Genomic DNA, 72,089 nt, shown 5'->3' with positions numbered 1-72,089 from the left:
ACCCGATTTTAGTAGAAGTTCCTTCTCCACTTCGGGTACGAGGGTTGGCATAAAATCAGCCACAAAGTCAGCTAAGGTTTGAGACTTGATGAACGTTCGGGGTTGATATTCGATATCGTACCCGCCAAGTTCGACGACCCATTTGGCCAATCGGCCCGATAACTCGGGCTTGTGCAAAACATTTCAGAGAGTACAAGTGGTTAACACACATATGGGGTGACACTGGAAATATGGCTTTAATTTTCTAGATGCGCTTATTAATGCAAGTGCCAACTTCTCTAAGTGTGGATACCTAGTTTCAGTATCTCCTAAGGTTCGACTTACATAATAAACAAGAAACTGCGTACCTTGCTCTTCTCGAACTAGTACACCACTTACTGCTATTTCGGACACAACCAAGTATAAGTATAGCTTCTCATCTGCCTTCGGAATGTGGAGCAGAGGTGGGCTCGATAAGTACTGCTTCAATTCCTCCAATACTTGTTGACATTCCGGGGTCCATGCGAAATTATTGTTCTTTTTAGTAAGGCAAAGAACCGGTGGCTTCGATCTGATGACCTCGAAATGAATCGGCCCAAGGCAGCTATCCGTACGATTAGCCTTTGTACAACTTTCCCACTATCTACGATGGTGATATCCTCGATGGCCTTAATCTTATCGGGGTTGATTTCAATTCCCTGATTTGATACCATGAAGCTGAGGAATTTTTCTGAGCCAACCCCGAAGGCACATTTTTCAGAGTTATGTTTCATGTTGTACTTACTCAAGACTTCGAATGTTTCTTGCAAATGAGTCAAATGGTCCTCTGCATGCAGGGACTTAACTAGTATATCGTGAATGTAAACTTCCATTGATCCTAGTATATTGTTCCCTTTTTTAGTGACTACAACTACATTGGCTAACCATTTGGGGTATTTTACCTCCCGAATGGACCCTATTTTAAGAAGTTTAGTTACCTCATCCTTTATGAATGCATGCTTCACCTCTGACCGGGGACTTCTCTTTTGCTTCATTGATTTGAATCTGGGGTCGAGGCTCAGCCGGTGTGTTGTTATTTCCGATAGGATCCCTGTCATATCTAAATGGGACCAAGCAAAACAATTCATGTTATCGATAAGAAATTAAATGAGTTTTTTCCTGAGTTCGGGGGTTAACCCCGTTCCCAGGTATACCTTTCATTCGGGTAGATACTCGATTAGTATCACCTGTTCCAGCTCCTCGACCATTAACTCGGCTGCATCTGATTCTTCAGGAACAACAAAAGTTCGAGGAGTATTAAAATACTCTTCTTTTTCTTCTATTACTTGTTTCTCCGATTCGATTAAGGCTGGGGACGATGATTGCTATTTGGCCACCTTCTTATCTTTGATGTTCTATTTTTTAAGGTTGAAAGTGTTGATATCGGTGTCACCTCATCGACTACAAACATTTCTTTTGTTGTATGTTGTTCCCCGTAAACTGTTTTCACACCATCCATTGTCGGGAATTTCATCATTTGATGAAGGGTCAATGATACTGCCCTCATGTTGTGGATCTATGGCCTTCCGAGCAGTGCCTTATATCTTATGTCGCCTTTAATGACATGGAATTTTGTATCTTGGATGGTCCCGACCATGTTTACTAGTAGGATTATCTCCCCTTTCGTTGTTTCGCTTGCCATGTTGAAGTCGTTTAGGACCCGAGATGCATGCACAATTTGGTCCTGCAGGCCGAGCTGCTCCACGACCTTCGATCTGATTATGTTTGCTGAGCTACCTGGATCCACTAGAACATGTTTAACTTGAATTTTATTTCACAAAATAGAAATTACCAGGGCATCGTTGTGCGGCATAGAAATGCCCTCTGTTCTTCATCATCGAATGATAGGATGCCTTCAGGCACATAACTCCGAGTTCGCTTTTCTCTGGTGATCGACACCTTGGTACGTTTGAGTATAGGCCCTTGTAGAACATCAACCACGCTAATAATCATATGAATTACATGTTGCGGTTCTTCCTACTCATTCTTTCTGTTGGTGTCTCTTTCTCTAAAATGAATCTTAGCTCGATCACTAAGGTGGCCCTCGTTGAACAATCGAGCTACCTCCTCTCTCAGATGTCTGCAATCTTCGGTCCTATAGCAATGTTTACCATGATATTCACACATCAAGTTTGGGTTTCTCTAAGAACCTGGTGTCTTTGATCCTCTCGATAGCCGATACAATCCCTGATACATCGACACTAAAATTATGCTTCGATAATTTAGGCGCTTCTGTGGGATCGATATGTTTATAAAACCATTCTTACTCATAAGTCCCCGATAATTTTTCCCTTGATCATTTCTTCGATCATTCCGAGGAGGATTGCGCCCGAACCATTATATCTTCGATTTGTGACATATGGATGATACCGTTCTCTATTCAACCTCGGTTCTCTATCGGTATCCCTCGGGGCTTTAACTTCCAATTTGTTTGGATGAAATAAACCAGAAGGGGCTCCCAGCTGGTCGTCCTTGACCTTGATCTTTGATTGATAATGATTATGCGCATCTGCCCAAGTTACAGCTGGATACTCAATCAGATTTTGCTTCAATTGTCGTGACGCTATCGAACATCGCTTGTTCAACCCCTATGTGAAAGCATGAATGGCCCAATCATCCGTAACTGGTGGTAACTCTATTCTATCTATTTGAAATCGGGACACGAACTCCATCAGCATTTCGTTATCCCTTTGTCTTATCTTGAAAACGTCCGATTTTCTCTTTGCAACTTTTATGGACCCAGGTGCGCCTTCACAAAAGAATCAACTAACATGGAAAATGAATCGATAGAGTTAGGTGGCAAGTTGTGATTGCAAATAATTGCTCCCTTTGATAGAGTTTCCCCAAACTTTTTCGACAAAACGGACCTGATCTCATTACCTTCTAAGTCATTACCATTTATCCTGCACGTGTATGTAGTGATATGCTCATTAGGATCAATGGTCCCATTGTATTTGAGTATATATGGCATACGGAACTTCTTTGGAATAGGCTTTGGGGCCGCACTCTGAGGAAACGCTTCTACACAAACTTTTTGGAATCCAAGCCCTTTAAGATCAGGGGTTCTCCTGGTATCTAATCAACACAGGAGTTGTACATTTCCACCTTTTTTGTAATTATCTTCGATATTCTTTTCTCCCAACTCTATTTTTTTAGTGAGCTCTTTGAGCATTTTCATAATTGTAGGATCAGTCCCTGATCCGTTACCACTCGTCCTTTTCAACATTGGCTTGGTATGGCGAGTGATTTTTGCCTCGACCACACTCGGAGTTCTATGCTGACTCTGAAGATGAGCAATAGCGGCCGTTGAGCCTGTAACATCTTGAATATTACTCGGAGGCTAACTCCCCTGTCTCATACACCCTATGTTCCTTGGCCATCAGATCGTCCTTCCCTGTGTACACTTCCTCCGGCATCTTCGCCTAAATCCTTGTTCAAAGCAATGCATGAACTAACATCGACTAGATAGACAATCGACACTTCCCTAGGGTTAATCGGTGGCACACCGGCTCCTAGAGAAACTACATTATCGTTTTCCTCGTGAAATCCAAGACCATTATCACCATGTACGCATGTGTTTTGTGAGTTTGACATGTTTTAACCTGAGAAAAAAATTCTTGAAAAGAAAAAGTGTGAAAATAACGCGTGTTATTAGAATCAGTACTAAAAAATCACTATTATCCTTAGCTCCAGTGGGCGACAAACTGTTTACCCTAAAATCCGAGTAACAATCAAAATTTATGTTGAGGTCTTAAAGATATGTGATTTAGTCCAATACCAACTGATAATCAAAGAATCAAATGTATAAATTAAAGAAATAAGTTGAATCAAACAAGTGAAGAAGCCAGTCTCGACCTCAAGCTAAGATGGCCTCGAGGTAGGACAGTAAGAACAACAAAGCTAAAAGACAATTCTGATGAGCAATAAGCAAGAAAGTAAAGAATGTATATTCTTTTGTCAATGATTGATGTGATACAAATGATTGGGGTCCCCTTTATATAGTAGGGGAATCCTAAATAAGGTACAATTCTAATTGTAGTAGGGAATCTTATTATATAGTTGTCTAACTGCCTAATACAAATCCGTTCCTGAATTTACGCCGTGATCTTTGGTCCACTATGGGAATCTCACTCTTTCTTTTGTGAAACCATAACGGTATTATCTTGAGGTTGGTCATACTTGGCCTAGGTGTTCATCGAGCACTTCAATCTTCGAGTCTTGTACTCCGCCCTCGAGCTCGAGCCGGACCATTTCGAACTTGTTCTTGAAGTAACCTTCGAACCCACGGAATCGATCATACCTGATTTTGATCTTATATAGGTACCTAGTTATACCTCATTGGTGTACAAGTTCCTAATTAGTATGAGTGTATTTTCTTTCCTTTTTGTTGGTTCTATTATTCGGATGAGGCATGTGGCGCTACCGTAGTTTCATGGTGGATTTTGGAGATGAATTGAATGTGAATTTATTTGTTGCTTGGGGTTATGATGGTAGGCTAGAATCACGTGTTTTAGCCGCAGTTTGCACTCCAATTACTGCATCTTATTTGTGTTTGAGCATAAATGTTAGTGTGTTGCACTTATTTTGCGTGTTATGCCCTGCAGGAAGTGATTTGAGTAAAAAAGATAATTTTGAACTAATTCGAACAATATAGAGCTTTGAAGTCTAAGTAAAAGCACAAGAAATTAAATCGGGATCACATTCAGGGTCGATGACCAAGTCTGGATGTCAAAAAGTGAGAAAACAAAATTACTCTGAGAAATTTGTACTACCGCCCCACGCCATGTGTAGCGGAGCGGGGGGCGCTAGTGCAAATTTCATGCAGAGTTAAAAAAAAATATGTCTTTGAATTTCTCCACTAATGCCCTGCATGGGGCGGGGCATGGCGCGACACGCCTATGTGATTTTCTGAGAGTACTTGTCCGGTTTCAGCTTGGAAAGGGTAGATTCGTCTAGGCCTATTCCTACATGGTATAAATACACCAAAAAGACATTTTTGAAGGGCTTTTGACCTTGGAAGATTTTGGAGAACATTGGAGGCTACAAGACTCAGGATTCATCATCCTTCCATCAATTCAATACGGGAGTTTGGATTGTAACTTTAGATTGATGTTTTCTTATTCTTTAATTATATTTGTGATAACTTCCTCCATGATTATGGAATAGTTTACCTTAGGGTTTGACGAATATGGTGTTGTGATAAATATTTGTGGGTTTTAACTCTAGTTCATGCTTTAATTCATTTATGGATTTTTGAATGTTGAAACGTTACTCACCGATTTATTTAATCGAAAGATGAATATTTTGGTGATTATCCTTGCATTGTTTTATTTGGTTTATTTCAGTGATTCTCTTAAGTAATCAAAAGATCTTGTTGAATTGTTGATTAAATCAAGTTAGGAGAATATTCCAGAGACGTTTTCCTAAAGACTAATCCAGTAATGCATGCTTGCATACTTTCACAGTCCTTATATTAGTTCACCTCTTAGAGTTAAGATTTAATCGAGAGAGGAGTCTTGACTACACGTTTGAACTAATCATCGAGTGAATTCGTGAGAATCATTAGAGTGAAATAAACTGGATTTAAATCCTAATAGATATCTTGCACCTATCCTGTTACGACCCTTATTCCTCACATTGATAAGAAACCAACTTTGCGAATCTCTATTTCCTTGTCGTCAATTGTCAATTGCTTTACTTTAGTAGTTAACGTAGTTCATAATTATTTAAGTCAAGTGTTGATGCTCTTGAATAGCAATTAAACCAAAAATTACTCGAATATTATTTAAATTCAATCGCTATGGAGATGATATTTTACTGCATTATCTTTGATCAGCGAGCATCAATTTTGTGTTGTATTTTACACTCGTCAAATTTTGGCGTCGTTGTTGGAGATTGGCAATCAATAGTCTTCAAAATAGTTTTTGGTGCAAATTCAAGAATTTATTTTTATTTTGTTCTTCACGGGTTTCTCTTCCATATGCAGGTAACAGGTTAAGTTCGTGGTGTATGACCAGATCTTCTTCAAAAGAAGTAATACCTTACAAACAGGAGTTGGAAAAACACATGCGATAACTAAGGAAAAGAAAGAGTTCACCGGAAAGTTCTTGGGGCAACCTTCAACACAAGAACACATGATAGATAACGATGACGACGAGGTAAGTTTAGCTACAAGAGAGGTAGCACAGTATAGAGAAGAAGCTGCAAGGATAGTAGCTGAGGTAACCCGTAGAGCTATTGAGGAGACCATAGAAAATGATAGGTGTCGAAGATTCAATCAAAATCGACCCTTTATTGAAGACCAGTTTGAGAATGCGGTACCCATGCCTCGTAGAGCATTGGGTGATTATACCAGACCAATCTAGACCTCCACCAGTAGCAATGAATAATTTCGAGTTGAATCAAGGCTTGATTCAAGCTATCCAGAATGATTGTGTTTTCAGAGGAAGGTGAATGAAGATCTTAACACTCACTTGATGGATTTTGAGGAAATCATGAACACCTTCCAGTATAATGGCGTGTCGAAAGATGCAGTCTACTTAAGGGCATTCCCTTTTCACTGAAGGATAACGCGAAGCACTAGCTTCGTAGCTTACCAACATGGTCGATCAAGATATGGGAAGACATGACTAAAAGGTTTCTTGACAAATACTTCTCAGCTGCAAAAATAGTGAAATTCATAGGGGAAATTCACAACTTCTTCCAATCGGACATTGAAATAGTTTTCGTGGCTTGGTAAATATTCAAGGAGATAGTAGGAAGTGTCAGCATAATGGGATTGACTTATGGATGCAACTCTAGGACTTTTCGGATGGACTGACACCTCTCTCACGACGAACTCTAAATACTACAAAATGAAGGGCCTTTAATGAAGAAGACTCCTGAGGAGATTGTGACAATTCTTGATGAGCTCGATGAAGATGCTAACCAGTGGCCTGCTAAGAGTAATGATAGAAGAAAATCAGTTGGGGTTCATCAAGTATATTCTAACATAGTAGTGCAAGCCCAACAAGAGCCATGACCAAGGAGATAAGAAAGTTGACCTTATCCAAGGTCCAGATCCAACCATCACTAGTTTGTGATTTCTGTGGAATGGCTCATCCAATGCATGAGTGTCAGGCCTTAGCTGCAGATGAAGTAGTAAATGTTGTGGGAAGCTTTGACAGAGGCAACTACCAGAGTGGTCAAAATTTTAATTATATGGGACAGAGGCACCAAGGGTTTTCTTGGAACTCGCCAAGTGGTAACCTGAACTCATGGCAGCAAAATAACTCTAGACCTCAAGGATAAGGAGCTCTAGGTTTTCAAAGTTAGCAGAGGCAGCAATATCATCCTCCACGGTCTAATCAATCTGGCATGGAAGATCTAATGAAGACTTTCATTATCAAGACAAATGAGAGGCTTGAAACTCATGGCTCAGCTATACGAGAATATGGTGCATCTATCAAAGAACTGGCACGACTTTTCGAGACCTACACAGGTTGGGAAACTAGCTACTCTATTGTTTGAGAGGATTTCAGGATCTCTCCCCGCTATCCTGAAAGAAATCTAAAAGAGACAATAAATGCAGTGTCTTTGAAGAGTGGCACCTATTGAGGATTCCAGGGCAAATCAAAGGATAAGTCGATTGAAAGGTAGGTGGAGAATGTGGAAGAGCAGAAAAATAACTCAAAAAGTTATAGGGATGGTAGATGATGGCTTGAAGAAGAAGGTGAAGATTAGATCTCAGAAGAAGAAGAAGAAGAAGAAGAGAGATTATAATGTAACAAATAATGAGACTGAAGAGAGCAAATACATGTTTTCTCTACCTTTCCCCTAGAAACAAAGAAGAGAGAAGTTAGGAAAACAATTCTAGCATTTTCTAGAAGTGTTCAAGCATGCGCATGTGAATATACCCTTCACATAGGTTCTTTCACAGATACCAGCTTATGCTAAATTCATGAGAGAGATATTGTCCAAGAAGCGAAAAATGGAAGAGACATCGGTTGTCAAGCTGACAGAGCATTGTGATGCCATCTTGCAAAATAAGCTCCCTAAAAAATGTGGAGATCCAGGGAGTTTTATTATACCTTGCTCTTTAGGAAGGACTAAATTTTATAAATCTTTGTGTGATTTAGGTGCTTCCATTAATCTTATGCCTTTGTCTATTTTCAGGAAATTGAATGGAGAGATTGGAGAAATTTGGTCGATACATATGTCCTTGCAGCTGGTGGATCAGACCACAATTATACCTGAAGGAATAATAGAAGATGTGCTAGTTCGGGTGGATAAATTTGTGTTCCCTCTGGACTTCATTATGGTTAACATGGAGGAGAACAGAGAGGTCCTGGTGATTTTAGGAAGACCCTTCTTGGCTACGGGCAAAGTAATTCTGGATATTCAAGAAAGGTAGCTCATGCTCAGAGTGGGAGATGAAAGGCTGATCTTCAAGATGGAGGGAGAAAAGGGGGCCTTGAAAGAGCAAATCGGAAAGAGTGAAACTGATAAGTATGGGGTGCACCCAAAGAGGGCAGAAAAGAAGCTCTCGGCATGGATGTATTCATTGGGTCAGGTGTACAAAGGAGATCCCGACTTCGACTCGGACACCGACTTGATGAATCAGGAAAGTTTCCTTTACCTCTTACTTTTTATTTGCGTGTCATGGGGACATGCCACAATTTAAAGTGTGGGGTGTGGTATGTTAATATATATGTGTATTTGTGTATTTGTATTTGTTTCTTCTGATTAAAAATATAATTGACTTTTCTCGACGATGTATTTCCTCAACTGGCTTTTTGAGAGATCAAACTCGAAGAAAAAAATATTTCATTTTCCCATGATAGTGTAATAATTCCCCATTGTTTTTTCTTTGTATCACAGTTCTTTTTCAAGGGTTTTTGTTGAACTCGGTGTGGTTAGTTTTTCTTTTAGTAGGAGTAGTGAAGTCTTGTGCTATGATATTAAATGGAGATGACTTTTTGTGACTTTGTTGTGCTTTGAGAGCAGTAGTGCCTTATTTGTGATGCCTAGGCTCAATTCTTGACTCTTAGATTAGTGTCTTAAATTGGTTGATTGTACTTTGCTTAACTACTCTGACTAGAGAGTTGGGAAAGATCCGATCCTAAGGGAGTTATGTGCCAATGTGTGAGTGAAGTTTTTATTGATATTTTGTGCATGTCGGTGATGTCTAGAACTTGCCCGTGTGTTTGCAAAGTAAAATAACAGTCTTGTTCAGTCTAGGAAGTGATATAAATATTTCTTTGTTGAGCCACATATATGCTTTTACCTACCTAATGAATGTGTATCTTAGTTAACCCCGTTGAGCCTGTATTCATATTTCTTTGGCAACCACATTGCAAGCCTGATTCACTTTGTTTGAATTGACTATTTGTTTGAACCATTTACCTCTCTTGAGCACTTGAAATTATTATGAGCCTGTGAAAGCTAAAGTTGAGGTATGATTGGGGTTTTTGAGTGAAATTATTGAAAAAGGATAAAGGTGCATTATTTGAAAAAATTGTGAGAGCCACTTGTAGGGAATTGAAAGGAAAAAAAGAGTGAGTGTGCTTGAAAAGAAAAAAGATCAGAACTTAGAAAAAAATAAATTCCATGCTAGTGGTAGTTCTCATCTTATTTGTGCTTACAGATATTTGGAGCGTGATTCTATTATGTATGAAGTTTGGGGTTTGTTTCAACATTAGTGTTACATCCCATATTTTCGTACGATAAAGTTTTGTCGTAAGTTAATCGACGTAAGTTCGGGAATGAGATTACTGTAATATTATTATTATATCTTCTGTTCATGGGTCTCAGAATAATACACAGTTGATAAAGTTTATCCGAAAAGAATATTGAGATTATTAATATATTTTCATGTATTTCATGCATTTATACATATACATTGACCCATGACCAGATAGCATTATATACGTATATATTTTTGTGTGTATATATATATATATATATATGTATATGGGATATGGAAAAAGGTTACGGTGTTATATACGCACCACCACTTGATCAGCTGGTATATAATGATGATGTTGCCCACAGTGGCTGAGATGATATGATGGGATGCCCTCAGAGGCTTGATAATGTTATGAACACATGTACCTATGCACGACATGACATTCATACGCATATGCATGACACTATAAGTATTTCATAATTTACAGAGTTATCCATGCTTATAGGTTGAGTCATTTACTCTATATTTCTTCCATGTCTTTTATGTACTTATTTATATGCCTTACATACTCGGTACATTAGTCGTACTGACGTCCCTTTTTTCTGGGGACGCTACGTTTCATGCCTGCAGGTCCCGATAGACAGGTCGAGATTCCTCCAAGTAGGCTATCAGTTTAGCGGAAGATGTTGGTGCGCTCCATTTGCTCCGGAGTTGCTTGTTTGGTCAGTATAATTTAGACGCATATTGTTTGGTATGACGGGGCCCTATCCCGACCTTTATGTTAAGTGTGTACTCTTAGAATCTTGTAGACAGATGTCATGTATACGAATGCTTGTATGGCCTTGCCGGCCTATGTTTTGAGTTTACAAATGATCATGTTGGCCTTATAGGCCCGTATATCACATGTATAAGTTTTATACCAGGTTAGGTCGTCCTGTATTGAGTATTCCCCTATGTTTATTCTGGTTAGCCCATGACGGCCCGTTTGGCCCATTTGCCAATGAAAGTACAATAAGAAAGATATGTTATATTGGTACTCGATTAAGTAAGGTACCGGGTGCCCGTCGCGGACCATAAGTGGGTCATGACAAAAGTGGTATCAGAGCAGTTCTGTCCTAGGAAGTCTACAAGCCGTGTCTAGTAGAGTCTTGTTTATGGGCATGTCGTGCACCACAATTATAAGCAGGAGGCTACAGGACATTTAGGACTGTCACTCTTTCTTCTTACTCTAGATTGTGTGGTAGAGCTTAGTTGTAAGAACTTAATTTTCTAAACTCTATCTTATTCGTAATACAACGATGCATTCATTCAGAAAAATGGTCGGTAAGAGATATAGTTGTGGAAGTGTTGAGTTAGAGGAACTCGATTTTGCATCTTTCTTATGATGAGTAAATGTGAGGTCTTCAGCAGATCATGTGTGTACTAAAAGGTGTAAGGTTCTTGATAAAGAACTTTAAGTCAATAATACTTATCCATTCTTACGGTAAAAAGGAATAACAGAATCGGAAGTTAGACACAATTTTCAGCAAGTAAAAGAAGCAAGGTGAAGAAAGGTATAAGGTACCCAATTAATAAAGATTATCATTATTTTTCATTCAGGAAGAGAGATATAAGCATTTTGAGTTACCTTCAACAATAACAGAGGAATGTACAATTGGCTATACCATCTTATTTATGCCATATGGGGGCTAACAAAAATAATATAAGAGAAGGAAGGATATCAAGATCCGATTAGGGTTAGAGTGACCCAAAAAGGGTAGATGGAATGTTTGCGTTAGTTGACATTTCCGAAGGATATTGCAAATGTGGTAATAGATCTCCTTGTGAGACTCCCAAATGGTGCATTCTGAAATAGTACATCTAGATATGAGTACTACAAAGATAGGCACTGGAAGAGATAAATATTACATTAGTGGGGCTCACGTCCTTAGTAGAGGGAGAATGTTAGGCAACCCGAAGAGTGAGTGGATGGGGCAAGGGGAGCTAAATGCAAGAGAATGTCATGTTGAAGTTTTTAGAATAAAGTGATAGGTGGAAGGTTATTAGGGAAATAAGAAGAGAGTTAATAAAACATTATGAGTAAGATGTGATACATGGATGACAACGGTAGATCAAAAAGATGATAGTATTACAGAGTCTATAGTCAAGTGAAGGAAAATACGAGAGGTAACAGGCCTTGTGACCACAAAAGAGTATAGGCCATACAATTATATCCTCATTTCGAGAAATAAGTTCGTGACACCAACACGACTACCAAAAAGGAGAGTTAAACCCTAGAGTAATAGAAATCAGTATGGGCTGGTGAACAAGATAAACAAACATGAATTAGGGGCTAAGTGATTTGATAATAGTCAGCATTATGAGAATTTCAGATTGCGTTCCGGCAATAATAGAATTGACAACAAAAGAAGATTCATGAGGAATTCAGAGAATGGTTGTTCAGGAAGACGTTTCCCTAAAGCAAGCAATGTGAGCAAAGTTAAGCTTAAGGGACTGTAGGTGCTAGTTACATTAGGTGTCTCCCTCGTGAGTAAGGAAATTTGTTATCCTTGGTACAGAATGATTACTGCAAGGCGAGTGAGGTCATTGATGATGTGAAAAGATGCCAAAGATGAAGAGGTATAACATTTATACGTAGATCATCGTAGCACTAAATGTTAGTACTCCCCAAAAGGGGGGAATATGGAGTGATGTGGTATAAGGTCAGAATTAAGGGGTTCTAGAAATTATGGAATGGCAAAGGAAGAATGCGATAAAAAAATGAAAAGGAGACAAGATTGCACTTATTCAAAGCCTACAGATATGCTACGATTCCAGAATATTATGCAAACATGATGTCAAGGAAAGGAAGTAAGGGTCCCTTCCCAAAATTATATTGATAGATAAGGAGTCAGTGCGAGATGTAAGTTAAGACAAAGGAAATAACCCAAGAAAGATTACGCAGAATATTGATATGAGAATGGGCCAACGAGTAGTCAGTCATTGATTCAGGAAGAGCCTAATTATGGTTAAACAGGAGGTTCCAAAAGAGTTAGCAGATCGTGCAAGATAAGCATAGTAAAACCCAATATGGTGAATTCAGTCTCGTAGATATGACATCGTGATCCTTGAGAAATATTCAGATAGTTGGGGTAGTTAAAGGTACCATATGAGTGTTACTAAAATAAAAGAGAAAGACACTGGGAAGATAGTCAAAATATTAAGTTCAGAAGCAACCCTACAAGCATACGAGCGTAAACTATGGATAATTATATGCGAGAAAGGACATCAAATTTTTTTTTTGTCAATTATTCGGTGTAATTAGCTCGCAGCTTTACAAGAGTCGGAGAATCCTCCCTAAATACTACAATGAAAGACAAGCTGAGAAAGTAAGGAAGAAAGCTTTAACCTAAGCTCAGTGACCTAAGGAGGAAATGGTCTTATAACAATAGTCTCACAACAACAATGTATGTACTCCATAAGAAAATGGCACCTATTGTGGCCAATGAACGGGAAGTAAAATCAGAAGTGATATTCAAGATCATATGAGTTGTATGGAATTCCAATATGTGTGGGCACTAAGGTAAGCTAAGTATGCACGCAACAAGGGGCAGGAAGACCAGGAAAAGTAATTGCTTACATTTAAAGAAAGCTGAGAAGGAACGAAAGGAATTATTTGATCAATGATCCAGAGTTAGTTACGTTATGAACACACTTAAGATTTTGGAGTATTATCCATGCAGCATATATGTTGACAATCATACAACCATAGAAGATTCCGATATAAGTTAAAAGAAAAAAATGAGCCTAGGTTATAGACAAAAGATTGAATTGTTAAAATATTATACCATGGATATTCCATAGTACCCATGAAAGGCTAAAGTAGTAACTAATGCCATGAGCCGCAGATTGGAAGATAGTTTAAGCCTACATAAAGGTTAATTAGAGGGAAGAGGAAACTAAAAAGTTATATTAACTAAGTAAATCATGAGTCTGATTATTGGACCCAAAAAAATGATAGAAATCGTGATTGAGAACATTGTAGAATCACTCTTAATATCAGAGGTACAAGAAAGATGATACAACAACCATATTTTATAATGGCTCTACAAGGAAGCCAGTTAGAAGAAGTACCAGCCTAATAAGAAGTCAGTATGAAGCTCTCACCGAATTGTGTATACACCAGAGGTGCAAGTATTATAATAGAGCTTCAAGTTATGAATATGAATTATACCAATGTGGAAAGGAGGTCATAAAAGAGATAGAAGATGTGATGCGAGATTTTAAGGTAAGTAAGTTAAAAGTGAACAACGTATGAGATACTTAGATGTAGAAGGTTGGGAATAGTCCATACTTTATATAGAAGGCTAGAAGCGGTGGGATTCAGTATCGATAGCGATGTCGACAGTGACATATCTTCCAGCCTATGGTTTCTAGGTATCGAGAGGTCTAGTTAAAAGAGTAATGAAGAGTTTGAGATGATGTGATGTCTCACTTGATGTTCCAGAAAAATATAAAGAAATCAGTCGCAAGCTAAAGTATGGTCGAGTGATAAGGTTTTAGGAAGACAGGAGTAAGGATAAGAAAAGGCAAGTGAGAAGGTGATAAAAATAGATAAGTCCTCGGTATTAAGCCCATGAAAACAAGAGAGCTGGTAGTTTCTCTAAGTTATACAAAGCTCAATATAGCTTGAATGAACCCAAAAGAGTCTAAGACTAGTAGCATTTAGAAGAAATGGAATGCTGCTCTGTTAGTAGAATGAGGGTGTAATTGTGACAGATAAAGGATGACATTTGGGCCTTCGATTGATTAATGATTTGAAGAGAATTTCATGAATTGTAAAAGATTAAAATACCCATGTAAGGTAAATCACATTGGGATACTATGAAATATGGTTATGGAAGTATGATATCGCCTCTAGGTGGATAAGTCTAATCACTTCAGATGTTCCTCAATGAGACGTAAGCCCAAGTGGCAAGGTATTACGTAAGAAGTTTCAGTTATCCATGGTAGCTTGTAGATTGATATTGAGGTAAATCAACAATAGATGGATAAAAGTTACAAAGTAAGAAATGAGGTTAGGCAGTCATTCTTAAGATGACAAGTAATGAGGAAGCATTAAAGAACTTAGCTTTATGCATATAGGATAATCAATGAGAGTAACCTGGAGTTTAGTAGCAGACCTCGACTTGACATAATTTTGTATATGTTCACAAAGTGAGACCTTAAGATTGGCTAAAAACTGGAGGAAAGAGAATAGAAGAGTCACATAGGCGCACATACAAAGTTAGAGTCGTACATGCTGCATGATAGAAGGTAGCAACAGTTAAGATATTAGAAGGATTACGACTACAAATCATGGTGTGAGAAAGAAATTAAAGGGGGGATGCCCTGGCCCTTAGAATTATTCACAGAACAGTTTCCTAAATGGCAAGGAAAGTACTAAAGTATTCAGAGGACATAAGTTATGAAAATGATAAGTACATCAGTCAACATTTGAGGACGAATGTTCCAAAGGTGGGAATGATGTTACATCCCATATTTTTGTACGATAAAGCTTCGTCGTAAGTTAATCGACGTAAATCGAGAATGAGATTATTGTGAGATTATAATTATTGTACTATTTCAAACAAGTGATAAGTAAATTCGTGAAGGTGGGAGGGTGAGTGAATCGAAGAAAATGAATTTAGTTGAAGTTTGTCATTTTGGGATAAAATATGGCCCGAGCTAAAATACCCGGCACTTATGGACTAGTACCATACAAGGTACCACATGATCATGATAGTAAGGTATATAAAGTGTGTTAAAAGTGAGTTAAGTAAGTTGAGATAATTTTTAATTATATGAAAAATTAGTTAATTATTGGGTAGTGGGGTATTATCCAATTAATTGGAGAATTATTGGATAGGATTAAAAATTGACTATGTGGCAGCCCACCTTTCAACCTAAATGACTCATAAGTCAAATTGAAAGGTGGAAAGCTAAGGTGATATACACAAGTGACTATTACCTACTTAGAAAATTTACATTTTTGCTTTATTTGGCCTTAAAATAATCAAAAGGTAATCTTATAATCTTCTCCCTATTACAAACATTTCAAAAGGGACGTTAGCTTCCATCAGTAAACTCCACAACAAAGAAAATCAAACTTTTACTTACTCACTAAGTTGTATAGGCAAAAGACTACAAAGAATATGATTTACAACTAGTGAAATCCATTCCAACTCTCACTTATATAAAGTAAGTAATTTCAAAATGAACGTAGCTTCAACCCAACAAGACTTCTTGAAACACAAAAAATCCAAAGAGATTTCTTAGCACTTTAGCAACGTGATATTTTGCGATTCTAAAGGAGAACGGTGCAACATTTTCCAAGAATATCATATGGATTTTTCCCTACTCCAGGTATGTTAAGGCTATCCCTTCTTTCTTTTTGGCATGATCAAAATTATATAGAAAAAACGAGCAAACGCACAGTTTTTATAAACGACTTTATTCATAAAAATACTAGGGGTCTCTGTGTTCTTGATTCCCCATGTGACATATTAGTATATCTTCTGTTCATGGGTCTCACAATAATACGTAGTTGATAAAGTTTATCCAAAAGAAATATTAAGATTATTAACATATTTTCATGCATTTCATTAATTTATACATGTACATTGACCCATGATCAGATGGCGTTATATATACGTATATATATATATATATGTGTGTGTGTGTGTGTGTGTGTGTGTGTGTGTGTGTATATATATATATATATATATATATATATATATATATATATATATATATATATATATATATATATATATGGGGGATATGAAAAAAGGTTACGGCGTTATATACGCACCACCACCTGATCAGTTGGTATACGTTGATAATTTTGCCCACAGTGATCGAGATGATATAATGGGATGCCCTCAGGGGCTTGATGATGTTATGAACACATGCACTTATGCACGATATGACATTCATATGCATATGCATGACACTATAAGTATTTCATGATTTACAGAGTTATCCAGACTTATAGGTTGAGTCATTTACTCTATATTTCTTTCATGTCTTTTATGTACTTATTTATATGCCTTACATACTCGGTACGTTATTTGTACTAACATCCTTTTGGCCTGGGGACGCTGCGTTTCATGCATGCAGGTCCCGATAGATAGGTCGAGATTCCTCCAAGTAGGCTATCAGCTCAGTGGAAGATGTTGGTGCGCTCCATTTGCTCCAGAGTTGCTTGTTTGGTCAGTATGATTTAGACACATATTATTTGGCATGGCAAGCCCTGTCCCGACCTTTATGTTAAGTGTGTACTCTTAGAGGCTTGTACACAGATTCCATATATACTAATGCTTATGTGGCCTTTCCGGCCTATATTTTGGGTTTACAAATGATCATGTTGGCCTTATAGGCCCGTATATCACATGTATAAATTTTTATACTAGGTTGGGCCATCCTATATCGAGTATTCCCCTATGTTTATTCTGGTTAGCCCATGATGGCCCGTTTGGCCCATTTGCTAATAAAAGTACAATAAGAATGATATGTTATGTTGGTACTCGGTTAAGTAAGGTACTGGGTGCCCGTCGCGGCCCATCGGTTTGGGTCGTGACACTTTAGGATGCTTTGGTCCGTCTATATGTATTAAAGTGATTAAGGAGGTGTAGTCACTATATCCAAATCTATCCTACCTATCCCATAGCATACATAACAACTAAAATAAAGTCCTACTTGATCCTTGACTGAATAAGCTCAATTAGTAAAGTATTACACTATGGGCAAGCCTATGGAACATTCTTTGTGATGCATGAATTTTATTTCTGAGAGTGAGTTAATTATTTCTATCTTGAGTTCCTATTTGTGCTTGAATTTTATTATGTGTCGAACTACTCTCTATCTTTGGTGTAAGGGCACATAATTTGCGAAGGAAAAGGTAATGTCTTTGGCCTCTGTGTTAGAATAAGTGAGCAGGTTTTTTTAAAATACGTGGTGCTTTTAAGTCGAGTCCTGAGGCTAGGATGTTATGATAGGGTGCTTAGTCTGCTTTAAATATTCTTGGCATGAAGCGTTAGGGAAGTTGTCTAATAAGAAGGTCATCTCTTTGTGAAATGCAGTTTGATTGCTAGAGAACGAGCAATAGTTTATGTAACACTCCGTAAATTCAGATTAGTTGTGGATGCATTAAATGAGTATTAATGTGACCTTTTAGATGTTTGAAGTCCTATGGGGAAGAGTGTAGGTAGAAACAAATTGTTTTAGAATCAAGACAGAGAGTGAGGTGCATAAAATTCAATAGAATCGACTAAGTTTGTAGGAGGTTCGTCTTATGGCCATAGACAATGCAAGGACATGAAAACTAATGGCCATAGACAATGCAAGGCACTATCCAAGGCATTAACCTCAGTGACCCAAATAGTGTAAGACACTGTCCAGGGCATCAACTTCAGCGCCCCAGATAGTGCAAGGCACTATCCAGGGCATCAACCTCAGCGGCCAAGACAGTGCAAGGCACTGTAGTTTTGGCACCTTACACACTTATTTTGGTGCCCCTATGATGGTAGGCTATAATCTCATATTTTAATAGATTATTACATTCCAATTTACTGCATTTTAGTTGAGTTTAAACTTTAATCGCTAGTGTTTTGCACTAATTGTGTATTTTATGCCTTTTAGGAGTGATTCGGAGCTATGTAGGTGTTATGAAATGAATTCAAGTGATTTAGAGATTTTAAGTCTGAGTAAAAGACCAAGGAATTAAATTGGGATCGTGTTCGAGGATCAACGGATGATAGTGCAACGAAACGAAGAATCAGGTAGGCATATTGCGCACTATCTAATAAAATGCATATAACTTTAGGCTCAGAATTCCATTAGGGCTCCATAATATATGGTTGGAAATCTAATTCAAAGGGCTACAACTTTTATGTTAAACGTATTTTTAGATTCCTAACAGAACAGGGTGAACAGTGTGCAACAAGTGCGCAGCCACGCACTGACCGCACAAATGGGGCAGAAAGTGTGAAATGTGTGTGGCTATGTGCGCGGGCACCCTTCCAGGTGCGCGGCCGCGTACGTCCTGTCCGAGAAAGGTGTCCTTTTTCACACAAGAGAGGCGTATTTGTTTGGGCCCGACCCTACTTGGTATATATACATGGAAACACGGTATTTTGAGGATTTTTGACCTAATTTAAACCTAAGGAAGCTAAGGAGGAGAGGGAGAAGCAAGAGCACAAGGATTTCACTATTCATTCTTACTCAAGATAAGGGTTTGGATGTTTTATGTTTTCCTTTGACTTAAACTTAATTGCGATGAATTTCTCCATATCGATGGAGTAATTCTTCTTTAGGGTCTGATGGATGTGGTGTACTGATACTTGTTTGTGGATAATTAACTCTAGTTTTTATGTATTGAATCGTTTTGGATGTTTTAATAGTTGTTTCTATATTCACTACTTCATGTAATCGAGAGAGGCATAACTTGTGATATTGTTGCTTTATATTTTGTTGGTTGAAGTCTTTAATTCTTCTTAGTAATCGAAAGAGGATAGTTGAATTGTTGATTGAACCTAGTTAAGAGAACAAACGAGAGAGGTTATCCTAAAGACCAATCTACTACGAATTCTTGTATATCTTCACGTACATAACATTGGGTCATCTTGTGAGGTTGAGACTTAATCGAGAGAGGAGTTTCTACTAAACAATTGAATTAATAACCAAGTGAATTTGAGAGACTCACTTGAACATTAAAAATGAATTTTCTAGAGTTAGATCCCAAATATTTATCTTGCACCTATCCTATCAACCCTATTTTCTCCCAATTGATATCTTCTTTTGCCTACTACTTGCGTTGTTTGTCATTAGTCAATAGTTTAGACTCTTAGTTAATTTTAGTTATAAATCACATAATTCTCAATTGTTGAGCATTTTGAATAGAAATCTAGCTACGAACTACGATAATAACTGTTTAACTCCAATCCATGTGGATACGATATTATAATTTACTATATTCGACTAGCGAGTATATTTAAGTGCGTGTTTCAAGCTCGTCAAATTTTGGCGCTATACCGGGGATTGGCAATCAATAGTGTTTGAAATAGTTTGTATTTCTAATTCAAAAAAATTCTTTTTATTTATTTTTGCTTTTTACGCTTGGTGTTCTTTGACTGTGCGCAGGCTACAGTTAGATTGGTGCATGAGTCGATATTCTGGTAAGGAATTACAACCATACGAACCAGAAATCGAGAAATATCTACGACAGTTGAGAAAGGAAAGAAATCTTCCCGAGAACACAAAAATGGTTAGGAAATCCATAACCAAAGAAAAGATGATGGGAGATGATGATAATGTTGATTTGGGTGCGAGAGGGGCAGCCCAACTCAGAGAGAAAACTGCAAGAGATGCTGAAGTAGCAACACTTAGAGATGAACAAATTGCTTACAAGGAGGAGAGGGCTCGAAGAATGGCTCAGAATCAGCCCTTGGGCCGGCCAAGGGAGATCACTTGGTGATTATGCTAGACCGCTCTACAACTAAGGTTTATCAAGTATGAGACCACCTCCAGTTGCAGCCAATAATTTTGAGACGAAGTAAGGGTTGCTTCAAACCCTCCAAAACAACTGTGTCTTTTGAGGAAAAATGAACGAAGATCCAAACAATCATCTAATGGACTTCGAGGAGATCATGAACACCTTTCAATACAATGGTGTGTCACAAGATGAAGTGTACTTATGGGCATTCCCATTCACTCTGAAAGATGATGCAAAGCACTAGCTTCAAAGCTTTCCCCAGGGATCAATTAGAACATGGGAGGAGATGACCTCAAAGTTTCTTGCTAAATATTTCTCCTCAGCTAAAACGGGCAAGTTTAGAAGAGAAATCCATAACTTCTGCCAGAATGAGACGGAGACTATGTTTGAAGCATGGGAGAGGTTTAAAGAGATTGTGCGAAAGTGTCAACACAGCAAAAGTGAACTCTGGATGAAACTCCAGGACTTTTGGGATGGTTTGGCACCGACCTCACAGAGAACATTGAGTAATGCAGCTGGAGGTCCTTTGATGAAAAAGACTCCAGATGAGATAGTCATTATTCTTGATGAATTGTCTGAAGATGCAAACCAGTGGCCCTCAGAGAATGCTGAAAGAAGAAGATCAACTGGTGTTCACCAGGTTGATGCTAACACATCTGTGCAGGTACAACTTGATGCCATGGCAAAAGAAATAAGGAAGCTAACCTTAACCTCAATACATAATGAGACTCATGCAACATGTGACATATATGGAAAATAACACCCTACTCATGAGTGTCAAGCTTCAATGGAGGAGGTTAATGCTGTGGGTAATCACAATTTCAATGCAATGAGTCAAAAGCACCCCAAGTTTTCATGGAGTTCACCTGGGGGTACAACAAATTCATGGAAACAAAATAACTCCAGATTTCAAGGAGCTCTTGGTTTTGTGAATCAGCAGAGGCCGCAATTTCAGCCTCAACAACCAATTCAGTTGTGACGATCCAACCTGTCGTCTTTGGAATTTATGCCCCGTTTCCAAATTAACTGTTTCCCCTAAGTTCATTTCTGCTATTCTGGTTTGCCGGGACATTCGGTGTTGGGATTCGGAGTGTTTTGGGACACTTAGTCCCTAAATAAGAGCTTAAGTGTTGAAAAATGGTCCATAATCGGAACAGTGTGAAGATGGTCTCGGAATGGAAATCTGATGGTTCCGTTAGCTTCGTTAGGTGATTTCGGGGTTGGGAGCGTGTTCGGAATATATTTTGGAAGTCCGTAGCTCATTTAGGCTAGAAATGCCAAAAGTTAGTATTTTGACAAATTCCGGTTGATAGGTTAAATTTTGATCCAAGGGTCGGAACGGAATTCCGGAAGTTGCTGTAGCTTCGTTAGATGATTTAGGATATGCGCGCAAAATTTCAATTCATTCGGATATGTTTTGGTCGGGTTTTTGATCGAATGTGTGTTTTGAAATTTCTTAAAGAACTTAGGCTTGAAGTTGATGTAATTCGATGATTTTAGTGTTAGTCGAGGTGTTTTGATGATTGGAACAAGTTTGCATAATGTTTTGGGATGCGTTGGTGCTTTTGGTTGAGGTCCGGGGGACTTGGGTGTGTTTCGGGTGAGTTTTGAGCAAGTACGGACACCCCGGAACTTAGAAAAATAGAGGTGGCAGCAGTGGAGACGCGTACCGCGCTCCTTTTCGCGCTGGGCGCGCCCGAGAAGATCTGCAGGCTGCTGGTTCTACTTCAGAAGCTCATCTCTTTTGGTCAACACGGAATTTTGAGGTGATTCAAAACGAAAGTTGTAGAGCTTTGAATCTAGTTTTCAGAAACATATTATAATAGGCATTTGGACATTTGTAGAGAAAGTTACGGCCTAAATAGTGAAGCATGTCACTGCAGTCAAATTGCTGTGCGGCCGCGACCATTTTTGAGCGGTCAGCACTCCCTGGGCGCGGACAGAGGTCATTTTTGTGCGGTCAGCACTGTCGGAATTCGAGGGGTACTCTATAAATACGAGGTTTTGGGTTTTATTTGATATTTTGACCTATAGAGCTCAGATTTTGGCGATTTTTCGAAGGTTTTTCAAGAAATTGGTCGGGGTAAGCGATTCTAACTAAGATTTGGTTAGAATACATGAATATACCATTGAATTCATCATTTAATTAGTGATTTGAGATAGAATTTGGGAAGAAAATTGTGGAATCTTTCAAAAATATAAAATGAAGATTTGAAGGACCAAATGGTGTCGGAATTGGATAAATTTGGTATGGTTAGACTCGTGAGAGTACGAGGTTTCTGTAAATGTAAATTTTATTCGATTCCGAGACGTTGGCCTGAGGGTCATTTTGGTCATTTTACCTATTTTCGCGCCTTAGCTTTGATTTTAATAGTGGAACTAGTTACTTGCGATGTTATTTACAATATGTAATTGGTTTGAATAGATTTGGGCCACTCGGAGTCGGATACTCGTGGCAAGGGCATTGTTTCTTAGCGATTTTTGTACCGGTTCGAGGTAAGTGGCTTGTCTAACCTTGTGTGGGGGACCTTTCCCCTTAGGATGTGCTATATTTGATAACTGAAATGCCTTGTACGTGAGGTGACGAACGCGTACTTGAGCTATTTGTTGAAAATCCGGTTTTTCCTTAAGTATTTCAATTGAGTTCTTCCCTTGTTTTATGCTACTTGTGAATTTAGCATGTTGCTAGTCTAGAAAGGCATGTTTAGTTGACTTAATTGCCTATTTGCTTAAATTGTCTGAATTGCATTACGTGAAGCATGTTGGGCTAGAAGTAAATGTTTACTTGGTACGAAATTAGCGTTTAATTTAATATTCTTGTGTTGCTGCTCTGTGTTTTACTTTGGGACTATGGGTTAGATTCCCGGGAGATTCCCCCTGCACATTTACTTTGGGACTACGGGTTAGAGTCCCGGGAGATCCCCGGCACATATATTGAGGATACCAAGAGATCCCTGGTTGATATTGAGGATACCAAGAGATCCTCGGGATACCAAGAGATCCCTAGTACATATTGAGGATACCAAGAGATCCTCGGGATACCAAGAGATCCCTGGCTTATATTGAGGATATCAAGAGATCCTCGGGATACCAAGAGATCCCTAGTACATGACGAGGATACTAAGAGATCCTCGGGATACTTAGAGATCCCCGGTTACTTTCCTTATGGTTTGCTTTCGTCATTGTTTCCGTTATTGTACTCTTATTATCCTGCATAGATTCTTACTGTAGGTTCTCAATTGCACTGCTTATCTTATCCTAACATCTTTATTTTTTTTATAACCTCGGTAGGGCCCCGACCTTCCTCGTCACTACCCAACCGAGGTTAGGCTTGGCACTTACTGAGTACCGCTGTGGTGTACTCATGTTACTATTCTGCATACTTTTGTTGTGCAGATCCAGGTACATCTGAGCAGGCATACCGCCAGTAGCTGTCAGGGAGCATTATTGGAAACTTAAGGTATACATCTGCTACGTTCGCAGATCCGCAAAGTCTCCTTCTCATTCCATCCCTAGTTGTTAGCTGTTATTTCGATTCCTCTCTTTGTATTAGACAAATTCTGGTGACTAGAGCAGTGTTAGACTTCTTGTAACCTGTGTTGCCTGTGGGATTCCGGGTTTTGGGATGTTACTTTCAGGAGTTGTGTATTCAATGTATGTGCCAAGCGGCATCGTTATGCACTTCCTTTTCTATTTAGTGTTTGTTTACTGTTTTTATTTTGAACTGTTAAATTCCGCAATGTGTTAGGCTTACCTAGTCGCGAAGACTGGGTGCCATCATGACAGGTTCACAATTGGTGAACCAGGGTCGTGACAAGTTGGTATCAGAGCTCTAGGGTTCATAAGAGTCACGGGACACAGGCCGGTTTATTAGAGTCTCGCTGATCGGTACGGAGACGTCCGTACTTATCTACGAGAGGCTATGTAACTGTTTAGGAAAAATCTTCACTTCATTGAATTCTTTGTCGTGCTATGTTTTTGACATCGATTCTAAACTCCTTTCTTCTATTCTATCACAGATGGTGAGGACAAGCACGACCCGGGACGATCAGGCACCCGCACCCCCTCCTGCAGCCGCTAGAGGCAGGGGCCGAGGCAGGGGTCGTGGATGCGCGCGGGGTGCAGCCAGGGAACCTGCGCTAGTAGCCGCCGAGGTACCACCAGCGGATCCAGTCAGGACTCAAGCACCGGACACGCCCACAACCGCCACTACTCCACCTGTTCAGGAGGCATTGGCGCAGTTTATGAGCATGTATACTACGTTGTCCCAGGCAGGGTTACTTCCACTTCCTGTAGCCACGTCCCAGGCCTGGGGAGGAGCCCAGACTCCCGCAGCCTGCACTCCAAAGCAGAGGGTGCATATGGGACAGATTCCAGATATTATTCCTGTCCAGCCTGCAGTACCGATTTAGCCCGAGGATGGGGCACCTGCTTTAGAGGATGAGCAGCATAGATTAGAGAGGTTCAAGAAGTATGACCCTCCTATTTTCAGCGGTCTAGCTACCGACGATGCTTTGGGGTTCTTGGAGGATTGCCATCGCATCTTTCGCACCATGGGTATTACTGCCTCGAGCGGGGTTTCTTTCGCAGCTTTCCAGCTTCGGAGAGCCGCCTATGACTGGTGGCGCACCTTTGAGTTAGACAGTTCGGATGAGGCTGCCTCCCTGACTTGGACTCAGTTTTCAGATATGTTTCAGAGGGAGTTTGTTCCCTAGAGCCTCCGAGATTCATGGCGCATGGAGTTTGAGCATTTGCGCCAGCGCCCTATGACTGTCTCTAAGTATGCCATCCGCTATACTAGGTTGTCCAGGCATGCGCCTGCTTTGGTGGCTACTGTTCGTGAGAGGGTTCGCAGGTTTATTGAGGGCCTTATTCCTTCCATCAGGTCTGGCATGGCGTGAGAGTTGGAGATGGATATACCCTATCAGCAGGTAGTAAGCATAGCCAGGAGGATAGAGGGTATGCAGGCCAGAGAGTGAGAGGAGAGAGAGGCCAAGAGGTCTCGAGATTCGGGTCATTTCTCTGGTACCCGTACTTCAGGAGCAGGACGCCATGGTAGGGGCTATATGGGTTGCCCAGTTCACTCAGCTCTTCTTTCACCCAACAGTACTCCAGCTCATCCCAAATCTCAGGAGCCTTATTATGCACCTCCGGTTTCTAGTGCGCCTCCTGTACGGGGTACCTCCAGAGGTCAGTCTAGCAGGGGTGGGCCCAGTCAGTCACAGCCACCACGCCCTCCCAGAGCCTGTTATGAGTGCGGGGATACCCGCCATATAGTGAGGGATTGCCCTGGGCTTGGGAGGAGTGCACCTCCACATGAGTCTCAGCAGCAGCATACCCAGCGGGATTCTCAGGCCATTGTTCCAGCTCCAGCTGCCACCCCACCTAACCAGCCAGTTATGGGCGGAGATCGGGAAGATAGAGGTCGCCCTCGAGGGAGGGGCCGGGCCAGATTTTATGCCATTCCTGATCGTGCCGAGGCTGTCGCCTATGATTCTGTTATCACAGGTATTATATTAGTTAGTCACAGAGAGGCATCGGTTCTATTCGATCCAGGCTCTACTTATTCTTATGTGTCATCTTATTTTGCTCCGTATTTGGGTACATCCCGAGAGACTTTGAGCTCTCCTGTTTATGTTTCTACTCCCGTGGGAGATTCCCTTGTTGTGGACCACGTATATCGGTCATGTTTGGTTACTATTCGTGGTTTTAAGACCAGGGCAGATCTTTTATTACTTGATATGGTTGATTTCGATATTATCTTGGGCATGGACTGGTTGTCGTCCCAGTATGCTATTCTTGATTGTCACGCTAAGACTGTGACGCTGGCTATGCCAGGTATTCCCCGTATTGAGTGGAGTGGTACTTTTGATCACACTCCCAGTAGAGTTATATCTTTTCTTAAGGCTCAGTGTATGGTTGAGAAGGGGTGCGCCGCGTATTTAGCTTATGTGGGAGATGTCAGTGCTGATACCCCTTCTGTTGACTCTGTCCCAGTAGTACGGGATTTCCCCGATGTGTTTCCAGCTGACGTTCCGGGCATGCCGCCCGATCGGGACATTGATTTTGGTATTGATTTGTTGCAGGGCACTTAGCCCATATCTATTCCTCTTTACCGTATGAATCCTCCTGAGTTGAAGGAGTTGAAGGATCAGTTACAGGAATTGCCTGATAAGGGTTTTATTCGACCCAGTGTTTCACCGTAGGGTGCTTCTGTCTTGTTCGTAAAGAAAAAGGATGGTTCTATGCGCATGTGTATCGATTATCGTCAGTTGAACAAGGTTACAGTGAAGAACCGATATCCTTTGTCTCGTATTGATGATCTATTTGACCAGCTTCAGGGCGCACAGGTGTTTTCTAAGATTGATTTGTGCTCAGGCTATCACCAGCTAAAGATTCGGGAGCCGGATATCCCGAAGACTGCTTTCAGGACTCGGTATGATCATTACAAATTCCTTGTCATGTCATTTGGGCTGACCAACGCTCCAGCAGCTTTTATGCATTTGATGCACAGTGTATTCAGGCCCTATCTCGACTCGTTTGTCATTGTTTTTATAGATGATATTCTTGCATACTCCCGGAGTCGGGAAGATCATGAGCAGCACCTGAGGACAGTGCTTCAGACCCTGAGGGAAAAGAAATTATAATCAAAGTTCTCAAAATGTGAGTTTTGGTTGAGTTCTGTGGCGTTCCTAGACCACGTGGTATCGAGTGAGGGCATTCGGGTAGATCCAAAGAAGGTGGAGAGTTGGCCCAGGCCCTCCTCAGCTACTGAGATCCGTAGTTTCCTTGGCCTGGCGGGGTATTACCGTCGTTTTGTGGAGGGGTTCTCATCGATTGCAGCCCCTATGACTAGATTGACCCAGAAGGGTGCTCCTTTTCAGTGGTCAGACGAGTGTGAGGCGAGCTTCCAAAAGCTCAAGATGGCTTTGACTTCAGCCCCTATTCTGATTTTGCCTACTGGTTCGGGGTCCTATACAGTTTATTGTGATACCTCACGAGTTGGACTGGGAACGGTGTTGATGCAGGACGGTAGGGTGATTGCCTACGCGTCCAGACAGTTGAAGGTATATGAAAAGAACTATCCTGTCCATGACCTTGAGTTAGCTGCTATTGTTCATGCCTTGAAGATCTGGCGACATTATTTGTATGGCGTGCCTTGTGAGATTTACACGGATCATCAGAGTTTACAGCACCTGTTCAAGCAGAAGGATCTGAACTTGCGCCAGAGGAGGTGGTTGGAGCTACTGAAGGATTATGATATCACTATTCTATATCACCCGGGCAAGGCCAATGTGGTAGCCAATGCTTTGAGTCGCTGGGCGGAGAGTTTGGGGAGTTTGGCATATTTACCAGCTTCAGAGAGGCCCATGGCGATGGATGTTCAGGCTTTAGCCAGTCGGTTCGTGAGATTGGACCTTTCGGAGCCTAGTCGGGTTCTAGCCTGTGTGGTTTCTCGGTCCTCATTGTTTGATCGTATCAGGGAGCGGCAGTATGATGACCCTCATTTGCTTGTCCTCAGGGACACAGTTCAGCATGGCGATGCTAGGAATGTAACTATTGGAGATGACGGGGTATTGAGGATGCAGGGTCGTATCTGTGTACCCGATGTGGATGATATTCGGGAGTTGATATTGACCGAGGCCCATAGCTCGCAGTACTCCATCCATCTGGGTGCCGCGAAGATGTATCAGGATCTGAGGCAGCATTACTGGTGGAGGCGGATGAAGAAGGATATAGTAGAGTTTGTAGCTAGATGCCTCAATTGTCAGCAGGTAAAGGCTGAGCACCAGAGACCGGGAGGGTTACTCCAGCAGATGCAGATTCCGGAGTGGAAATGGGAGAAGATCACTATGGATTTTGTGACTGGTCTCCCTCTGACGGCGAGGAAGTTTGATTCTATTTGGGTTGTTGTGGATCGGCTGACCAAGTCCGCTCATTTCATTCCAGTATGTACTTCTTACTCAGCGGAGCAGTTAGCAGGGATTTATATCAGGGAGATTGTCCGTCTGCACGGCATTCCAGCTTCTATCATCTCAGACAGGGGTTCAGTGTTTACATCACGGTTCTGGAAGGCCGTCCCGCACGAGTTGGGTACCCGGGTGACTATGAGTACAACTTTTCACCCTCAGACGGACGGACAGTCCGAGCGCACTATTCAGATTCTTGAGGATATGCTCCGTGCGTGCGTGATTGAGTTTAGAGGATTTTGGGATCAGTTCTTGCCATTGGCTGAGTTTGCGTACAACAACAGGTATCAGTCTAGTATTCAGATGGCGCCGTATGAGGCCCTATATGGTAGGAGATGCATATCCCGGTGGGTTGGTTCGAGCCAAGTGAGGCCAGGTTATTGGGCACTGATTTGGTTCAGGATGCGGTCGAGAAGGTTAAGGTGATTCAGGATAGACTCCGTATGGCCCAGTCCAGACAGAAGAGTTACGCGGACCGGAAGGTTTGTGATGTTTCCTTTATGGTTGGTGAGCGGGTTTTGCTTTGGGTCTCGCCTATGAAAGGCGTCATGAGGTTTGGAAAGAAAGGGAAGTTGAGCCCGAGGTTCATTGGTCCATTTGAGATTCTGAAGCAGATTGGAAACGTTGCTTATGAGCTTGCCTTACCTCCCAGTTTGGCCGGGGTTCATCCGGTATTCCATGTCTCGATGCTTCGGAGGTATCACGGTGACCCGTCTCACGTGTTGGAGTTCACTTCAGTCCAGCTGGTCAATAACTTGTCCTATGTTGAGGAGCCAGTGGCAATATTAGACAGGCAAGTCCGAAAGCTCAGGTCAAAGGATATAGCTTCAGTAAAAAGGTTCAGTGGAGGGGTCAGCCGGCCAAGGAGGCGACTTGGGAGACCAAGCGGGATATACCCAGCCGATACCCTCATCTTTTTGCTACTTCAGGTATGTTCTCTATGCCCGTTCGAGGACGAACGAATGTTTAAGTGTAGGAGGATGTGACGACCCAGCCTATCGTCTATGGAATTTATGCCCCGTTTCCCCATTAACTGTTTCCCCTAAGTTCATTTCTGCTATTCTGGTTTGCCGGGACATTCGGTGTTGGGATTCGGAGTGTTTTGGGACACTTAGTCCCTAAATAAGAGCTTAAGTGTTGAAAAATGGTCTGTAATCGGAACAGTGTGAAGATGGCCTCGGAATGGAAATCTGATGGTTCTGTTAGCTCCGTTAGGTGATTTCGGGGTTGGGAGCGTGTTCGGAATATATTCTGGAAGTCCGTAGCTCATTTAGGCTAGAAATGCCAAAAGTTAGTATTTTGACAAATTCCGGTTGATAGGTTAAATTTTGATCCAAGGGTCGGAACGAATTCCGGAAGTTTCTGTAGCTTCGTTAGATGATTTAGGATATGCGTGCAAAATTTCAAGTCATTCGAACATGTTTTAGTCGGGTTTTTGATTGAATGTGTGTTTTGAAGTTTCTTAAAGAACTTAGGCTTGAAGTTGATGTATTTCGATGATTTTAGTGTTAGTCGAGGTGTTTTAATGATTGGAACAAGTTTGCATAATGTTTTAGGATGCGTTGGTGCTTTTGGTTGAGGTTCGGGGGCCTCGGGTGTGTTTCGGGTGAGTTTTGAGCAAGTACGGACACCCCGGAACTTAGAAAAATGGAGGTGGCAGCAGTGGAGACGCGGACCTCGCTCCTTTTCGCGCTGGGCGCGCCCGGGAAGATCTGCAGGCTGCTGGTTCTACTTCAAAAGCTCATATCTTTTGATCAACACGGAATTTTGAGGTGATTCAAAAACGAAAGTTGTAGAGCTTTGAATCTAGTTTTCAGAAACATATTATAATAGGCATTTGGACATTTGTAGAGAAAGTTACAGCCTAAATAGTGAAGCCTATCACTGCAGTCAAATTGCTGCGCGGCCACGACCATTTTTGTGCGGTCAGCACTCCCTGGGCACGGAACGCGGTCATTTTTGTGCGGTCAGCACTGTCGGAATCCGAGGGGTACTCTATAAATACGAGGTTTTGGGTTTTATTTGATATTTTGACCTATAGAGCTCGGATTTTGGCGATTTTTCGAAGGTTTTTCAAGAAATTGGTCAGGGTAAGTGATTCTAACTCAGATTTGGTTAGAATACATGAATATACCATTGAATTCATCATTTAATTAGTGATTTGAGATAGAACTTGGGAAGAAAATTGTGGAATCTTTCAAAAATATAAAATGAAGATTTGAAGGACCAAATGGTGTCAGAATTGGATAAATTTGGTATGGTTAGACTCGTGAGAGTACGAGGTTTCTGGAAATGTAAATTTTATTCGATTCTGAGACGTTGGCCTGAGGGGCATTTTGGTCATTTTACCTATTTTCGCGCCTTAGCTTTGATTTTAATAGTGGAACTAGTTACTGTCACACCTCCTTTTTGCGCGCCCGCCCCGAAGGGTTAAATGCGCGAGGGAGTTTTTCCAATTTAAGTGACAATATTCGAAATGGGATTATTTATTTAATTCAGAGTCGCCACTTGGGAAAGGTTTGGCTTTTGGTGTCCCAAGTCATCGGTTTATCTTGAATCCCAAATCGAGGAAATTTTCGACTTTTCCAAATGAAGTTTGCGAACCAGAAATTCTAAGTAAGGAATTCTGTTGACCCGAAGGAAGGTGTTAGGCACCCTCGAATCCCGTGGTTCTAGCACGGTCGCTTAAATTGTTATAATGGCTAAATATCTGATTTCAATACATGTTGTGACTTATGTGCTTTTATTAAGTTTAAACCGCTTTTATTATTATCATTTATTTTTATAGAATTGCAACGTCGTGAAAATGCATCTCGAACCACGTCACAATCAATGCACCCGTAGTCGTCGACACATTTTGACTCCGTTGAGATTTGAATTTGGGTCACATCAATGTGCACCCGTGTTTAAGAATATAATTTGATTAAACCATGCCTAAAAGGTCTAACGCGTTATTATTTTTTGGATAAGGCCATGAGATTCACTAAACGGCCTGTCCTGGATTCTAAATATTTATTATGGTTAGTTATTGAGGGCCCCGCAATTCGCATTCTTACTTGACGAGGCTCGTCTCATTATTTTAGAAAAAGGATATCCTGAAGCGACTACATTTCTATTACATTTGTCTCTAAAAAAATAAAAGAGAAAATACCAAACTTACTTATTTAAGCAAACTAACATACCAAATCTCTACTATATGTGACGAATCCGAATTTTGCTTGATTGCCTGATTGGTTGTTTATGAGGTGAAAATTATTTCATGCCTCGTCTTCAAAGAGTGAATAAGCTTTGTTAATTTGATAGGAGAGATTGCAAGCGACAAATAACTCATACTAAGTTTAACATTAAACAAACCTTAAATTTTGAACTTTATAATTAGGCTTGATGAATGAAATCGGCTACTTATTAAGAAAAACTACTATTAATTGGATTTGAGAATGCCTATTAGTTTTCCTCGAAAGTCATCGCATTATTCCGAAACAATGAATCTATATTGAAGCTCATATCAAAACTATATAGAAGCAAGTGATCTAACAAAAGGGTTGGTGTACATTATCACCCTGTTAACGTAATGCATGCATGGGAATTAGTTTGGAGTACACTTATCTTGAAGTCAAATGAAACTGAACGTAGCAGATTCGATAGTTCAGAGATCTAGGCTAAAATACATACGCATGCTTGCTAAGATCCTATGTTATGATGTCACAACTGAAACAAAACTAACGGTTGTATACCTCAAAACACATCTGATCTAACAAACAAATGTTATCTAATTGTTCGTCTCAACTTAGAATGTATATTAGTTTATACAGAGTATTTATAGTTTGCATTTAAACAAATAAAGGCCAAACTAACATTCAACCTATTTTTGAACACAAGTATTATAACATAAACAGACATTTGTTTCTTTATTTCTGCTTCAACTTCAAACTTTCAACAACATATGGTTTCAGAAGTTGTGTACCTGGAAATGCTTGACAATTGAAGAAAAAAGGGAAGTCAGCAGAGTAACAATGGCAAACAAGTGCAGCAGCAGTAACAGCAGGTAACCAAAATCCCAGTGCAAGATGCAGTTATAGCCAATGGGAAGAGGCAGCAAAATGACAGCAATAAGCAGGGGAGTGGACTCAGAATTCAGACGATCCAATTCCAAGAGAAAGCGAACCAATACGAACCAAACAAACAAAAACCTAGCTGATACTTGGGAGGAAATTAGTACTTATTTGAACAGGTTAAGCAAACTGGGGAATCGAACAAACAGTAGGAAGAAAGCAGCTTCTGATTTTTGTGATATCCCTCTCCCTATCTCCTTTCTTTTCAAAATCTAATGTCAATCTTCAGTTTTGAAATTATGCTGAAGTTATCAAAAGAAATCTTTTCCAGTTCTCTCTGTCTGTATGTGTGTGTTAATATGTATGTATTTCAGCTCTCTCCTCTCCAATCTCTATCTGATGTCTTCTATCTTTTCTTCACAATTCCCTCTGTCTCTATGTCTATCTCGTGTGTGTGTGTGTGTATATCCGAAAATCTTTTTCCTTCTTTTCTCCCCTTTTCTGTGTATTATCCCCCTCCTTTTATAAGCCTTAAACTTAGCCCTTTAACAACCTGTTTAGACCATCAGATACCCCTCCCATGTGTTGTCCCTTTCCAGTTCCACTTAGCTATTTAATATTAGAAACCCATCACATTCCCTGGCAGACTTCACTTTTAGTAAGGTTTATTATTTTTGAAACTAAAGCAAAGTATGGGCAGCAGAATATATCTGACAGCATATGCTGTCAAACCATTTTTAAATCAAAAGCCCTTTATGCAGGAACCAGGCTGTGCACAAATGCACCTGTGGTGCACAAATGCACATGTTGTGCACAAGTGCACATGCCCTCCAATTCAGAACTTTAAACAAAACATTCCTTTTACATTTCTGATTCAAATTAAACACTATAAGTATACAAACTTAGTTCCTAATTGATTCAAACAAATGCTTAGCAGAAGTAAGTCGATTTGTTATTGTTTAGATAGTTAAAACTAATTGACGACATATGTCGACTCGACTATATTAATCATAACAGGTACAATCGTAGCCAAAATCAGACATTTAAAAGCATCAAGCACATGATTTGAATTATACTGACTAAGCAGAATTGCACTCGAGGAATCAGTTAATCAGTTCAAATTTGAAGCTCAATTATTCGCACAGCACATACACATATACACATTATCAGTAACAAGTAGAAGAAAGAAACAATCAAACACAAAGGCTCGGGCAAGGTGGACAGGATACAGTTAATAAAACTCAAAACAAAAGATTTCACCAAACATGAACAGCTTTTAGAACAATCACACGGATTAAAACAAATAAAGAAAAGAAAACAAACTCACCTTAAAACCCGAAAAATCAAAAAATCTGAACTTGGATTCGAACAGACCTTCTTAAAGCTGAACGGACTTTAATCGAAGTGTTTCTCAGATGAGAAACACTTCGATTAAGGTCCATTAGACCTTAATCTTTTGGTTTGAACAAAACACGGACCATCGACGAGGACCTTTAAAGTTTCAAAAAATTAGATCCGGGATTCGTGCTTCCCTGGTCAGATTCGGACCAAACCAAGCATGGTTTGGTCACGAGGGGGGTCCGGGGACTGCCTGGTATGAATTTAGGGTAGATCGGGGTAGATCGAGTTTTGACTCGAATCTTCAAATGAAGATTCGAGAAGGTGGGATGGGATTCGAGGTGTGTGGTTGGTGGATTTGGGTTCAGGACGGTGAGGAGCATCTATGGTGTTAAAGGTAGGGTCACCGGCGTCCATGCCGCCGGGTTTCTGGTGAAGGGAGATGGGGGCGGCTAGGGTTTGAAGGGGAAGGGTTTGGTGAGGACGAAGGCTGGGGTATCGGATAGGGGGGGCAGGGTATGGTAAGGGGCTTATATATGGAATGGTGGGTTGATCTCAGCCGTCGGATCAATTGAAATCAATGGCTTGGATCTGAAGGCTTAGGGGAAACGGTGTCGTTTCATCCAAAGGGGGTTTGGGTTGGTCCGGTTGGAAATGGGTCGGGTTCATCATGGGTTGTGAGGAGGTGATCTTGGTCGTTGATCATTCAGAGATCAACGGCTCAGATCAGACTCAACCATTACGACGTCGTTTGGACGTCCTTGGTGTCAGCTGGACACGGACCGGGCAAGCCTGGTTTTGGGCTGAGTTTGTTTGGGCCAATTTGTTTAAAATTGGCCCAAGTCCGAAAAAAAGAAGGGTTTTTATTATTATTTTATTTTCTTCTTTATTTTTTAATAAAAAAAAACAAAACCTAAGTAAATCAAATTAAAATTAAATAAACACTTAATACAATTAATTGCACACACATTAAAATATTTTAAAACAGGTAAAATCAAACAAAAACAAAATCACGGACAAAGATGCCTATTTATGATTTTCTATTTAACAACCGTGTTACGGTTCAGATTACGCATGACACATACATTTTTTGTATTTTGTTTTAATAAAAATAAAAATGGGCAAAAATTGTAAATAATTAACAAAGTGCCATGTAAAAATCCAAAAATTGTACAGTAGGATCAATTATTATTATTTTTATATCTTTTGGAGCGATTGTCGCGCGAAACAAAAATCACGTGCTCACAGCTGCCCCTCTTTGTTCGGAAACACGAAGAGTTTTCGTGCAAAGATAAAGTGAGCGTGTATGAGCGATTTTTGCCTATGGACTACTCCGTATGAAGCATGTTTTTTGAAAGATCTGACCGAATCTTGCTTCAAAGATTTCCTACATATCCTGGGCTAAACAGGAATCAGGTCAATGTAGTTCGGGAAGTTTTGGTAGCTGGGACTACCATGGGATTGCAATGCTTGCTGCTACTGTTGTTGCTGTTGTCACTGCTGCGTCACTGACCGCCTTATTACAACCAAAGGAAAATTGGAAACTGAACTAACTACTTATATGCATGTCAATTGCTAGTTACAAGATTCCTATCTATGATTCTTTTGCGACTTGATCTTGGGTCTTAGTTGATTCTGCTTGTAGGCTCCGATCTGGATCTTGATGCTTGCGAGTTGCTGCGACTTGTTTAATCTCTGGGATACTGAGTGAGATGCGATTGGCAGGGTTCAGGACCTTAATCAAATGTTGGAGTCAATCTGCCTTCCATTTACTCCGATATCTCGGGACATCTTCTTTTTTTTTCCTTAGATTCTGAGTTGAGACTCATCTTGTGGGTCGTTTCGATCTGTGTGGCTCGAGGTTAGACCTGCGGGAAAAACAAATGAACGAAATTTTCTGCCCCAGTTTCACTAGGAAAATTTCGTGAATTATTCGCCAGGAAGTTCATAAAATTGATGAAAGAGCATATGCATGCTCAGTTCAGGGTTGGAGCCCTAATATCGACTAGCTGGGGAAAGGTTCAGTTTAGAGTTGAAACTCTAATACTGACCAACTGGGGAAAAGTTCATTTTAGGGTTTAAAACCCTAATGCTGACCAAAGGAAAAATTCAGTTTAGGGTTTAAAACCCTAATGCTAACTAAAGGAAAAGTTCAGTTTAGGGTTTAAAACCCTAATGCTGATTAAAGGAAAAAGTTCAGTTTAGGGTTTAAAACCCTAATGCTGACTGAAAGGGAAAGGTTCAGTTTAGGGTTTAAAACCCTAATACTGACTGCATGGAAAAGCTCAGTTTAGGGTTTAAAACCCTAATGCTGGCTGAAAGGAAAAAAGTTCAGTTTAGGGTTTAAAACCCTAATGCTGACTAAAGAAAAATTTCAGTTTAGGGTTTAAAACCCTAATGCTGACTGAATGGAAAAGTTCAGTTTAGGGTTTAAAACCCTAATGCTGACTGAAAGGAAAAATTCAGTTTAGGGTTTAAAACCCTAATGCTGACTAAATGGAAAAAGTTCAGTTTAGGGTTTAAAACCCTAATGCTGACTGAAAGGAAAAAGTTCAGTTTAGGGTTTAAAACCCTAATGCTGACTAAAAGGAAAAAGTTCAGTTTAGGGTTTAAAACCCTAATGCTGACTAAAGGAAAAGTTCAGTTTAGGGTTTAAAACCCTAATGCTGACTAAAGGGAAAATTCAGTTTAGGGTTTTAAAACCCTAATGCTGACTGCATGGAAAAGCTCAGTTTAGGGTTTAAAACCCTAATACTGGCTGAATGAAAAAAGTTCAGTTTAGGGTTTAAAACCCTAATGCTGACTAAAGGGAAAATTCAGTTTAGGGTTTAAAACCCTAATGCTGACTGAAAGGAAAAAGTTCAGTTTAGGGTTTAAAACTCTAATGCTGACTAAAGGAAAAGTTCAGTTTAGGGTTTAAAACCCTAATGCTGACTGAAGGGAAAATTCAGTTTAGGGTTTAAAACCCTAATGCTGATTGCATGGAAAAGCTCAGTTTAGGGTTTAAAACCCTAATGCTGGCTGAATGGAAAAAAGTTCAGTTTAGGGTTTAAAACCCTAATGCTGACTAAAGGAAAAATTCAGTTTAGGGTTTTAAAACCCTAATGCTGGTTGCATGGAAAAGCTCAGTTTAGGGTTTAAAACCCTAATGCTGGCTGAATGGAAAAAAGTTCAGTTTAGGGTTTAAAACCCTAATGCTGACTAAAGGAAAAATTCAGTTTAGGGTTTAAAACCCTAATGCTGATTGCATGGAAAAGCTCAGTTTAGGGTTTAAAACCCTAATGCTGGCTGAATGAAAAAAGTTCAGTTTAGGGTTTAAAACCCTAATGCTGACTAAAGGGAAAATTCACTTTAGGGTGTAAAACCCTAATGCTGACTGAAAGGAAAAAGTTCAGTTTAGGGTTTAAAACTCTAATGCTGACTAAAGGAAAAGTTCAGTTTAGGGTTTAAAACCCTAATGTTGACTGAATGGGAAAAAGTTCAGTTTAGGGTTTAAAATCCTAATGCTGACTACATGAAAAAATTCAGTTTAGGGTTTAAAACCCTAATGCTGATTAAAGGAAAAATTCAGTTTAGGGTTTAAAACCCTAATGCTGATTGCATGGAAAAGCTCAGTTTAGGGTTTAAAACCCTAATGCTGGCTGAATGGAAAATTCAGTTTAGAGTTTAAAACCCTAATGCTGACTGAATGGAAAAGCTCAGTTTAGGGTTTAAAACCCTAATGCTGGCTGAATGGAAAATTCAGTTTAGAGTTTAAAACCCTAATGTTGACTGAATGGAAAAGCTCAGTTTAGGGTTTAAAACCCTAATGCTGGCTAAAGGAAAAGGTTCAGTTTAGGGTTTAAAACCCTAATGCTGACTGGCTGGGGACAAAGTTCGAGAATACTAAACGACCTCTTTTTTTGAATTTTCTTGTTTTAGTAGAAGATAAAAGGGAGTTTCGTGGAACTTACCTTTCGAGTGAATTACTTATTGCCAAAATATTTCTTGTACCCATGTACCTTCTTCTCTGGGCGACAACTGCTTCTTGCACGATTGTCTTGGATTATCCCTGTTTCAACTTTTCAAACAAAGAACAATTGTTAGTTCGGAAATGACGGTCGGTTCGGTGACCTTGATCGTTCCCAGTTGCTTTGTTGCGCCTTCGTTTCTGTTGCGAAGTCCCGCCATTGATTTGATTCATATGTCGAAACCCCTTTAAACTGCTCAGGCTTGTATTTCCAGATTCTGTGATGATTTGCATCGCAAGGCTCTCTTTTTTTTTCTTTTTTTTTCCTTTTTTTTTGTCCAGTTTTGCTTGGAGGTTCTCAACGGGGGTTTTATTGGAGGTATTCTGTGGGGATTTGTACAAAAGGAAGCTCTGTGGGGGAATATTTACAAAGTGGATTCTTTGTGTGGACTTTTGTACAATGGGGCATGCTGGGTATTTGTTTCGAAGCGGGCTTTCTAGGATTTGTTGGGGTAAGCTTGTTGGGGAATTTTTACAAAGGGACTTGCTAGGGATGTGCTGGGGAAATTCCAACAGGGATTTTTTTTTATATATATATATATATTGGGGAGACTCTGTGGGGATTGTACAGGGGGAGACTCTGTGGGGATTTGTCTGAAGGTGGACTTGCTGGGGGAAATTTCTCTTTTCCTCTTTACTTCGAACGCCATCAAACATCATGATTCATCAAGTTTGGACAGACGTACCAACGAAACGGGGTGTTTTCCTTCATGAAACGGAACTCCGTGAAAACGAACCTGCCAACTATCCTTTCCGGTACATCTAGAACTTGGGCTTAAACATGAAAGAGATTCGACGAAAAACAAAGAAAAGATAGAACGAATTTCAGAAAAGGAGTGCCCCTTTCGGGACGAAAAAAACTTATCTGAGGAAGATAATGCTGGCTTTAAATGACATGACATGCTCTTTGGCCTGGATGCCTGACCTTTCATGAACTTGCGTTTCCCTGAACCAGAACGAATCTGTGATTCTAAACCGGTGGAATTTTTGCCGAGACCTCTTTGGGGTGGAGTCATTCTTTTTGGCCAACAGCGCCCTTTGCGGGTTTTCGCTGGCTGACCTCTCTCATTTCTCTTCCTGTCATCGCTTGATAGCACTCTTCGTGAGTTTTTACTAAACAAGCTCTCTCATTTTTGTTTCTCTGCTCCCGTCGCCTCGTGGTGCCCGAAGGTTTTCACCGACGAGACTCTCTCATTTTATCTCTCTCAATTCAGAGTGTGCCGGTCTCCATTTGTGACGTTTATTGGTTTCCCACTATCTTTGGTAATTGATCCGAAGGCTTGCGCTCGGTAAAGAGAGGTGGATGATACTAACTTCTAAACTGCTCGACGTGCCCCGGTTTCAATTTCAGGGTGAATGTGATTTTATTGTTGGTGTGACTGAACCTCAGGGAGAGGCTGCCTACGTATCCTTTCGGAATCAAGTCAAACGTAGTTCAGGCTTCAATCAATGTTTTTGTTTTGTTTTTTTTTTTTTTAAGTGGCTCAAAGGTTTGTAGAGAGAATTGGGTAGTGTTTGGGGAGTAGTGGGGAATGAAACCTTCGTCATTTTAAATGCGTCAAGACTAACTGGAGTATAATTCAGACGTAGTATCTCTTGACTGCATCCGCATTTACTGCTGTGTCGGGGTCATTTCCTTCGATATCACCTAAATACAATGCTCCTCTCGGCAATATCTTCCTTATGATGTATGGGCCTTTCCAATTTGGAGCAAACTTCCCTTTTGCTTCCTCATGATACGGCAGAATACGCCTCAGTACCAGCTGACCTACTTCGAAATTCCTGGGTCAGACTTTTTTGTTGTAAGCACGGGCCATCCTTCGTTGGTACAACTGTCCGTGACAAACAACGGCCATTCGCTTTTCATCAATCAAAGTCAATTGCTCTAACCGAGTCTTGACCCACTCGCTGTCTTCGATTTCCGCTTCGAAAATGATTCGAAGCGAAGGAATTTCCACCTCTGCTGGTATTACAGCCTCGGTCCCATAAACCAAAAGATAAGGAGTCGCTCTTACTGATGTGCGTACCGTAGTGCGATACCCCAAAAATGCAAGAGGTAACTGCTCGTGCCACTGTCAGGAACTTTGGATCGTTTTCCTCAAAATCCTTTTGATGTTTTTGTTTGCCGCTTCAACAGCGCCATTGGCTTTCGGCCGATAAGGAGTAGAATTCCTATGCGTTATCTTGAACTGCTCGCATACATCTCCCATCAAGTGACTGTTCAAGTTTGCTGCATTATCTGTAATGATAGTCGCAGGAATACCGAAACGGCAGATAAGATTCGAGTGTACAAAATCCACTACAGTTTTTTTAGTGACCGACTTGAGAGTGACAGCTTCTACCCATTTTGTGAAGTAATCGATGGCGACCAGTATAAACCTGTGTCCATTCGAAGCCTTCGGTTCGATTGGTCCAATGACGTCCATGCCCCAGGCGACAAATGGCCAAGGTGCAGACATGGGATGCAGCTCCGTGGGAGGTGCATGAATCAAATCATCGTGCACCTGACATTGATGACACTTCCGAACGAAGCTAAAGCAATCCTTTTCCATGGTCATCCAGTAATAACCTGCTCGAAGGATTTTCTTTGCTAAGACATACCCGTTCATGTGAGGTCCGCACACACCTGCGTGTACTTCGTGCATGATCTTTCTTGCCTCCTCGATATCGACACATCTTAGAAGATTGAGGTCCGGGGTCCTCTTATACAACAATTCACCGCTCAGAAAGAAACCACTTGCATGCCGCCTAATGGTCCTCTTTTGATCTCCAGTAGCGTGCTCGGGGTATTCTTGTGTCTTCAAGAACCTCTTGATGTCATAGTACCAAGGCTGCGTATTTGATCCCGCCTCGATTACATTGCAGTAACCGTGTCTTTCCTTGATTTGGATTTCCAAAGGATCGACGTGGGCATTGCCCGGGTAGGGTAGCATTGAAGCCAAAGTAGCGAGTGCATCTGCCAGTTCATTGTGACACCTCGGGATATACCTGAACTCTATTGATGTAAAGCGCTTGCTGAGGTTCTCCACATACTGTCGGTAAGGGATAAGTTTGACATCCCGAGTTTCCCATTCGCCTTGAGCTTGCCGGATAATCAGGTCAGAATCTCTCATAATCAGTAAGTCTTCGACATCCTGATCGATTGCCATATGCATGCCCATGATGCAGGCTTCATACTCAGCTGTATTATTTGTGCAAAAGAAACGAAGTCTAGCTGTGGCGGGATAATGCTGACCAGAAGGCGAGATCAAAATTGCCCCAATCCCTACACCCTTGGCGTTCACGGCTACATCAAAGAACATCTTCCAAACATGAGCTTCCTCCAAGACCACTTCTGCGGTGTTTACTTCTTCATCTGGAAAGTAGGTATCCAATGGCTGGTATTCCTCATCGACCGGATTTTCGGCCAAATGATCTGCTAACGCCTGGGCCTTCATTGTCGTGCGAGTGACATAGACTATGTCGAATTCCGTAAGAAAGATTTGCCATTTAGCCAGTCTCCCAGTAGGCATTGGTTTCTGAAATATATACTTCAAAGGATCCAACCTGCTTATGAGGAGCGTGGTGTGGGCTTGGAGATAATGTCTCAACTTTTGAGCAACCCATGTGAGAGCGCAGCATGTCCTTTCCAGCAGAGTGTATTTGGCCTCGTAGCCGGTGAATTTCTTGCTCAAGTAGTAGATTGCTTGCTCCTTCTTTCCGGTTACGTCGTGTTGCCCGAGGACGCAGCTGAAAGAGTTCTCCAAGACTGTTAGATACAAGAAAAGTGGTCTTCCCGGTTCTGGAGGGACCAAGACCGGGGGATTCGAAAGGTATTCTTTGACTTTATCAAAGGCTTCTTGACACTCAGTTGTCCATTTAATCGCCGCATCTTTCCTTAACAGCTTGAATATGGGCTCACACGTGCTTGTCAGCTGGGCAATAAACCGACTGATGTAGTTCAATCTGCCCAAAAGACTCATCACGTCTTTCTTTGTTCTTGGGGGAGGCAGATCTCTGATGGATTTTATCTTAGTTAGATCTAGCTCGATACCTCTCCTGCTTACGATGAAGCCCAAAAGTTTGCCTGACGGAACTCCGAAAGCACATTTGGCTGGGTTTAGCTTCAAGTCATACTTCCTTAGCCTCTCGAAGAATTTCCTCAAGTCTTAGATGTGATTATCCTGCGTCCTGGACTTGACTATCACGTCATCCACGTACACCTCTATTTCCTGATGCATCATGTCATGAAAAATGGCAGTCATGGCCCTCATGTAAGTAGCCCCCGCATTCTTCAAACCGAATGGCATAACCCGATAACAGTAGGTGCCCCAAGGCGTGGTGAAGGCAGTTTTCTCGGCATCCTCTTCATCCATCAGTACCTAATGATACCCAGCGTAACAATCTACGAAAGACTGTATCTCGTGTTTGGCGCAATTATCAACGAGGATGTGGATGTTGGGTAGTGGGAAATTATCTTTAGGACTTGCTCTATTCAGGTCTCGGTAATCTATACATACTCGAGTTTTACCGTCCTTTTTCGGTACTGGAACCACATTTGCCAACCAGGTTGTATACTGGACTACCCGAATCACTCCCGTTTTCAGTTGTTTGGCGATCTCCTCTTTAATCTTGTCACTGACCTCAGTTTTGAACTTTCGTTGCTTTTGTTGAACTGGAGGACAATCAGGATGAATCAGCAATTTATGAACCACTAGATCAACACCTAGCCCCGGCATGTCATCATATGACCAAGCAAACACGTCTTTAAATTCAAGAAGAAGTTGAATTATCGCCTCTCGCGTTTTCTTGTCCGTGTGAATGCTTATCTTGGTCTCCCGAATTTCTTCCGGGGTTCCTAAATTTACCGGTTCAGTGTCATTCAGATTTGGCTTAGGTTTATTCTCGAAATATTCCAACTCTCGGTTTATCTCCCTAAAAGCCTCTTCCGCATCATATTCTGGTTCTGGGTTCATTAATTCGCAGTTAAATAACTCATTGTGATCTGGGCGTGAAGTCCGCAAGCATGTCATATTTAAAGCCGCATTATTATGACTGAAAAGAAAGATAAAAGGAAAAATAATAAAAATCAGAACAAAAGAAAGAATGGGAAAACAATGATGATTTTTTTTTTCTTTGGAAAGTTGGAAGACAACAATGTTTACAACTTAGGAATTCAAAACAACAATTGAAAAGGAGAAAACGTTCAAGTTATGTCCTGGAGATAACTTGTGACACAGGAAAGGTGGCAGGACAGGTCTACCCGGACTTCCGTCTAGTCGGGAATGGCGTGGCCTCCCAGTTTTGAAGTTGGGCGTTCGGCCCCATGTACAGCATCTCAGCAGTGCTTGTGCCTTCACCTGGTTGAACCATGTGGACCTCGTAGAGCATCTTTCTCATCGCCCCCACATATCTCCTCGATTTCCTCAGCTGTGAAGATCTCATCATCTTCTTCTTCAGCGTACCTTGGCCTGATGAAAGTTGCATATAAATCCGGCAGTGGTTGAGGTAACTTCCAAACCTCATTTTTCCTTTTCTTTGCCCACTCTTCGTCGGCTGGAGTAGGTTTGAAACCTAGTCCAAAAGGTTTCTTGATGACTGGCAAAGTAATAGGTTCTGTTACTCCCTGAAGGGTTCGTCCAAGCCCCTTCCCTGGCCTAAATCCATGTCGGATCATCTCTTTGGCCACCATAACCGAGGCGTTAGACAAGAAAGGCTGGGGGCAGGGTATTCCCTCTTCGTGCTGCTCTGCCAGTACAATCTCAAAAGCTTGATAGACCGTATGTTCGCTCCCTTCTCTCGGTTCCAGATATGGGGTGGATGGGTCCCGATAAATAGCATGCTCATCTTCCCCATGGACCACGATCTCTCTGTCTTCGTACTCGAACTTCACCATCTGGTGAAGAGTGGAAGGCACGGCTCCTGCCGCATGGATCCAAGGTCTGCCAAGGAGAAAATTGTAGGATGTATCCATGTCGAGCACCTGGAAGGTTACTTTGAAATTCGACTGGTCCTATGACCAACAACAGGTCTATTTCTCCCATGGTATCTCTCTTGATGCCGTCGAAAGCTCTTACGCAGACATTGTTGGGTCGGATTCTCTCGGTCCCAATTTCCATTCTTTGCAGCGTGGAGAGCGGGCAAACGTCAACGCCTGAGCCTCCATCCAACATTACCCGCTTGACATAATAGTCTTCGCATTTAACTGTTAGATGCAAAGCCTTGTTGTGTGCTGCTCCTTCCGGGGGTAGATCGTTCTTACTGAAAGAGATTTGGTTGACGGCGAAGAATCTTTCTGTCATCCACTCTAATTGCTCAACCGAGGTCTCAACTGGCACATATGCTTCATTCAAGGTCTTCAGTAAGATCTTTTGATGCTCGGCCGACCTCATCAATAATGATAGCATGGACACTTGCTCGGGGTACTTGCGCAGTTGATCTATTACTTCGTAATCCGGCATTTTCATTTGTTGGAAGAACACTTCCGCCTCTTCAACACTTACGGGCTTCTTTGGCGGGAAGCGCCTTTGTGTGGCATTGTTCAGTTCTTGGGTGTTTGAATACCTTCCAATGAAAGTATTTTCTGGAAGTTCTCCCATGACCTCTTTACCTTTGTACATTACCAAAGTTTTTTGATAATTCCACGGCACTGTGGACGGGTTGGTCATTGGCTTTTGTGGCGCGCGTCCGATAACCACTGGCTGATTCGGCCGAGGTGGTTGAATCGTTCCCCGGACCACATAGGCCCCTTTTGGCACGTACATAGGTTTTGTCTTTTTGATTCCGAAGTTCTGCGTCTTCTCAGCTTGACCTCGTGGTATGTAAAGAACTCCATCCTTTACCGGTACCACTTTCTTCTCCACCTTCTTTTCAGGCACTTTCTTTATAGCTTTGGCCTCTTCCCCCTTTTCTGGTTTTTGTTCCATTTCGGGCCTCTTTCCCGTGTCAACAATGGCAATTATGGCTTTCAGAGCAGGGTCGAACTCTTTGTCTTCACAAATCATTCCGATCAGCAGCCCATTATTGTGAGCAGGTAATGGATTGTTAGTTACATTCGGGATCTCCTCGTCCCTTAGCACTATTTTCCCTTGCTCTATCAAGTTTTCGACCACTCTTTTCAACGACCAGCAGTCATTTGTGTCATGTCCCTCGGCTCCTGAATGATAGGCGCATCTGACTCCGGCTTTGTAAGAAGGTGACGTCGGGTTTTGCCTTGTTTGAGGGATTGGTTGCAAGAAACCCAACTGGACCAGCTTTGGGAACAAAGTTGAGTATGGCTCCCCGATGGGCGTGAAAGTCCGCCTTCTGGGTGGCTCCTGAGGGCGGAAGTTATTCTGCGGAGGTTGTGGGTTATAGTGGTTGCGGTAAGGAGGCTGATTTCTGGGAGGTGGAGCTGGGCCTCGGTTGGCTTGTTGTGGAGGATGGGTATAAGGTTGGACATTCATGACCATATAAGGTTGATGAGCATATGCCAAATTTGAGTGGGGGTAGTAGTGTTGTGGGGCTCTTTCCGGAAAATGGGGCCTGTGATGACGATACTCCCTTGCTTCCGAGGCTGCCATAGTCGTTTCTTCCTTCTTCTTCCCCCTTGTCGTTCCTCCGGACCCGCTTTGGACGGCCTGGGAGGTCGCCCTTATGGCTGCTTGACTCAGAATCCTACCTGTTTTCAGGCCATTTTCCACCATCTCTCCAATCTTGATCGCTTCCGTGAATGGCTTACCCATTGCTGACATCATGTTTTGGAAATAGTCAGACTCTTGAGCCTGGAGAAAAGTAGTGACCATTTCCACTTCATCCATGGGAGGCTTCACTCTCGACGCCTGTTCACGCCACTTAATAGCATATTCTCTGAAGCTTTCCGAAGGTTTCTTCTTCAAATTCGATAGAGAGTTTCGGTCTGGCGCAATGTCGATGTTATACTGGAATTGTTTTACAAAATCTCTGGCGAGATCATCCCATATATGCCATCGGGACATTTCCTGATCCATATACCATTCCGAAGCTATCCCTACTAGACTTTCCCCAAAATACGCCATCAGCAGTTCTTCTTTTCCGCCGGCTCCCCGTAATTGGTTGCAGTATTTCTTAAGATGTGCAATGGGGTCACCGTGCCCATCGTATTTCTCGAACTTTGGGGTCTTGAAACCCGTTGGCAGGTGCACGTGAGGGAACATGCACAGGTCGGCGTAAGAGACGCTCTTTTGTCCGCTCAATCCTTGCATATTCTTCAAACTTTGTTCAAGGCTTCTCATTCTCTTGGCAATCTCATTTTGTTCTGCAGTTCTGGTGTTCTGATCCTGCCCAGGTGCGAGCTCGCACTAAGGCGGTAGAGGATTAGTACTGGTAGCGAACCTAGTTGGTTCCATTGAGAACGATGGTGTTTGGAATGTAAAAGAGGATGAGTCAAAGCTTGGCTTGTACGTGGCGGGCTGTGCCGTGATCGGGCAAGGCGATGCAGTAAAGATGTTCATGCTTGCATCAGTGGCCGACATTCTGGGATGAGGCTCAGAAGGCGATCCAGCAGAGAAGGCTGAGGTGGCTGGGTACCCGAATGGGGTAGCAGGATAATTTATGGGGACATTAGAAGTCCCACTTGACCTGGAGAATAATTCAGGGAATCCGGGGACGACACTTGGCGGCTCTTTCCCATTATTCCAATCGTCCAGCATTTCCAATAGGGATTGTTTGCAATGGAATTTCTGAAGACATTTCCACACTTCCTTTTGACCTTGTGAAGTAAGCGTGAGTACTGCTTCTGGTCCTAACAACAGGTAGTTGAACAATTCTCCCTGACCTCGTGAAGTATGGGTGCGAGGCCAGACTTTCACCAAACCAACCGTCTTTTTCAAAACCCTGGAATACTCATCGACAAACGCACGGTTAATTTGCAGCAAATAACAGATAGTTAATCTCACGTTGGGCATGATGCACCTATACAATTAAGTGGATTACTATATGTTTGCTACGAGAGCATGCGTCATTCCGGCATTTTTCCTCTTATTAGTTTTTCCCCTTTTTTCCCTTCTTTTCTTTTTTTTTTATTATTTTTATTATTTTGCAGTAAAATAAATGCGACCGGATCCGATGAGGACTGCCTACGTATCACGATGCCTACGTGAATCAGATCATTACATAGTTCGAAAAACGCAAATGAACGTAAAAGAAGCAACCTTTTTATTGTTGAAATGTTCTATTACAAACTACATTTTGCAAAAGAAAGAGCAAACTTTGAAAATAAACCTAGACTCAAAATAGACTAAAAATCACCCTGATGGAAAAACAGGCAGAAGATGCTAAGATACAGGCTTGACTTATGAGTGCATTATGGTTTTGAAAATTGGTGTCCGCGGGGCATCGTTCGGCCTCGCCGCGGTCCTAGGCGTGATATCCCTCTCAAGTTGCTCCAGCTCATGCATAGTCTGCTTGACATAACCCATCACTGCCGAGAGGACGGTAACGCTGGACATGTTCTCACATCGTAGACATCGTCTGGTGATGGCATGGGCAATGGCCTTGATCCTATCTCTGGTTTGCTTCTTCTCTACGAGTAGGCGTTTTATCTGATCGCTGCATATCTTGAAGACTTGAGCATCCTGTATATGCTGATGCTTCAGTCGCCGTACTTCCGACTTCATCTGGGCTATTGAGTCGTACCAGTATCTGCTCTCAATTCGGAAATCCTTGGCCTGATTAACTGCTTTGATCTCAAGTGCAGCCATCTCTCTCTTTATTTTAGCAACAGTTTTCTTGTGGTCGCCTTCCAATTGATTCAGGTATCGACGATGCTTATCTGCTCTTGTATCCCACTGTGCCCTGAACTCGGCTATGATGTTTTCAGATTTCTCCAGACCATCTTGCCATTCCCTGACTTCACTTTTTAGCCTTTTTATCAGCTGCTCGTCTGATCGACGCCTTGGTTGTTTATCCGCATCCACCCTTATCTGTTTGATCTGGGCTCTGAGCATTTCGTTTTCCTGAATTAACCTGTTCCGCTCTCCCAGATTGGTAGCAGCTTGCACGTTGTGCTCATATTTCAAGCCTTCTACTTGTTGCTTTAACCTGCTGATTTCGGCGCAATAGCCTTTTTCCTTTGCTAACCAATCCCACTGCCTTTGTGACGATTCGGTGAAACTCCGGATGTGGGGTCTCTTAGCCGGCCTTTCATGCTCCAGTTCCCTTCTATACCATGCAAGGTAGCCTGGTGTCGTCTCTCCTTTGGCTCGATCCCGCACGCAAGTATCTGATTTCAAATATTGACACTCACTCCAGATTTGGCGAATCTTCGCTTCTGGGAATTGTCCGTTAGGACTTATCTCAACCGCTTGAGTGCTAAGATCTTCCTCATGAGGTACTGTCTGGCATCTTCCGAACTGTCTCAAAACTCGGCAGGGTGCGTAAGGTTGAATTCTCTTAAGCCCCATCAGTAAGAAATAAGTTTTAGCTGCCGACATATATAGGATCTCATCGACAGGCAACCATCCTAGCGTCCATTGTATTTGGCTGGCAGTAAGAGCTTGAAAGAACAAGGTCCATGCCAGGACTCCTTTGGGCAAACTTATCTCTTTGGTTTTCATGTAAGATTCTTCTATGCAAGTCTTTTCCGGGGAAACATGGCTCAAAATCTCGGAATAATGGCAGAGGTGCTCGGTCATCCATATCTGTAGGAGTAAGTTACAACCTTCGAAGAAATTTCCCCCAGCTTTACAAGCTGTAAGAGCTCGAAAGATGTCAGATACCACCATAGGCGCGAGAGTACTGTCACTTTGTGTGAGTAAAGTGCTGACGACCCCGGATATCTTCAAATCAATGTTTCCGTCTTTCCTTGGAAATACCAGAAGGCCCAGGAACATTATCATGAATGCTACCCGTCTGTGCTTGTCCCACTTCTGACGAACTCCTTTGCTGCACAGTTTGTTAATTGGATTATTGAATCCCCCCTCATGACCGTACCTATCATATATGAAGCATGGAGTACAAAATCCGGCTGCCAGATCCGGGTTGTGGACTGTTCTAGGTATCTTCAATGAATCTAGGAACCTATGTACCGTGACAACTCTTGGGGCGACCAAGTATTTTTGCCTCAAGGGAAGTTCAGTATTTCCGATGTATCCGGCCATTTCTTCCAAAGTCGGGGTGAGTTCAAAATCAGAGAAATGGAAAACATTGTGCGCCGGGTCCCAATAGGTAACCAAAGCTCTTATGATATCTCCCCGAGGCTGGATTTCCAACAAACCCACAAGACCTTTCAGATATTTCTTGACCTCATTTTGTCCTTCAGTACCTAGATCATTCCACCATAGCCGTAACTTGACAGGGATTTTGGTCATTATTGAAAAATGTTCATTTTGCATCGTGCTCATCCTGCACATTTATTAAGGTAATTTTAACAAAATGACTTGACTCCAAAATATTTTACAAAGGGGATCAAGTTTTGAACACGGCCTTTAAACACTTTGAGGACGAAGATTTTAAGGCCGTGTGGGTCAACTGGACAAAAATACTAAACAAAACCCAAAGGTGGCTGTTTATGCAAAGTCAGCCTTCTGGCGTCCCTTTCGGGAACATTAGGCTATTTATGACAAAACAGCATCACCTGACTTATTTATGACTCTTTTTATCGTTTTTTTTTTCAAATTAGAAAACTCAAATATTGCCAACACGACCTTTCAACGCCTCAGTGACGAAGATTTTAAGGTTGTGTGGGTCAACTGGACCAAACCTAAAAAAAATGACCCAAAGGTGGCTGTTTATGCAAAGTCAGCCATCCGGCGTCCCTTTTGGGAACATTCGGCTATTTACGACAAAACAGCATCACCCGACTTATTTATGACAGATTTAAAATTTGACATATATTTTGGCTATTTTTAGCAAAAGGGAAGGTTGGACACCACCCCACTTATTTATGGCAAAATTTAAAATTTGACACGTTTTTATTTATTTATTGATTTTTGGCTATTTTAGAAAAAGGTGGGGTTGGACCCGATGAGGGTTGCCTACGTATCCCACATCCGGTGAGAATCAAACCGGCGTAGTTCTCGAATATCGTAAATAGAAAAAATCAAATAAACCTAGAAATCAAGAATACGTATTTTTATTATATTTTTTCTTTTGCAAAGAGATAAAAACTAAAGAAAATATTTTATTTTTTTTTAGGAAATATTTGGACTATTAGTCTGAATTTATAAAAGGGGTACTACGAAAGAGACAACATTTTTTTTTTGATTATGAATTTCCGTTTTTTTTTTTACTTTTAAATAAATACCTTCTTCTTTTTTTATTTTGGGAAGTGATAAAAAAAGAAAAAATTTTATATTATTTTTTTTTAATAACTCAAACTAATAAGACAAATTTTGTTTTTACTCTCTTTTTTTTTTTAGAAAAATTCCGGCGAGGTTTTGACACTACTTGGACATTGGTTTTATTTTTCCAAAATAAGTAATTATCTCCCTACGCTGCTATTTTTCCTCTTTTTTTTTTTAGAAACCGGTCGGCATGTGGAACTGAAGCAAATAAATGCACAACACAGATAGGAATGCAGCATGATGGTCTTTTCATTTCAGGTTGCTAGTCCTAGACGGACTCAACCCCTGTGTTGAGTCCCCTAAGTCAAATGCAACATGATGCAAATAAGCGTTCCTACTAGGGATCCGGCATGAAGTCAAGTTATTCTAGGTTCGCAACCTGGGTATTTGTTCTAGACTGTGTACCCGAGCGGACAACTCGAGTCGAGGAGGGGGCTACATACCGGGGACCCGCGAGATCGTCCGGCTTTGTAACTTGTCCGACCTCTTTCTTATTTCGGGTATTGACACTAACAGAATAGGGAGTCTCGACCAGCGAGCTTCTCCCCGGAGGTAAGAAGAGAAGGGTTTCGGCACAGTTTATATACAGTTCAGATAATATCAAAGCGGTAAAAGACAACATTTAGCACGTTTATGCAAAAACATGTAATAAAGATCAGATAATAAAGCCAAATATAACAATTATTCTAAGCTCGAATTCTTGAACCCTGAACCAGTGGTTCTGGGTTATTTCCCCAGCAGAGTCGCCAGAGCTGTCACACCTCCTTTTTGCGCGCCCGCCCCGAAGGGTTAAATGCGCGAGGGAGTTTTTCCAATTTAAGTGACAATATTCGAAATGGGATTATTTATTTAATTCAGAGTCGCCACTTGGGAAAGGTTTGGCTTTTGGTGTCCCAAGTCACCGGTTTATCTTGAATCCCAAATCGAGGAAATTTTCGACTTTTCCAAATGAAGTCTGCGAACCAGAAATTCTAAGTAAGGAATTTTGTTGACCCGAGGGAAGGTGTTAGGCACCCTCGAATCCCGTGGTTCTAGCACGGTCGCTTAAATTGTTATAATGGCTAAATATCTGATTTAAATACATGTTGTGACTTATGTGCTTTTATTAAGTTTAAACCGCTTTTATTATTATCATTTATTTTTATAGAATTGCAACGTCGTGAAAATGCATCTCGAACCACGTCACAATCAATGCACCCGTAGTCGTCAACACATTTTGACTCCGTTGAGATTTGAATTTGGGTCACATCAATGTGCACCCGTGTTTAAGAATATAATTTGATTAAACCATGCCTAAAAGGTCTAACGCGTTATTATTTTTTGGATAAGGCCGTGAGATTCACTAAACGGCCTGTCCTGGATTCTAAATATTTATTATGGTTAGCTATTGAGGGCTCCGCAATTCGCATTCTTACTTGACGAGGCTCGTCTCATTATTTTAGAAAAAGGATATCCTGAAGCGACTACATTTCTATTACATTTGTCTCTAAAAAAATAAAAGAGAAAATACCAAACTTACTTATTTAAGCAAACTAACATACCAAATCTCTACTATATGTGACGAATCCGAATTTTGCTTGATTGCCTGATTGGTTGTTTATGAGGTGAAAATTATTTCATGCCTCGTCTTCAAAGAGTGAATAAGCTTTGTTAATTTGATAGGAGAGATTGCAAGCGACAAATAACTCATACTAAGTTTAACATTAAACAAACCTTAAATTTTGAACTTTATAATTAGGCTTGATGAATGAAATCGGCTACTTATTAAGAAAAACTACTATTAATTGGATTTGAGAATGCCTATTAGTTTTCCTCGAAAGTCATCGCATTATTCCGAAACAATGAATCTATATTGAAGCTCATATCAAAACTATATAGAAGCAAGTGATCTAACAAAAGGGTTGGTGTACATTATCACCCTGTTAACGTAATGCATGCATGGGAATTAGTTTGGAGTACACTTATCTTGAAGTCAAATGAAACTGAACGTAACAGATTCGATAGTTCAGAGATCTAGGCTAAAATACATACGCATGCTTGCTAAGATCCTATGTTATGATGTCACAACTGAAACAAAACTAACGGTTGTATACCTCAAAACACATCTGATCTAACAAACAAATGTTATCTAATTGTTCGTCTCAACTTAGAATGTATATTAGTTTATACAGAGTATTTACAGTTTGCATTTAAGCAAATACAGGCCAAACTAACATTCAACCTATTTTTGAACACAAGTATTATAACATAAACAGACATTCGTTTCTTTATTTCTGCTTCAACTTCAAACTTTCAACAACATATGGTTTCAGAAGTTGTGTACCTGGAAATGCTTGACAATTGAAGAAAAAAGGGAAGTCAGCAGAGTAACAATGGCAAACAAGTGCAGCAGCAGTAACAGCAGGTAACCAAAATCCCAGTGCAAGATGCAGTTATAGCCAATGGGAAGAGGCAGCAAAATGACAGCAATAAGCAGGGGAGTGGACTCAGAATTCAGACGATCCAATTCCAAGAGAAAGCGAACCAATACGAACCAAACAAACAAAAACCTAGCTGATACTTGGAAGGAAATCAGTACTTATTTGAACAGGTTAAGCAAACTGGGAATCGAACAAACAGTAGGAAGAAAGCAGCTTCTGATTTTTGTGATATCCCTCTCCCTATCTCCTTTCTTTTCAAAATCTAATGTCAATCTTCAGTTTTGAAATTATGCTGAAGTTATCAAAAGAAATCTTTTCCAGTTCTCTCTGTCTGTCTGTGTGTGTTAATATGTATGTATTTCAGCTCTCTCCTCTCCAATCTCTATCTGATGTCTTCTATCTTTTCTTCACAATTCCCTCTGTCTCTATGTCTATCTCGTGTGTGTGTGTGTGTATATCCGAAAATCTTTTTCCTTCTTTTCTCCCCTTTTCTGTGTATTATCCCCCTCCTTTTATAAGCCTTAAACTTAGCCCTTTAACAGCCTGTTTAGACCATCAGATACCCCTCCCATGTGCTGTCCCTTTCCAGTTCCACTTAGCTATTTAATAATAGAAACCCATCACATTCCCTGGCAGACTTCACTTTTAGTAAGGTTTATTATTTTTGAAACTAAAGCAAAGTATGGGCAGCAGAATATATCTGACAGCATATGCTGTCAAACCATTTTTAAATCAAAAGCCCTTTATGCAGGAACCAGGCTGTGCACAAATGCACCTGTGGTGCACAAATGCACATGCTGTGCACAAGTGCACATGCCCTCCAATTCAGAACTTTAAACAAAACATTCCTTTTACATTTCTGATTCAAATTAAACACTATAAGTATACAAACTTAGTTCCTAATTGATTCAAACAAATGCTTAGCAGAAGTAAGTCGATTTGTTATTGTTTAGATAGTTAAAACTAATTGACGACATATGTCGACTCGACTATATTAATCATAACAGGTACAATCGTAGCCAAAATCAGACATTTAAAAGCATCAAGCACATGATTTGAATTATACTGACTAAGCAGAATTGCACTCGAGGAATCAGTTAATCAGTTCAAATTTGAAGCTCAATTATTCGCACAGCACATACACATATACACATATCAGTAACAAGTAGAAGAAAGAAACAATCAAACACAAAGGCTCGGGCAAGGTGGACAGGATACAGTTAATAAAACTCAAAACAAAAGATTTCACCAAACATGAACAGCTTTTAGAACAATCACACGGATTAAAACAAATAAAGAAAAGAAAACAAACTCACCTTAAAACCCGAAAAATCAAAAAATCTGAACTTGGATTCGAACAGACCTTCTTAAAGCTGAACGGACTTTAATCGAAGTGTTTCTCAGATGAGAAACACTTCGATTAAGGTCCATTAGACCTTAATCTTTTGGTTTGAACAAAACACGGACCATCGACGAGGACCTTTAAAGTTTCAAAAAATTAGATCCGGGATTCGTGCTTCCCTGGTCAGATTCGGACCAAACCAAGCATGGTTTGGTCATGAGGGGAGTCCGGGGACTGCCTGGTATGAATTTAGGGTAGATCGGGGTAGATCAAGTTTTGACTCGAATCTTCAAATGAAGATTCGAGAAGGTGGGATGGGATTCGAGGTGTGTGGTTGGTGGATTTGGGTTCAGGACGGTGAGGAGCATCTATGGTGTTAAAGGTAGGGTCACCGGCGTCCATGCCGCTGGGTTTCTGGTGAAGGGAGATGGGGGCGGCTAGGGTTTGAAGGGGAAGGGTTTGGTGAGGATGAAGGCTGGGGTATCGGATAGGGGGGCAGGGTATGGTAAGGGGCTTATATATGGAATGGTGGGTTGATCTCAGCCGTCGGATCAATTGAAATCAATGGCTTGGATCTGAAGGCTTAGGGGAAACGGTGTCGTTTCATCCAAAGGGGGTTTGGGTTGGTCCGGTTGGAAATGGGTCGGGTTCATCATGGGTTGTGAGGAGGTGATCTTGGCCGTTGATCATTCAGAGATCAACGGCTCAGATCAGACTCAACCATTACGACGTCGTTTGGACGTCCTTGGTGTCAGCTGGACACGGACCGGGCAAGCCTGGTTTTGGGCTGAGTTTGTTTGGGCCAATTTGTTTAAAATTGGCCCAAGTCCGAAAAAAAAGAAGGGTTTTTATTATTATTTTATTTTCTTCTTTATTTTTTAATAAAAAAAAACAAAACCTAAGTAAATCAAATTAAAATTAAATAAACACTTAATACAATTAATTGCACACACATTAAAATATTTTAAAACAGGTAAAATCAAACAAAAACAAAATCACGGACAAAGATGCCTATTTATGATTTTCTATTTAACAACCGTGTTACGGTTCAGATTACGCATGACACATACATTTTTTGTATTTTGTTTTAATAAAAATAAAAATGGGCAAAAATCGTAAATAATTAACAAAGTGCCATGTAAAAAATCCAAAAATTGTACAGCAGGACCAACTATTATTATTTTTATTTCTTTTGGAGCGATTGTCGCGCGAAACAATAATAGTGGAACTAGTTACTTGCGATGTTATTTACAATATGTAATTGGTTTGAATAGATTTGGGCCACACGGAGTCGGATACTCGTGGCAAGGGCATTGTTTCTTAGCGATTTTTGTACCGGTTCGAGGTAAGTGGCTTGTCTAACCTTGTGTGGGGGACCTTTCCCCTTAGGATGTGCTATATTTGATAATTGAAATGCCCTGTACGTGAGGTGACGAGTGCGTACTTGAGCTAATTGTTGAAAATCCGGTTTTTCCTTAAGTATTTCAATTGAGTTCTTTTCTTGTTTTATTCTACTTGTGAATTTAGCATGTTGCTAGTCTAGAAAGACATGTTTAGTTGACTTAATTGCCTATTTGCTTAAATTGCCTGAATTGCATTACGTGAAGCATGTTGGGCTAGAAGTAAATGTTTACTTGGTACGAAATTAGTGTTTAATTTAATATTCTTGTATTGTTGCTCTGTGTTTTACTTTGGGACTACGGGTTAGATTCCCGGGAGATTCCCCCAGCACATTTACTTTGGGACTACGGGTTAGAGTCCCAGGAGATCCCCGGCACATATATTGAGGGTTCCAAGAGATCCTCGGGATACCAAGAGATCCCTAGTACATATTGAGGATACCAAGAGATCCTCGGGATACCAAGAGATCCCTGGCTTATATTGAGGATACCAAGAGATCCCTAGTACATGACAAGGATACTAAGAGATCCTCGGGATACTTAGAGATCCCCGGTTACTTTCCTTATGGTTTGCTTTCGTCATTGTTTCCGTTATTGTACTCTTATTATCCTGCATAGATTCTTACTGTAGGTTCTCAATTGCACTGCTTATCTTATCCTAACATCTTTATTTTTTTTATAACCTCGGTAGGGCCCCGACCTTCCTCGTCACTACCCAACCGAGGTTAGGCTTGGCACTTGCTGAGTACCGCTGTGGTGTACTCATGCTACTCTTCTGCATACTTTTGTTGTGCAGATCCAGGTACATCTGAGCAGGCATACCGCCAGTAGCTGTCAGGGAGCATTATTGGAAACTTAAGGTATACATCTGCTACGTTCGCAGATCCGCAAAGTCTCCTTCTCATTCCATCCCTAGTTGTTAGCTGTTATTTCGATTCCTCTCTTTGTATTAGACAAATTCTGGTGACTAGAGCAGTGTTAGACTTCTTGTAACCTGTGTTGCCCGGGGGATTCTGGGTTTTGGGATGTTACTTTCAGGAGTTGTGTATTCATTGTATGTGCCAAGCGACATCGTTATACACTTCCTTTTCTATTTAGTATTTGTTTACTGTTTTTATTTTGAACTGTTAAATTCCACAATGTGTTAGGCTTACCTAGTCGCGAAGACTGGGTGTCGTCATGACAGGTTCACAATTGGTGAACCAGGGTCGTGACATCAGTCTTGGTTAGAAGATCTAATGAAATCCTTCATTGTAAAGACTGATGAAAGATTAGATTCCCATGGGATAGTTATCAAAGAACTTGGGACAGGTTTGTAGAACTTAGGACAGGTTTGTAGAACTTGGAGAGACAAGTGGAACAAATTGCAACTGTATTATCTGAGAGAACTCTAGGTACTTTACCTTTTGATACTGAAAAAAATCCCAAAGAAACGATAAATGTTGTGACCTTGAGAAGCGGAAAAGTGTTGAAGGATCCCAATCCATTTCACAAAGAAGCTGCGCTTGAAAAATAAAGTGGAAAGGAGCTGAAAATTGAAGATGATAAAAAGACCGAAAAGAAGAAAGGTAAGAAGGGAGTAGAGAAAAAGAAGAAAGAGGAAACTTCAAGAAGGAAGGAATCTGATGATGTGAGCAAACACATGCCTGCTCTACCATTTCCCCAAAAGCTCTATAAAGAAAATCTAGACAAGTAGTTCGATAGATTTTTAGACATGCTGAGACAAGTTAATGTAAACCTGCCATTCACTGATGTTCTCTCACAAATGCCAGCTTATGCAAAGTTCTTGAAGGAGATTCTTACAAAGAAAAGAAAGATAGAAGAGACCTCAGTGGTCAAGCTCACAGAGCATTGCAGTGCGATCTTACAAAATAAACTCCCACAAAAGTGTGGAGATCTAGGGAGTTTTACTATACCTTGCTCTTTAGGCACTCTAAATTTTGATAAGTCTTTATGCAATTTTGGTGCCTCAATTAATCTAATGCCATTGTATATTTACAAGAAACTAGAGAAGGAGATTGGAGAGATAAGGTCGGTGCCAATATCTTTGTAGCTGGCAAACCAAATAACTATAACACTTGAGGGAATAGTAAAAGATGTTTTGGTACGGGTGGATAAGTTTGTATTTCATTTAGATTTCATAGTGGTGAATATGGAGGAGAACAAGGAGGTCCTCCTCATCCTAGAAAGACCATTTTTAGTAACGGGTAGAGTTATACTGGATATACATGATACAAAACTCATGCTTAGAGTGGGTGAGGAGACTGTGATGTTTGAGATGAATATAGCAACTGGAGTGAAAAAAGAGAAGTCAGCTGCAAGTGTTGAGTGGAAGGTGAAGAGTTCAAAAGAGAAGGCTCTAGAGATTGATAAAGATAATGTAGGGTGCAGCCCAAGAAGGCTGAGAAGAAGTTGTTTGCATGGATGTGTGCACTAGTTTGGGTGCATGGAATGGATCCCGACTATGATTCAGACCCCGACTAGAGATTCAGAGAAGTATCCTCTACCTTATACTATTTAATTGTGTGTCATGGGAACATGTCATAACTTAAAGTGTGGGGTGGGGGATAATTGTATGTTGTATGCATATTAGATAGGTTTTTGCTTTAGTTAGCTTGATTGTTTTTGCTTTTGTTAGTTTGAGTAGTAGAAAAAATTAAAAAAAAAACATAAAAAATTTAAAAAATTTGATTTTTCCTGACGACGGATATCATTCGATAGGTTTCTTGAGGGATTTAAGTCGGAAAAAAAAGTCAAAAAGATTTTCTTTTGTAGTTAGTGTATTAATTCTCCCTTAATTTTCCTTTGTGCCAAGGTTTTTTTCCAAGGGTTTTGTTTGAACCGAGTGTAGTTAGTTTTATTTTTGTTAGGAGTAGGGAACCTTGTGCTATGATTTGAATTGAAAGCAATATTTCTTGACTTTGTTATGCCTTGAGAATAGTGAGTGCTTTAGTTGTGACGCTTAGTCTCAATTTTTGACTTTTGTATAAGTGCCTTAAATTGTATGATCTTATTTTGCTTAATTGCTTTGACTAGGGTGTCTTGATGAGGCCAATCCTGAGTGAGTCATGTGCCATGTGTGTGTGAGATTTTTATGCTATTCTATGCATTGCATTTGATGTCTAGAACTTGCCCCGTGTGTTTGCAAAGAGAAATAGTAGTTTTATTCAGCCTTGGAAGTGATATAGGCGTTTGTTTGTTGAGCCAGTTATATGTATTACCCACCTAATTGTTATGTATCTTAGTTAACTCCTTTGAGCTTGTAATCTTGTTTCTTTGGCAACCACATTACAAGACTTACCCAATTGTTTGAATTGACAATCTATTTGAACCTTGTACCTCCCAAAAGCACTTAAAATCATTATGTACTTTGTAAAAGTTGAAGTGTGGGGTGGTTGGATTGGCTTTTGAGTGGATCTAATGAAATAAGGAGAAAGATGCATTATTTTGAAAAAGTAAGAGCCACTTGAGTTGAATAAGAAAAAAAAATATAGTTGTATTATTGTGCAAAATATTATTTGATAGTGGTGACTCTTGATGTAATTGTGCTTAAAGAAGAAGGGAGTTAATGCATATTGATGTGAAGGTGGAGTTATGGTTTGACATAAGTATGGGTTTTCGATTGTTAAAGTATATATATTAAAGTGCCTAGGGAGGTGTAGTCACTCTTATATCTAAATGTATCCTACCTATCTTGTAGCCTACATTACAACCAGTTTAAAGTCCTACTTGATACTTGACTGAATGAACTCAATTAGTAGAGTAGTACACAATGGGCAAGCCTATGGTTCATCTTTTGTGGCATATGAATGTTGTTTCTGAGAGTGAGTGAATTCTTTCTATTTGAAGTTCCTAATCATTCTTAAATTTTATTGTGTGTGGAACTATTCTCTTTTGTTATGTGAGGGCACTTGATTCATGAAGGAAAGGTAATGTTGTTGACCTCTATGTTAGAGTAAGTGAGCAGGTTGTGAATAATGTATGTTACTTGTTAGTCAAATCTTGAGGTGAAGATATTACACTCATGTGCATAGTCTATTTTAAATATTCTTGGTGTAATGAATTGGAAGAGTTGCTTAGTAAGGTTGTTTCTATATAAAGTGTGGTTTGATTACTCGAAGATGAAAAATGTTTTAAGTATGGGGTGTTGATGGTAGGCTATAATCTCATGTTTTAGTCGATTATTACATTCCAATTTACTGCACTTTAGTTGAGTCTGAGCTTTAATCGCTAGTGTTTTGCACTTATTGTGTGTTTTATGCCTTGTAGGAGTGATTCCGAGCAATATAGGTGTTATGAAATCAATTCAAGTGATTTGGAGCTTTGAAGTCTGAGTAAAAGACCAAGGAATTAATCTGGGATCATGTTCGGGGATCAACGGATGATAGTGCAACGAAACGAAGAATCGAGTAGGCATATTTGCGCACTATCTAGTAAAATGCACATAACTTTATGCTCAGAATTCCATTAGGGCTTCACAATATATGGTTGGAAATCCAATTCAAAGGGCTACAACTTTTATGTTTTACGTATTTTCAAATTCCCAACAGAACAGGGTGAAAGGTGAGCCGCAAGTGTGCGGCCGTGCACTGACTGCGCAAATGAGGCAAAAAGTGTGAAATGTGTGCGGCCAAGTGCACAGGCACCCTTCTAGGTGTGCGTCCACTCACGTCCTATCCGGGAAAAGTGTCCTTTTTCGTGTAGGAGAAGGTGTATTTGTTTGGGCCCGACCCTACTTGGTATATATACATGGAAACACGGTATTTTAAGGACTTTTGATATAATTTAGACCTAAGGAAGCTAAGGAGAAGAGGGAGAAGCAAGAGCACAAGGATTTCACCATTCATTCTTACTCAAGACAAGGGTTTCGCTGTTTTATGTTTCCCTTCGACTTAAACTTAATTGTGATGAATTTTTCCATATCCACAGAGTAATTCTTCTTTAGGGTCTGATGGATTTGGTATATTGATACTTGTTTGTGGATAATTAACTCTAGTTTTTATGTATTGAATCATTTTGGATGTTTTAATTGTTGTTTTTATATTTATTAATTCACTTGATCGAGATAAGCATAACTTGTGATATTGTTGCTTTATATTTTGTTGGTTGAAGTCTTTAATTCTTCTTAGTAATCTAAAGAGGCTAGTTGAATTATTGATTGAACCTAGTTAAGTGAATAATCGAGAGAGGTTATCCTAAAGACCAATCTACTATGAATTCTTGCATATCTTCACGTACATAACATTGGGTCGTCTTGTAAGGTTGAGACTTAATCAAGAGAGGAGTTTCTACTAAACAATTGAATTCTCCCTACACAATGTTTCTTTTACAATGTTACTAATTGCCTCATAAATATAATTAAGCTTAGTTCCTTGAATAGTTGCAAAACTTCTATTCTCTAGCTTCATAACTCGTTCATGACTTTCATAATGAGTGTTGTGAGCTCAATGTGTATTCAATATAGACTTGGGTTTGATGCCCACGAGTCTCAATCTAGATTACTCAGCATGTCTTAAACAATTGAAGTTTCAGTGTTCATAATCATTTCAAGAATACATGTCTCAGTCTAGTCCTATTCAGTATTCCACTATCATGTAATTCAGTGTGATTCAGTATTTCAGTATCATATTTTGCAGTATGGTTCTTAGTTCCTGATTTTAAATCCCTGAATTTTGAACACTTGTATTTGGGCCTGAGGCCGTAATTTATATGCTTTATGCATATTTGGGCCTGAGGCCATAGTTTATTCTTTATGCATATTTGGGCTTGAGGTCGTAATTGAGGCTTTATGCATATTTGGGCTTGAGGTCGTAGTTGAGGCTTTATGCATTTTTGGGCATGGGGCTGTAGTTATGTATACATATATTTGGGCCTAAGGTGGTAGCTTGTGCACATAGATATTAGGCCCGAGGCTATAGTTTATTCAGATAAATAGGTTGTTCATCATTCAGAAGAGGGAGTATTGATATACTTACTTTCTTTGTTCAGTTCAGTCAGTTATCAATTATTAGTTATCATTTCAGTTTCACTTTCAGCAGTTATCATTTCAGTTATCAGTTATTAGTTATCAGCTCAGTTTCAGTTTTAGCATTTACGGTTCTTTCTTTCAGTTGTTTTACATACTAGTGCAATTCAAATGTACTGACGTCCCTTTTGCCCGAGGCCTGCATCTCATGATGTAGGTAATGATTTATGGGTTGACGATTTAGAGTGCTAGAATTCTCGTACCAGCTATTTGGTGATCCCCAGTTCTATCGGGGAATTATAATTACCTTACAATCGTCAGTATTTTCAGACAGTTAGTGTATTCAGTACTTTGTTAGAGGCTTCATAGACTAGAGCAACAGGTAGACAGAGTCAATGCTCTCTTCATGTTAAGCAATGTTAACTACGAATATGTTTCAAACTTTTATTAGTGTTTCCAAACTTTGATTTATATCATTAAGACTTTCAGTATATCAGCATATGTTAGTTTATCTTCCGTATTCGGTATGTTATGATACCATATGTTCATTCAGTCAGCCAGTTGGTTTGCTTGGTTACATGTAGTCAGGAACCGGGTGCTGTGTTACGTCCAGGCCCAGGTTCGAGGCGTGATAGTTTAAGTGTGGGGTGTTGATGGTAGGATAGAATTATGTTAGCCATAATTTGTACTCCAATTACTGCATTTTATTTGTGTTTGAGCTTAAATGTTAGTGTATTGCACTTATTATATGTGTTATGCCTTGCAGGAAGTTATTTCGAGTAAAAAAGATAAATTGGAACTAATTCGAACAATATGGAGTTTTGAAGTCTGAGCACAAGCCCAAAGAATTAAACCGGCATCACGTTCGGGGGAAGAGGACCAAGTTTGGATGTCAAAAAGTGAGAAAACAAAATTACTCTGAGAAAATTGCACTACCGCCCCGCGCTATGCATAGCGGAGTGCGGGACGCTAGTGCAAAATTCCTGTAGAGTGAAAACAAATAGGTCGGCGCATAGCGTGTTGCGCCTATGTGATTTTCTTACAGTATTTGTCCTATTTCGGTTTGGAAAGGGTAGACTCATCCAGGCCCATTCCTTGTAATGACCCAACCGGTTGTTTTGAGTATCTGTACTTCGCTCGGTGATTTAAGACCAAACTCTGTGTTTCGAAGCCTTTAGAGCCTCATTCTAGCCTTTCTTAATTTGCATGCACAGTCCGGGTATTGACATGGGAGGCTTATATGCTAAAACAAAACTGATAAAAACAAGAATTTTCACCTAAAAAGTTAATTTTAGTTGATTTAGATCAACATTTTGAGTAAATGGACTCGGACCTGTATTTTGACTGTCCCAGTGGGTCCATATTGAAATATGAGATCTGGTCATATGCCCGGAATCGAATTCCGAGGTTCCTAGCTTGAGTTATGAATTTGTATTAAAAATTAAAAGTCTGAAAAATCTTATATTTTTAAGAACTGATTGAATGTTTGGCATTGTTGATATCGGGTCCGTATTTTGGTTTCGGAACCTGGTACAGGTCCACTATAATATTTTTAACTTCTCTGTAAAATTTGGTGGGAAATAGAGTCGGTTGATGCGATTCGGACTTCCGCTAGTAAAAATAAAGATTTCAAAGCTTTCTTGAAAATTTCATTTGATTTGGTGTCCAATTCGTAGTTCTAGGTGTTAGTTTGGCGATTTGATCACGCGAACTAGTTCGTATGATATTTTTAGACTGGTGTGCACATTTGGTTTGGAGTCCCCAGGGGCTTGGGAGTATTTTGGATCATTGGTTGAGAGACTAGTAAAGTTAAGAAATTTGAGAGTTTGACCATGGTCAATATCGGGTTAAGACGACCTCTTTTCAGTGTTTTGAGTGCATGAGCAGGTCTGTTTTATGATTGAAATTCATATATGGTTTGTGTCCAGGACGTTCCGGATGAGTTTCAGGGTGGTTTCGGATCATTTTGGAGAAGTTTGGGTTTTGCTGGTTTCTGGTGCGACACTGTTCATTCGCAATTGCGAACCTTTTATGGAAATTGCGAAAATACTGTTCATCCGCAATTGCCAACCTTTTATGGCAATTTCGAAAACCTGTTCATTTGCAAATGCGAAGTTGTTCGCAAATGCGACATCTGCAGCCTGTTAAGTACTGAGAATTCCGAGATTTTGGTTTCATTTTTCATATTTTGGAACCCTAGCTTCGAGGTGAGACAATTTTGAGAGGGGATTTTCATACCAAATTGTGATGACCCAAAAGGTCATCACTTGTTTTAAAAGAACAAATTCAATGTTCCGAGTCCTAAAAACCTCCCTTTTACCTTACCTTGAATTGCGTGCATGGTCCGGATCTATATTTGAAAAGCCTTCTATGTGAAAAGATGAGAAATAGAAAATTTCTAGAGTTAAAAATTTGATTTTAGTTGACTTTGGTCAATATTTTGAGCAAACAGACCTGGATCCGTGTTCCGACGATCCCCAGTCGTGACACAAATTATTCGGTAAGTATTTTTAACCAATTTCCAACTATATTTCATGATTTTATACTTGATTTAACATCAAATTCATGGGAAACCTATTGAAAAATTGGGGGATTTTGTCAAAGTTTTGAAAATTTGAGATTTAAGAGTCGAATAAGACTCGGATTTGAAAACAAAACATGGTGGTCAAGACCTACCCTTGGACCCGGGTTTTGACCGAGGGCGGGCCCGGGGTTTGACTTTTGTTGACTTTTTAGAAATTGAATGAAAATTATAGTTTTTTTAATTGGAATTGTTTTCTCTTGCATTGTGTGGTGTATTCAAGTCGTCATTGGCTAGATTGAGTCGAGCGGAGGTGAATTTGTAGAGGAAAAGACTAAATTGAGTGTTGGATTGGCCGAATTGAGGTAAGTGTTTTTCCTAGCTTTGTTGAGGAAATTTTTCCTCCTATTTGCCATTGTTTGCCACATGCGGGGATGATACATATATGAGATGACGAGCGTATATATAAGTGCCAGGGTTAATCATGCTCGGGGTGGATTATGTTATATTTGTGTTTGTAGAGTTTTGTGACATTCTGTTAAATGCCTTACTTGACTCTTAGATATTAAGGATATAATATTAAGTGGTAGATATCAAGACTTAAATTGTTATAACTTGATCAAACTTGATGGAAATTGTAAGAATACATCAATATGTCTAATTCGGCCATCTCTATGCGAAATCATTACTACATTACTATAAATGATATTCTTGAGATGCTAGACCATATACTTGTGTTGTGGATCATTTATGAGATTTGTGGAAGTATTGGAATAATACGATTCTTGAGGATTGTTGAACCATTGTTGACTTGGAAAGTTGTGATTGGGAATTGTTTGGTACATCCGATAAAAACACTCTCCTTGATGTCATTTATGCTTCCTGCCTTGCTTGTCCTTGTTTTATATGTGCTTGGTATGGAAGAGTGTAAAGCACGAAGGGTTATGCCGTGCCATTATTTATACATTATCATGTGAGGGAGAGTGTAAAGCACAAAGGGTGATGTCGTGCCACTTTATTGAGAGTAAAAGCATGAAGGGTGATGTTGTGCCACATTATTGAGAGTAAAAGCACGAAGGGTGATGTCGTGCCATATTATTGAGAGTAAAAGCACGAACGGTGATGTCGTGCCATATCATTTGAGAGTAAAAGCACGAAGGGTGATGTCGTACCACATTATTGAGAGTAAAAGCACAAAGGGTGATATCGTGCCATATTATTGAGAGTAAAATCACAAAGGGTAATACCGTGCCATATCATTTGAGAGTAAAATCACGAAGGGTGATGTCGTGCCATTTCATTTATATTGTTATGCTTGTATGTTATGGTGAGGTCATGGCACGAAGGGTGTTTCCGTGCAAGTGAGGATGAGGGACATGCATTATGATGTGATATCTGTTTTCTATGTATACGTTTGTGCCCTTATCTTGAGATGTTATTGTTGTATTTACGTGTTTTGTGTAACTTATTGTTATTGTCCTGTACTTGACCATTAACTCAATTGTTATTGCACTGTCCATATCTTTTACTTTCTTAACTTGTGAATACTGTGTCTACTTCCTGCTTTTCATGTTGTATATATTCTATTGTGCTTTAGTTTAAGTTTTTCACCATGCTAGCCATTCATGCCCTTATTTGTTAACTTGCGAAGATCATGTGCTTTCGTCTAAATTGTTATAATTGCACTTAGGCCTCCAATATGCTAGTTGGTTGAAGTTGATATTCCTTGCTTTTGAGTTGTGGCTATTACTCATGTGCTTTCTGTCTAGTTCTTTATTGTTGTCCACATGTATATCCCTGTCCATTGTTGTTATTTACGTATTCCCTACTTTGTTATTTCTGTCATTGCGTTTCTATCATAAGGTGGGTTCTGTTATACATTCATTTGGAAAGATGAGTTGAACGCACGAAGGGTGTTGTCGTGCTAATTGAATTGTTACATAATCTATTTATACATGGTGAGGATGAGATAAAAGCACGAAGGGTGTTACCGTGCCATGTGATTTGACAATTGACATTTTGGACATATGCTTCATACTAGAAAAGATCATAAATATTTTACTGTGGTTCTTTTTTGTAAATTTTGACTGTCTAGCCGAGTTGTTTATGATTTTTTTATCTGTTATGCTTTGAACTGCTTTTACTATTAGTCTAATGTATAGGTTATAATAGTAAGCATCTTTTAACTCAAAACATAATCACTAATTCGACGAGGTTAGACAAAATACTTACCAGTATATGGGGTCAGTTGTACTGATACTACACTTCTGCACGTTCCGTGCAGACTTTGGAGCGGAGCTACTGGTGACGTCGGGCGCTGATTCGGAAGATGTTCGTGCGTTTGGATACAGCTGCCACTTGTCCTTGGTAGTTTAGAGTTCTATTAATCTGTTTATGTAACCTTCAAACATAACGTGTATTTGTTTGTATCAGTTTTAATATTTCAAATCTTAGAAGCTCATGATTTGTTCTACCATGTCTTGGTAAAGTTATAAATGTTCAGTTAGCCATTCTTTATTTTCTTATTATCTCAGACATATTTTGTTTTTTTCATTTTAGTTGGCTTACCTAGCAGGCTGAGTTAGGTGCCATCACAACTTGTGATTTTGGGTCGTGACAAGGTGGTATCAGAGCACTAGGTTCGTATGTTCTACGAGTCATGAGCAAGTGTCTAGTAGAGTCCTGTGGATCAGTATGATGACGTCCATACCTTTCTTCGGGAGGCTACAGGACATTTAGGAAAAATTTCCCTTTCTTCTTTCCTTATTGTGCGACCTTGTTTCAGCTTGAAACCTACGACTTTGACTCTTCCCGATCGCTCATATGTGATGTTGTGCGCTCAGTATTCGCTATGTGCCGACGATTGGTGATGCTGAAGATGGATTCGACGGGTTGTGGATGCTTGATCATCATCGCGATGTGCTGTCTAGCCTCAGATACAGATGCAATGTTAGATCTTCTAGTTGTTCATTTATGGTACTTTGGGTTGTTAATGAGGTGTTCTGTGGTTTCGAGCTAAGTGGTGGAGGCTGCAAATCGGGTTGTAGGATCATGGGCCGTATCAATTTCAGAACTGAGAGCTTTCATGGTTATTTCTTTGAATGGGCATGTGTTGGTGAAGCACGGATTGCTCGATGCGTATTAGCTGCGTATTGAAGATCAGAATATGATGAGTGGATTTAAGGACTTTTGAACTTTTCTATGGAGAAGTGAATGGTAATCGAATCCATGGTATTTCCTTGTCAAGAAAGGTCTACAAGTCAATGTTGGGGTGATACAAGAAATGGCTTCTAGTTCTCAGAAGTTTCCTCAAGGGCGATCATATCGAATTGAGTTATTTTCAGGTTGTCAGTCTGCGTGACTCGATTGAGTTAGAGGCGATTGGTTCTGATTACGTGATTATTTGTTAATGAGTTCCGAAGAACTTATTATGGTTATGACCACGGTCGGAGTTGATGGTTTCTATAGGTATAGATGCTATATTGCGTGTGGTGGTGTTTTCTTGGATTGGGTTAAATGAAAGATTCTCGGACGATGAGGTGTTCAATTTGCTTATGGTTTAGAGTTGGCTATGGGATTTTCGTAATATTGTGAGTAGCATGCTAGAGGCGATGTGCCGTGTGGGGTTGAAATTTGCAGGTATAAGGTTGCAGATAGTTTTGGAAGGAAGGATATGAGTTCTTGATGGCACGGACGGTTTCGGGTGATTAAGGTTTTGTTGGAACTATGTGTTCCTATCGGAGTAGAGTTCGCCGGTTGGCAGGTACCATGTGTTTTGACTTATGGTGTTTCTCCGCGAGATGACGAAGTATGAGTTACGTGTCATCCATTGAGTAGCGGTGTTGAGATTGGGTATGAAATTTTTGGTATTCGTGAGGCTCAGCGATTGAATGTTCTTGTTGACAGACTATTTCTAGATTACGAGTTAAGAAGCAATGTATAGGATTAGATGATTGGTGGTAGGTGTTATGGGAAAGTTGCTATAGACTTTTGTAGGGTTATTACATGTTTGAGGAAGATCGAAATTTGGTTTGGGGACTATTTCGAGCTTAATGAAAATTTGTATTCTGTATCGGATCGAACCTGTTTGTTTTACACAATTGTTGCCATGTGTATATCATCAGGTGGAATGGATGTTATTTATGCCTTGGTTTATGTTATATATTTCTCTCTCATACTATGACGGGTTGTAAGTGTTACATGATTCTTCACACACATATTGCGATTCAGTTTAGGCCTCATGGCATTATGGGCGAGGTATCCTTTGTGATGTTGATTTGCTTATTGCACCATAGTTGTGCCTGTCTTTCTCAATATTGTTTGTTCCCAATAATTTTTCCCACTGTTATATTTTGTGCGCTCGGTTGTGCTTGATATTGATGCACATGTGATCAGTGAACCCGAGCATTATGGCTCAAAGGGTACCCTATATGGATTGATATGATGGGATCGGGTTGCATGCCGCAACAGTATAGTGATGAAATGTGGCTCCTTATTTCTATTTCGTGTATATTGCTTTCACCCTGTTGAAAATAGTTCATGGTAAAATGCTAAAATTTCCCTGCCAACTTAACTTGCATAGTAGTATTCTTATTTAGTTTTCTTACTATTATCTGTCATGTCTGAATGTCACAACCCCGGTTCACCCTCCGTGAACCATCGTGACGACACCTAGTCTCTATGATTAGGTAAGCCTAAAACGCGGAAGATAAACTAATTTGCCGAAGAATACAATTCAAAACAAAAATAATGTAATAAAACAGCGTTTTAAAAGTGTCGCTCGGCATACAATATATAACTCTCGAATCCAATATATATATTTCTCTCCCAAAACCCGAAAACCCATGAATCACAAGCTAAGGATATTACATAGTGCTCTAACTCCAGAATAGTTTAAAACAAGTAAATACAGAAGGATTGTAACTACAAGAGAGAATAGAGAGAAAGACTCATCGGTCTGCGGATGCGGCAAATATACCTTGAAGTCTCCGAAGGGTCACCTCGCCTCAAGGATGGTAAGTCTAAGTCAAGGTACCTAGATCTGCACATGAAAAACATGCGCAGAAAGGGCATGAGTACATCATAACAGTACTTAATAAGTGCCAAGCCTAACCTCGGTCGCGTAGTGACGAGGAAGGTCAGGGCCCTACAGAGGTTAAATAAAATATAAATTTCAACAGTGTAGAACAGAACAGTATAAATAAGAACAACAATAAGAGTAACACCAGATATAAAGGGCAACAACAACTATTACAGAGACAAGGTAAACACAGAAAGAAATACGGTTCAGCACCAAAATAACAATCAGACATCTCCCAGGATACCGTCCTGCAGTCCCCAAATATACATATCCAAAGGATCTCCCGGGATCCCGTCCCGTAGTCCAACTCATAGTGCGGGGGATCTACTAAAATCCAGTTCCGTAGTCCCAAATGTAAATACCCAGTACTGGGGGAATCTATCGGGTGCATTCACGTAGTTTCATATAACTGTGCAGGGGGATCTACCGGAATCCCACATCCGTAGTCCCAAAATAAACAGGCAAGGAAAAGCTACCGGAATCCCACATCTGTAGTCCTAATGTAAATACACAACAGCAATAGGAAAATATTTAGAAATGGCAAATTTCATATTAAGGCAAACAAGTAATTCTAGCCTAGCATGCTGCACAGAATTCAGGTAAGGCAGTTTGAGCAAGTAAAGCAATTAAGTCACTTAGACATGCTTTCCTAAGCTAACAACAGGCTTAATAGTCCAAGTAATATAAACAAGAAAGAAAACATACTAGTAATTACTTAATGAAAACCGGATTTCCAATAATTAGCACAAGTACGCACTCGCCACCTCACGTACAAGGCATTTCAATTACCAAATATACCAAATCCTAAGGAGAAGATCCCCCACACAAGGTTAGACAAGCCACTTACCTCGAACTAGATCAATAATCAACTCGAGACCATGTTCTTGCCACGAGTACTCGACTCCAAATGGCCAAATCTATTCAATTCAATTGCATAATGTAAATAACACTTCAAGTAACTGATTCTACAAAGAAATTCTAAGCTAATACGCGAAATTAGATAAAATGACTAAAACATCCCTCGGGCCCACTTCTCGGAATTGAGTAAATTTTATATTTTCAGAATTCTCATACTCTCACGAGTTCATGCATACCAAAATTATCCAAATCTAAGGTCATATTCCCAATCAAAAATCGAATTCTAGGCCTAAGAACTTTCTTCCAGCTTTTCTCCAATTTTATCTCCAATTCGAAATTAAATGATGAATTCATGTTTAGATTAATGGGTTACAAGAAAAAAGGAGGAACGAATCGTTACCCAATTGATATCTCTGAAAATCCCTCAAAACCTCGCCCAAATCCGAGCTCCCAAGCTCTAGTTTTCATAAAAATGGCTAAACCCTCGATTTTGAACTTAAACATTCTGCCCAGCTAATTCCTTCTTCGCAAACGTGGAAGGCCCCTCACGTTCGCGAAGCAATATTACACTTGGAACCAGATTTCTTCATCGTGAACGTGATGCATGGGACGCGAATGCGATTCATAACTTCCTCCTCCTACGCGAACGCGTAGGTATAGAACTCCCAGCTTCGCGAATGCGGGAGACACTTTGCGAACGCGTTGCACAAATTCCTTGCCAGCCCTAGCTCCTCTTCGCGAACGCAAGACCCCACTCGCGAACGCGAAGGAGGAAACTAGAACTGGTTGCTGCAACATTTTCTGCAATTTTCTATGTTCCAAAAATGACCCGTTGGGCATCCGAAACACACCCGAGGCCCTCAGGACCTCAACCAAACCAACCAACATATCCCATAACTTCATTAAAATTTTCTCAAACTTTCGGAATGCTCAAAACAACATTAAAACACCTATTTTTCATTGGATTCAAGCCTAAGAATTCCAAAAACTCTAAAAATACGCTTTCGTTCAAAAAGTCTATTAAACCTCGTCTGAATGACCTGAAATTTTGCACACACATCACATTAAACACTACAGAGCTACTCCAACTTCCGGAATTTCATTCCAACCCTCGAATCAAAATCTCACTATCAAACCGAAAACTTTAAAAATTCAACTTTCGGCATTTCAAGCCTAAATTAGCAACGGACCTCCAAAACACAATCTGAACACGCCTATAAGCCCGAAATCACCGAACGGAGCTAACGGAACCATCGGATATCCATTCCAAGGCCATCTTCATAAAGTTTTGACAACGGTCAACTTCCCAACACTTAAGCTCTCATTTAGGGACTAAGTGTCCCAAAACTCTCTGAAACTCAAAACCGAATATCCCGACAAATCAAAATAGCAAAAATAAACACGGGGAAAGCAGTTAATAGGGGATCGGGGCATTAATTCTTAAGACAACTAGCCCGGTCGTCACATCCTCCTCACTTAAACATTCATTCGTCCTTGAACGAACATAAAGGCATACCTAAAGTAGTGAAAAGATTAGGGTAACGGCTGCGCATATCCTGCTCGGTCTCCCAGGTCGCCTCCTCGACCGGCTGGCCCCGCCACTAAACCTTTACTGATATAATGTTCTTTAACCTCAGCTTTCTAACCTGCCTGTCCAATATTGCCACTGGCTCCTCAACATAAGATAGATCCTTGTCCAACTAGATTGTACTGAAATCCAACACGTGTGATGGATCGTCGTGATACCTTCGGAGCATCGAGACATGAAATACCGGATGAACTCCTGCCAAGCTGGGAGGTAAGGCAAGCTCATAAGCAACTCCCCAACACGCCTCAATATCTCAAAAGGCCCAATAAACCTCGGACTCAACTTTCCCTTCTTCCCAAATCTCATAACGCCCTTCATAGGCGAAACCCGAAGCAGAACCCACTCTCCAACCATATAGGAAACATCACGAACCTTCCGGTTCGCGTAACTCTTCTGTCTGGACTAGGTTGTACGGAGTCTATCCTGAATCACCTTGACCTTCTCCAAAGCATCCTGAACCAAGTCTATGCCCAATAACTGGCCTCACCCGGCTCAAACCAACCCACCGGGGATCTACACCGTCTACCATATAAAGCCTCATATGGTGCTATCTGAATGCTAGACTGATAGCTGTTGTTGTAGGCAAACTCCGCCAATGGTAAAAACTGATCCCAAGACCCTCCAAACTCGATCACACATGCACGGAGCATATCCTCAAGAATCTGAATAGTGCGCTCGGACTGTCCGTCCATCTGAGGGTGAAATGTTGTACTCAACTCTACCCGAGTACCCAACTCATGCTGAACGGCTCTCCAAAACCGTGATGTGAACTGAGTACCCCTATCTGAAATGATGGACACTAGAATACCATCCAGATGTAAAATCTCCCGGATGTAAATCTCCGTCAACCGCTTCGAAGAATAAGTAGTACACACAGGAATAAAGTGAGCGGACTTGGTCAGCCGATCCACAATCACCCAAATAGCATTAAACTTTCTCAAAGTCCGTGGGAGCCAACTACAAAGACCATGGTGATCCTCTCCCACTTCCACTCCAGAATCTCTATCTGCTGAAACAATCCACCCGGTCTCTAGTACTCATACTTTACCTGCTGACAGTTGAGGCAC

Source organism: Nicotiana tabacum, chromosome 18 (assembly GCF_000715075.1).
Source record: "Nicotiana tabacum cultivar K326 chromosome 18, ASM71507v2, whole genome shotgun sequence".
Taxonomy (NCBI): domain Eukaryota; kingdom Viridiplantae; phylum Streptophyta; class Magnoliopsida; order Solanales; family Solanaceae; genus Nicotiana; species Nicotiana tabacum.
This window is presented reverse-complemented; position numbering follows the sequence as displayed.